This window comes from Euleptes europaea, chromosome 10, assembly GCF_029931775.1.
Source record: "Euleptes europaea isolate rEulEur1 chromosome 10, rEulEur1.hap1, whole genome shotgun sequence".
In the NCBI taxonomy this organism is placed as follows: domain Eukaryota; kingdom Metazoa; phylum Chordata; class Lepidosauria; order Squamata; family Sphaerodactylidae; genus Euleptes; species Euleptes europaea.
The window spans coordinates 27,893,705-27,965,793 of NC_079321.1; the positions used below are offsets into that span (position 1 = coordinate 27,893,705).

General features: G+C 43.7%; 1 protein-coding gene across 1 annotated transcript; it reads right to left on the reverse strand.

Annotated features, from left to right (window-relative positions):
- Positions 1-6,602: 6,602 nt before the first annotated feature.
- TRIB2 (tribbles pseudokinase 2) lies at positions 6,603-37,997 on the reverse strand. Its single transcript, XM_056856298.1, has 3 exons — positions 37,724-37,997; positions 31,076-31,368; positions 6,603-7,188 (listed from the first exon to the last, which is right to left on the reverse strand). The coding sequence occupies exons 1-3, from the start codon at positions 37,991-37,993 to the stop codon at positions 6,720-6,722; spliced, it is 1,032 nt and encodes a 343-aa protein (XP_056712276.1). The 5' UTR covers positions 37,994-37,997; the 3' UTR covers positions 6,603-6,719.
- Positions 37,998-72,089: the final 34,092 nt, after the last annotated feature.

The following is a 72,089-nucleotide window of genomic DNA, read 5'->3' on the forward strand; positions in this document are numbered from 1 at the left end:
AGTCTTTTTCTGCACTTTTATGAGGACAGAATGGAGGACACTAAACCATGGTTATTCCTCAAAAGCAAGATTTTTCGGCTTCTCCTCCTGACTTGTTGGCCATTTATGCGTGGTTGTTTCCTTGTGGTAACCCTGCTGACTACTTCGGGGCTTTGCCTTGATTACGCATGCATTTTCTGACTCTCAGAGGTCGCCTCGCTCTCCCCCAGCATTTTGCCCAGGTTTTCTGGCTGCTGGGTAAACCCAAATCCAGAAAACCGGGCAAACCACATGGGGAGAGCGAGGCAACCTCTGATAGTTGGGAAATGCATGCATAATCAAGGCAAAGCTCCAAAGTAGTTGGTGGAGTTACTGCAAGGACACAGCCATGCATAAATGGCCATTGAGTTTGTAAATTGATGCACATTGGAACAAAAATCCCAACTTCATACATATGCTAATGGAGCCTGATGTTGCTGAAACTTGAGAGAAGAAAAGATCTTGAGGTTGTTGTAGATAGCTCAAAGTGTCAATCTAGTGTGCTGCAGTGGTAAAAAAAGGCACTTTTTATGGAGATTATTAGGAAAGGGCCTGAAAATAAAAAGGCATAGATGGCTTTAAAAGAGGATTAGACAGACTCACGGAGGATAGGTTTATCAGTGGCTACTAGTCATGGTGACTAAAGGGAAACACCACATTTGTAGGCAGTCAACCTTTGAATACTAGTACCAGGAGGCAACATCGGGGAAGGACTCAGCCTCTATGCCCTAGTATTGAACCTCCAGAGGAAATGATTGGCCACTGTGTGAGACAGGACACTGGGCTGGTCTGACCCCTTCCTATGTTCTTATGCGTTCCCTTTACTTTAATAATCATAAAAGAGAAGGCGATTGCATTACTACAGGGACATGGGACCCACTTTCTCCATATCAGACTACTGCTGTATATATATCTGTACCCCAGAAACATGTAGATGGAGCCTGTCTTCCCTACCCAGTTTTCACCACAAAAGTGAGAAACACCTACATGACTGACTCTACCACACAGTTCCAAACTGCAGACACCTACTCCGGCAGCATAGGATCTCGTTATCAGAAGTAGCTTCCACGATTCTGCAGTAACTCAAAAAACAGTCTGAACCCTGGGCATTTTTGTAGACTAAGCACCTTCTCATTTGTTTTCTGTACCCAAGATTAAGCAGGTGTGTGGGAAAAAAAAGCTACAGGTATATCTTAACAATGCTGAAAAGGTATTGGTTACAACAGAAAGCTTTAAACCTTGCTACAGCTGCATCGAGCTCCTTGCATATGGCTGGTTAGAGCCTGAAACCTCTTCTAGTCATCAAAAGCCATTTCTATAACACTATTGCAAACATCAGCAGCGATAAAGAAGACTTAGGGCTTGATGGTGCATGCAAGCGTTTCTGACAGGAGTTAGCAATACTAGAGGAAAATCAGTATTGTCGAGACTTCACTCATAATGCAGTTATGATACAAGTCCTCAGGCGAACTTTAGATTTATATTTAAAAAACCAAAAACAGGCATGGAAACCTGGTTTCCTTTATATAAAGCTGCAATCCTGAAAGGGGGGATAGAATCTCCTTAGGAGCCAACGTGACCCAGCGCCAGTGTAGGTGCCACTTTTTCACGGAATAAAGTGACACCTACGCTGGCACGGCGGCAAACATGCCGGCATCCAGGAGCCAAGGAGCTCTGCTGGCCCCTGCTGCCAGCACAGCCACTCCGGGAACTAAATCCCTGAGACCCTGGAGAGCTGCTGCCTGTCTGAGTAGACATTATTGACTTTGATGGACCAAGGGTCTGATTCAGTATAAGGCAGCTTCATGTGTTAACCTTTTATGGGGAGGGGCCGTGGCTCAGTGGAAGAGCATCTCCTTGGCATGCAGAAGGTCCCAGGTTCAATCCCCGGCATTTCCAGTTAAAGGGACTAGGCAGGTAGGTGATGTGAAAGACCTCTGCCTGAGACCCTGGAGAGCCGCTGCCCGTCTGAGTAGACAATACTGACTTTGATGGATCAAGGATCTGATTCAGTAGAAGACAGCTTCATGTGCGTTCATGTATGTTCAAATCCTGGAAAAGAACACCCACGCCATTGTGGGGGAGGCGTTTCCGGGGACAGAGCTGCCTTTGGGCCGCTTCCTGACCCTGTTTGCCCCGGTAGTGCCCCCTTGAGCTGTGGGGCATTTCCCCCATTTTTTGGTTTTTATTAATTTTAAAATGCTCTTTTTCCCTCAGTGGCAGCTGGGAAGCCTTGGAGGAAATGGTGTGGCGGCACCACTCCCGGCTGCTGCCTAACTGCCCCCCCTTCAGGATTTGGCTGCCCATAGGGATTTCAAAATTTGGGCAACCGAAACCAAGAATATCCAATCTGCCTTTCATTAGGAAGCTGGCTTCCTTATCTAACAGGGTTTATTCACACCAGCCAGGAACAGCCCTTAGTGTTTAATATAATTCACTGCAAATGAGCAACCATTAGTCAGCCACATTTTTATATAATTATTGACAGTGCCAATGAAACATGCACACATCTAACTATTTCCACCAAAACAGAAGCTGCCTGCACAGCCTCCAAAAGGAGGAGGTGGACTGAAGGAACTGGAAAGAGGGAGGGAGAAAATCCAACTCTTCTCCCCCAAAACTGCCTTTGCAAAAAGGATTGAAGGAAAGAATCACAATCTGGTTTATAAAAACAAAGCACATTTATTGTAGGAGTTTAATTGGAAAGAGTTTCAAGTAATTTAAACTCTGGCGGCATTTAAAAACTAATTTCTTTCCAAGTTTACATATTAATGAAATTTTATGCTGCCATTATGAGGAATGATATGAAACTGTAAAACAAACAACAAATCGAGACTGTAAAAATTATGCCAGAAAACCACCACAGAGAAGGAAACATTTTAGTTGAAAGCCAGCTTGCCAAACTGTCACAGATGTGATCTGTACCTCCAAGACAGACTGTGAGCATTTCTTAATAGTAAGCGTCACAATCTGAAGAGGGCTAGTTACAGGGCATTCCTGAAACTACAACCCTGTTCCCAAAACAGGAAGATCTGAAATGATTCAGCAACAAGTTTGTTTTTTGCCTAAATATTTAGCCTGAACCTGAGTGAAATTCAAATGTGCAATACAGATTAAGTTCTTTAAATAGCTGTTTGTTTTGAAAGCCAGCATCAAATATTTTAACAATGGCCTTTTGTGCATGGCTGTTTCCCTCGCAGTCACCCCTTCTATGACTTTGGGTCTTTGTTTCGATTATGCAAGCTGTTTCCGACCGTCAGAGGTCACCACACTCTCCCCCTGCATTTCCCCACATTTTCTGAGACCTCTTTCATCTCAAATTTGAAAACGTGGGCAAAATGCGGGAAACGAGGTGACCTGACGGTCAGAAATGGCATGCATAATCAAAACAAAGACCCGAAGTCTAGGGAGGGGTGACCACGAGGGAAACAGCCATGCATAAAGGGCCAATGCAATCCCAAACAGAGTTACATCCGTCAGTGGATGCAGAAAGGTTTAACTCTGCTTAGGGCTGCATTGAGAGATTTAAATTCCAACTTTTTTTCCCCTGTGAAGTCACAGCGATTTATGGCGACCCCATAGGATTTTCAAGGCAAGAGATGTTCAAAGATGGTTTCCATTGTCTGCTTCTGCATTATACCCCTGGTATTACTTGGAGGTCTCCCATCCAAATACTTGGCAGGGTCGAGGCAAAGAGTGTGTGACTGGCCCAAGGTCATCCAGTAAGTTTCCACGGCACAGTGGGGATTCGAACCTGGGTTTCCCAGATCCTAGTCTGACACCTTAACCACTACACCATGCTAGCTCTCATGTTTTCATACTACAACTCCATAATTATAGTCCTAGCATTCTATTTGTCCTGTGAACCAGGGCCACTAGACCTTTTTTAGGACACTTATATTCTCAGGATCTTGCACATTTAGCCAGGTTAGTTGCTAGATGGCTTCATGCTGTTCCCCACAAAAGTATTCATATTTAGCTCCTGCTTTAAAAAGATGTTACTGGGTTTGAGAAGATCTTCCACATAATACAACATGGATAGTAATATAAAGGGGAGACAAAATGGATTGTTTTTTTTATCCCTATCAACTCTAATAAGGGAATCAAGCACAATGATTAATGCCACAATTTCATGCACGTACTGTTGGAATTCCTTAAGCATTGGGCGTTTTTACTTTAACTAGATGATTTAGCACTGCAATCCTAAACATACTTGGTTGGATCCAATCACTCCTTTCCACTAAGTTAGGAGCCTAACTTTTTTTTAATAAGTCTATTTGTATAGCCATAGGTTGTAACAAAATGTCCTTACAGTTATACAGAATTTTGCAAAATGAAAGTTAAAAGTTAAATACAAATAAAAGACAAAAACAACAATTAACACACAATTACCATACAGTATAAATCCATTTAAACTAAAAATTATTCTCTCTAAAAATCCCTAAACAGTTGCTCTCTTGAAAACCTCATTGGCTCTTATCTTCTTTGCAGCCAGGGCAAAGGAGCCTAACTTAGTAGAGTCCAATCTACTGACTATGAATTAAGTTGAAACCAATTCCATTTGATGTATCTATCAGGAAACACGTTTAGGATTGAAGATGTTACTGCAGCAGTTTGGAATAATTAAAAAATAAACACAACCTTGGCAAGTTGAATTTAGTTAAATATGCACAATTTTGTTTATTGAAGAGATTAGGACAAAAAACATTAAACCAAATACAAGACAAAAAACACCAGAGGCAGTAAAATCCCACCATGCACATCACCAATCTTTCCTCCTACAATTTTATAAAATAAAAAAGTCCCTCAACACAGCACCATCTTCAGAGTGTAAAAACATTACTCCTTTATATTCTTAGATACCAAAATAGAACCAAGGCAGGTCAGCTGCAGCTTTGTTTCATGATAAGGAACTGTGAACCATCCGTCTTGAGAGTGGGATCGAAATCTTCCTGCAGGGCAGGTAAATAGCATCCATATGTCAAATGCCAAGTAGCCGTACACACATGCCACATACTATAATTAAGCACAAAATTCAAGTAACATTTACATACTACAAAGTCCACATGTACCTACCCAAAAAACATGACCACTTCACAAAAACGCATACAGGCAGTAACATCAGAACAACTGAGGTACTGGAAACACAAATATTTATGCCAAGAGATCTGTGTGTGTTTTGTTTCCCCCCAAATACCATACAGCAATATAAAAGCAGTAATTTAAAAAAAATCATTTGCCGGTCTAAATCAAAATGAAAGCTCTCTAAGGAAAGGGAGGGGGAAGCTAAAAAAGAAAAGAAAAAGAAGCATCATTCAGGGACAGGAATACCTGAAGAGAAAAATTTAAGTATGTTAACTACCGCATATAACATGTCACCCCAAGTCAACCCGTAATTGAAGTACTGGCTTAATTAATCACAACTGTGACAGATTTATCAATAAATAAGTCTTGACAATACAAAAGGTGCATATTACCATGTACTTTTCAGGAGACAGATCTGTATCCTAGAATGTCCAGCTTATTAATAATACCCTTTTATATTATATTTAGGGTAGTTCGATGAGAAGAAAATTAAAACAGCATCTTAAAAAAGAAGAAGAAAAGAAAGGAAACTCAACAGTTGCCTTTCCAAGAAATCGGGTGGGGGGGGGGGATGCCTTATTTTCTTCAATAAAAAGCCCCTCTGTTCACATTAGGGCCAGTTAAAGGAAAAGTTGGTTCCACAATTAAGTTTCTTTAAATTTAAAAAAAAATTATCCAAAATGGGGTTTTTGTCCTCTGTGGTCAAATTTATGTGTGGCTTGGTAAAAGTGAAGCCAGCATTACAAATGTAAAAAAGAGCAAGAATTATTCTTTTCTTTTCCCATTCAAGCAGTTAAATACATCTGGAAGTCTGAATTAGAAATGTTTCCTGCAACAAAAAACCCATTTGACCAAACCAGCCCATAAAGGCTTATTAACTGACACCCCTTCACAAAACATTTCTCTCCTGGCAAAAAAAATTAAATAGTTTATTTAGAAAGAACTGTGAATAGCTATATCAACAGACATGAACTAAAACTTTGTGTAGCACCCACTTCTCATGTCTCCGTTTGTGCATGTCCCACCCGCCCCCTGAAAATTAAATTCAATTTCAACTGTTAGCATCAGGTGGTGGTTTGTTTTTTTAAAGTATAATAGGGAAAAACAAAAATACCAGAATCAAATAATAGCTAATTGTACCTTCCCTGAATAATGGCTGAAGTTAAATATCTAACAGTGCGATGCCAAGATGCAAGTTGAGGCAAAAGTTTCTATTCACTGGGAAGTGTTAAGTATTTGAATGAAACAGAATCAGGAGTGGCTTAGTGGCTGCACGGGAACTTGGATGTGCAGTGTCCTTGGCTCTGTAAAGATGAGAAGCTACAGTTGCTCCATGCTGCCTTTTTTGCCCTGTCAATCTAACTTGATAGCATCGATTCCTCCCACCTGCCCATCTGTCCTCATGCTACATTGTCATCACCAGCTCATTTCTTGGACATTCCTTTTCCAACCAAAACCCAACCCCCCTCCCCAAAAAAAAAGAACTCCCAAGGTGTCGTTTTCCCTTGCTATCAAGACAGGCTGAGCCACAGATATAATTCTGCATGGTCAGAAAGGACTCCCTTCATATTGGTCCTTTCCCAGACCACACACCCTCCGAACACTGGTCCTAATGCTCAGTTAAAGAATGGGTCCGAGTCCTCCTCCATATTGACATCAGGCACCAGCTGATCTGTTACTTCCTTAGCACCATATCCTGAATTAGACACGTTAAAATCTGTAGAAAACCAAGGGTGGTCCAGAATTTCCTGCGACGTCAGCCTTTCTGAGGGCTCCCGGCGCAGGATGCTACGTATAAGGCATTTTGCCTTGGGAGATAGAGTCTCTGGAATGCTGAACTGCCCGCGGCGGATCTTGCTGAAGAGAGAACTAGGCTCAATGTCATGGAAAGGATACCGTCCAACTAGCATTGTGTAAAGCATGACTCCTAGACTCCACACGTCTGCTGCCTTGCCAGAGTAGCTGCCATTTGTGTTCAAGATCTCTGGGCTCACGTAGGCTGGGCATCCATGCTTATCAGAAAGAGAATCGTCATTTCCTTGCAAAATGTAAGCGTCTTCAAGGCTCTCCAGTTTTACTCTAGTCCTGTAGGACAACAAGAGAAATAATGTTTTTAGACTCACTGCGATTACTACTTTGATGCAAGACAAATGCAAGACTGTATATTGTACAAGACCCTTTTGACATCTTGGCCCATCTGACACATGATATAAACACTAATAGCCTGAGTGTCTTCCCCCCAGTTAAGGGTGGAATCAGATTCCAGGTCTGTGGATGTATGGAAAAGAGTGGCTTGGAAGAGCTGGAAGCCAGTTTGAGAGACTTGTTGTTCTTTCCCTGATGTACATGCACGCATTTTGTCTCAATGCTACCTCCGATCAAATAGGTTTAATAGGCTTTTTAAAGCAAAAACAGATGTAAAAGTGGTTAGGGGATATGCACCACAAATAGCAACCTTTCTTTCAAAGAAAAGGCTAGTGTCGGTTTTTGGCCTATGAAACCTAGGCCATTTCCACATGGGTTATTCGCCCTGAGTTCAATGCTCTTTGGAAGTGCCCACCAGCACCACTTCTCCACAGCATCAGGTTATGTTTGTGCACCTGCTGGGGTTCCATTGGCATTTCTCTGATCTTTCCCAAACCAGCTTTATTGCCCAGTTTTGAGAAAGATTGCACCAAAGCCGGGGTGGTTGCTGTATGGGTAAGAATGTTGAGATTTTCCTGGTCCACACGGCAGCCATTTTCCCTGCCAATGCAGCAACCATTTCCTCCTCTGTTGGGGGACATTCAAAAAATCAGCAAGTGAATATTGTTATAATTATCTGTACCAGGTCCTCTGAATTTCCAGCTTTCATTAAAAAAAAAAATTAAGTCCCTAGACTTTTTGGTTGTAGAGATAAAAAGGGGGGAAAGGCATATTACTGCAACCAGAGTAGAGGCTTACCTTTTCTTTTAAAAAATTAAAGATGGAAATTCAGAGACACTGCTTATTTTTAAAAACTGAAAAAGCCGTGGTGGCACATGGGGGAGGAAAGGCTGCTGTTGGGGGACTATGGCACCAAAACTATGGGCAGAAAAAAATGTGCAAAGCACCAGAGGTTACAAGGCAGTCATCTAATAGCTTGTAGCTACTCCAAAGTTTTACAAAACAGCAGTAACAACAAAGGTTCAAATGTATTACAATATACAAATAATGAGCAAACGCAAAAAACAAAAGTGTTGATAATATAACATAATACCACAACAGTATGAGCAAAAGCAAAAAGCAAAAGTGTTGATAATATAACACAGAACCACAACAGTGACAGGTCTGCCGCCTAATATCCCGTTTCGACATCTTTCTTCAGACTGCAACTGTAGCTATCATTAGAAAGGAAGTAATTATCCTTTATGACACATAGGTAATATGAGACAATGAAGCCATACATTCAATTAACATGTGCAGGGTAGGCAGCTATGGGCTGAAGTGAAAACTATGGGAACACTTCCCGTGTGGAAACCCCATTGCCACTGTGCTGTATCAGCATCTGTAGCAGTGATGGGGAAACTTCATAAGCCTGTCCCTGTGTGGAAATCACCTTACATGCATAGTCCAATGGAGTACAAAAGAAGTTACTTTTCCTAAAGATCCAGTGATTTGGACTGCCCTTGGTAGCTAGCCATTATGTATGGGTTTTTTTCCCTTTTGTCTCCCCTCAGAAGACCACCTAGCCAGTAGAATGGAAGTGGTCAGCTTCAGAGAAGCAGAAAGATACCTACTATCCAGTAAAAAGAGAGAGGTGAGCCTCTCCCTCCCAAGCCATCTGAGCATGCTTCAGGACTTGAGTTCAGGACTGCAACATAGCAGAAACTGAGATCCTTCTGGTTTCTCTCTGATCCACAGAGAGCTTGGGGAAGATAGGGATGGATTGTGTAATGTTCATTCACAAACTGGATTACGAAGAAAGATCGATTCCTGGTTGCTAACCTCTTTTGTGGAATCCTGATTTTCCCCAACCCATATGAGAGTCAGCCAACTCCTCAGACAACCAATTTGGCAAAATACTATAAAATGATCATGCAAATGCCATCTCCAGTGAATCAAAAATGTATTAATCATTTCAGAAATAACTTTTTCACACATTTTTGGGATACTGACTTACATTATAAGATACAGGGTTGGTTTTTTTTTTTTCAAGTAATAAGGAAAACAACATTTAGCAACCCTAAAGACACACACCACACTGATTTTTAGTTTAGAAAATTAATACTTGCAAGGTACACACAAAACCAAACCAACTAATTCCCAGCCCTTTTGTTTAAAATGCTGCACTAACCATAGAAATTACTAAATAAGGAGGATATGAGGCAACTTAGTGGCCTCCAAAAGTAAAATCCTCTATCATGAAGCCTAGTCTTAAAATCCCAGACCTTGAAGCGGTCCTACCAAAGACCTAGCAGCAAGTAAGAAAACAATTCAGCCAGACATTTAAGAATCAGCTTCTGATTTGGTAACTTGGAACACCACCTACTCCAAACATAGCCCAAGATCTGTAGGACAACTGTAATAACCCATTCACATTAAATCAAAGCCCCCCCCCCCCGAACACCATTGGCATCCCGGGGTGGCGCTGCCGCGGCAGCGGCAGGAGACCGGCGTCCACAGGCGTTGGGGCCACATGGTGCCGTAAGTAGCCTGGACACCTGCATGGGGGCCCCCAACGCCAGCGCAGCCCCTTCCTGGCCTCCTGAGGGCTTTTTGTCCTGAGAAGTCAGAAATGCGCTGCGAGTTATATTTGGCCAATGTGTGGGGGTGCCTCAGAGGTAAAAGGGGAGCCTTTACTCTAATTGAAAAGGTTGTTTTCTTTTTAAAAAAGCAAACAGAGTTTATTCATAAGTGTAACGGTGTTAACTGCTTCAGTAAAGTTCATAAGCTTCATGGTTTCCGACAGATACAGTTCTTCTTTCTCTAAGTTCCTTAAACAGATCTAGCCACAAAGGCTTATTTTCTTACTTGCCACTTAGGCTATTAACTTCCACGAAGAACATAGATTCATCCCTCTCTCCATAGCACCTCCACTCTCCTCCCCACCACACACACTGAACGCCACTCTCTTCATACATCAGTCAACTCCACTCCCTAGGGTACAGCTATCATACAATCATAACACACTTCACTTACCCATCTAACCCCCCTCTTACTCTAGAGGCCTACCTTTTATACCTCAGATCATATATACAAAACTCCACGCTAAAATGCAAAAATCACATACAGACAAAACATTTACATAGCAAAATATCACAGTTCCCATAGTAATATACATGCATAACAATAATGAACAAGAGCATTATCATTTCTTCAAGGGCTCTTTGGTATCAAAAAGCCTTGGAATTCCCAAGCCTAGACAAGACTATACTGGGGCTGCAATGCAATCCTAAGGCAAATTATACCCTTCTAAGTCCATTGAAATCAGTGGGCTTAGAATGATGTAGCTCTGTTTAGGATCGCACTGTTAACGTGCCCCTTTTCTGAGGAACAAAACAACAGCCTTCTGTTACCAGGTGCGGAGGGTTCACTTGTACGTTACAGCGTCAACCAGAATCTGGATTCTGGAAATCCTACAAGAAAGCCAGCCTCTGACTTTAGAAAGATTTATTCATAGAATTTCTCTTCTGGGTTTCATCCGCACCTAGTTGTATATATACCACTGCTGTTACATTTAAGAAAGACCTATAGAAAGCGAGGCGTTGTATACGGACTTGGAAGACAGTGATCTAGACACTGCATCACTGTCAAAGGGGGAGAAAAGGCTATGTTGTATGTACTCAGCTGCACCAGGAAAAACATTATGGGATTTATTTTATTACACAGAAGTCTGCTCTTTAAAACCTCCAGCCACATGTCAAACCTTTTTAACATCCAGAGACATTTACTAGCAAGGGTGAAAGTCCTTTTGGCGAAGAGACTTGGATAAGGAAGTCATAAATACATAATTCACAGTAACAGGCTCTACCTAACAAGATGGAAGGTAGCAGTGCCCTGATTTAAAACAGTTACGGGTTATGTCGCCCTCAGTGACTACAGATGAGATATGTGCCATACACTATAGCAAATTACTCTATCCGCTGTAGTAATTTACTAAAGCCTGCCCATTCTTCCTTAGGCGTCTGTCATTTTAATACCACCATTTACATGCCTCAGTTTTGAGCTTATCAAGGCAAACAATATTTGCTTGTAGGGCACTTCTTCCTCATGAAGCTGGATTCTTATACCTTCAGAAGGAACACATTGGCGTTTCTTGTCAATCACTTTCATTTAGAGCAGGGGTGTCAAACATATGGCTCACGGGCCAGATCCAGCCCCTTGACAGCTCTTATACGGCCTGTGAGCCAGCCAAAGAACATCCCCCCAGTCCTGATCTGGGCTGGCAAGGCATGGCCCGGCCAAGTGACATTTATGTCATATCTAGCCCTCGTAACAAATGAGTTTGATGTCCCTGATTTAAAGGCTTCCTTTCAGCAATTATAGCAACATATTCTACTGCGAATTTACCTCAAGCTTTCACAAATAAATATTTGTATCCCTTCCCCTGCCCCCTCCAGAACTAGTCAGGAAACGACAGTGTTGCCTGAACACTGTCCCACCTGGCTAGACACCACAAAAGTATGGGGGAAATCAGTTCTGATGGATACTAACATTAGTTTCACAGGCTTTACAGCAAATTATGCGACCCATATTATGTCTACCTGCAGACTAAAGGCCTCTTTCCACATTTTTTTAACTTTTAAAAAAGTGAAAATTGTGTGCATCAAGCATGTTTGGTGAGCATATTTATATGACTGAAAACACATCAGAAGGTCGAGATTAACTATAGCCTAATTCTCGCTGAGGTAATATCCTTTTTTTCTTGGCAATATTTTTCAGAATGCAGGTGGGAGATCATGCAATGATCTGCAATCCCCCAACCCCCCGGCAAGCACATCCACTCCACTTATAAATGCTATGTCAAAGAATCTCCAGTTGACGCCTGCAAACCCTAACACAACCCCATGAACATTTTGGAAAAGGTTAAAAAATCCTTTAATTGCTCCCTTGCAAGATCCAGCACTGCAGGTAATGAACACAAGCCAGGAATCCTCCAGGGACACAGATATCCCCCCCAATACCTTTTACTTTTGTGTTTTCTGCAATATACATACAATCTTACTTCCAGAAGTAATCATTTCGTTATTTATACACATACATGGAGCCCTCAAATATCAGTAAACAGCTGTCCTTGCTTATTTTCCCCCCACTGAAGGGAGATCTGGAAATGTTTATCATCAGGAAATACTATTCACACAGTTGGGCACTAGGGCCCATATGTTCAGCCTTGTTAAGAATGTGGGATATACACCCCTTCCATGATCCTTTTACCTCAAAATCCAGGAAGAAGTTATGCAAAACCCAGGCCATCAGAAGCACAGCTATAATCACATAACAATCCCCAATTATATGAGGGATATGGGGCTGCCAGCCATCTCTATTTACAGTTTCCCCAGATGTTAAAACACATTTCATTTATCCCCCATTTTGGGGGGGGGGAAGTAGCTTACAATATCCCCCCTTCCGCATTTATCCTTACAACAACCACATGAGGCAGTCTAAGCTGATAGTGGCCAAAGGCACCCAGCAAGCTTCCAAGGGTGAAAACGCATGGTCGCTTTATCCTCCTTTAATCCCTGTTTTAACCAGGATCGAACACACATTAAGAGAAACGCATGCGTCTGGCTGGATCCTGGCTAAAACAGGGATTAAAGGAGGATAAAGTGACCATGCGTTTTCACCCCAAGACAGAGGGGGAATTAGAACCTGGGCCTCCCCAATTCCTAGTCCGATGCTCTAACCACTACATCGTGCTATAGGTATCAGCTATATGAGGTGTAGGAAAGCAGGAAACACAAGGAAGACGTTTCTGAATGTAATTCTCAGTCAATTAAACTGCCATCAGGTACAACTGCCATTCAGGGCCCTGCCTGGAACAAACCCAAGTATCTTTCTTGTTCATCATGTGTCACCCCCCCTCCCCCCAGTCAATGGGAACTGCTACATAGCCAGCGGGAGGACTCCTCTATGTCTAACCTCCTGCTGTCCCTCCTTCCTAACCACTATCCCTTTTTAACTAAAGCCATAAGGCGAAAATGCATGGTCGTTTTAGCCTCCTTTATTCCCTGTTTCAGCCAGGATTCAGCCAGGATCGAATGCATGTTCGGCGAAACACATGTGCTCAATCCTGGCTGAAACAGGGAATAGGGGAGGCTAAAGCGACCATGCATTTTCGCCCATACACATATGTTATAAATGACACCTTCATGGTCATGGTGATGTAATTTGTACTCTCTCCTCACACTTAACAATGTTGATTGTTTCATTTACTGAGGTAAAGAGCATAAAATAAATTATTTTAAATGAATCAGCTCATTTGCCATCCTTCCCCAAACTTTCCTCCAAGAAGCTTCCAATGTTAAATGCAAATCAGATGCACTTACTACTGGTTACTTCCAATTTGAGCCCCACTTCAATCAAGGAAGCCAGACAGGGGATTTAAAGATGCTTCCAGAGATGGGTCATGGAAGAGAGGATTTGGGGGGGGGGGGAGCCCTTTCCTTCAGCAAATTTCTACCCTCCGTTTAGTTTACTGATGAAGCATTAAAATCAACATTTAAAAATTAGATCGTCTGGCAACTTTTTTCCAGTAAGATACACAAAAAAACAAAAAAAATTGTTTTTTAACCAGCTAGATTCAAATCTGGTAGCATCTTAGAGGGCAATGAGATTTTCAGGGTATCATCAGATTTCGAGAGTCAACTCTCCCTTCATCAGGTACCTCTCAAAAGCTCATACCTTGAAAACCTTGTTGGTCTACGGTGCTACTGGATTTGAATCTAGCTGTTCCACTACAGACCATCACAGCTACCTTCTGAAACTTTGCTTTTTAAGGGGCTGTAAGTTGGCAAAAGTAGAGAGGTAAATGGGAGAAAATCAGAAGTGTGTGGGGTTTTTTTCATTTGTTTCTTTTTCCCCTAGAGGAAAGTGGACATGGGTGTACCCCTTATGTTTCCTGTCTTAGTCTGGAAGCAATCTTAACTATTGGGGAAGGGTTATTCAATGGTGAGGGAATGTCACTCTGTTCATATTCAGAGCTCATTTTCTTCCAGAACACAGCCCTAGAGCTGAAAACCAGCTCCAGGGCTCAACCCTGGTGAACTCTTGACACAAAGGGGATTAACATGGGCAGAATGTTCTTGGTTCGCTCCTCCCTTATCTCACAATATTTTAACCCGATACTGGATAGTCAAACGCATGACGCTAGTCCATCCCACTATAAGTCCGAAGCAAGTAGCTGCTGGAGGCTCCCCATGCGTTTGAGCCACCCATATAATATGGGATAGTAGGGGAGTGACTGCCGTGTCATCGCCCAAGGATTGACTGAGGGGTTATCCAATCAAAGGCCTATTCTCCTTTTTTTTCTTGGAACACCAGCATTCCGGTATACCATCGTCTCAACCTGTCAATCATTGATCTTCTCAGGCACAAGATGGCTTTTTGGAGTGGGGCAGTGGAATGCATACTAGAGTGAGGGAGGTGCATTGGTGCTACTGAAAAAAAGATGAGGTGGGTATCTTTTCGCTGAGATGTTAGAAAACCGGCAATCTGGTGAAGCTAGCAAACCTCAGAAGTTTACAGGCATTGCAAACGAACTCACTAGTAGAAACTGGTGTGGATGACAGGATGGATTGTGCTAGTCCCATGGGCTGTCATTCCAGACCCAGAGCAGTGTATCTGGGTTTAGAGACCTTACTGGAAAATCCATTCTACATTTTCTTTGCAACTCTGTTTGCGCTGTAATGTATTTCAACGGAGCTCATGCAAGGCAATTGGCAATCCAGGCTCCCATTATCTTAAATAGGCTGTGCGTCTTCTCCCATTGTTTCTAATCGGCTAGCCTGTCATTCGTTTTAGTGCATCCCGACTTCACCTCCTTGCTTCCACCCACACCCGGAAACTAGCTGCGATGATCCCGAGGTGGCCAGCTCAGAGGGGAGTGGAAGGAAAGCCTTGTGCATTTTTCAGTGTGCCGTATCAGAGGCTCGCAACAGCACAGCGGATGGGAACGCGTTGATCAGATTGACGGACCACGTTTTGCTTCCACCCAAAGCTGGAAAGTTGTGCTTTTTCCTTCCGAATGTAAATAAAGCTGCGTGGTGAGGAGGAGGCAACAAAACTGGCTGGGCTTATTCAAAACGGGACGAAATGGACATTTTAATTAAAAAGATGGGACGGCCAAGAAATGTGACAAAAACGAGTCAGCCTATACAACAGGAAGGTAGGACAGGACTGTGCTTCAGCTGCCATTTGCCCGGGGGGGCTCAGTCCCCCACCCCGCCAGTTCGGGGGGGGGGCAAAGTTTACGCCTATGCGAGGGAGACCAGTAAGGGGTGTGTCCTTGAATGAAAGGAGGTTAGTAGCAGGCTAGTCGTGTGATTACATGCACGCCGGCGTTCCGGTAATGTAGTGAAATTTTAAAAAGTAGCAGTTCAGAACCAAACATATTGCTATAAACAAGGGATTGCTTAACCCATTTGAAATTCGCACCTAAGGTGGGTCCGATGCGCAGCCCACGGACGGTCATGAGTTTAGACCATGGACATTCACTACTTTTGGGGCACAAAAGCGAGACAAATTAGCCATGCGTTAATCCCCAAAATTACCGTATTTTTCGCTCCATAAGACGCACCTTTTTCCTCCTCAAAAGTGAGGGGAAATGTCTGTGCGTCTTATGGAGCAAATGTGTGTGAATCCGGCCCCCGGGGAGAAAGGCAAAGCTGCCAAGAGGCCCTGGGAGCCACAGCCGACCCCCGGCCGCGGCAGCCCAGCGCAGAGCCGGAGCGCTCCGGGAGCCGGCTAGGAAGCCGCCAGCCAGCTGGGGGGCGGGAGGCCCCTTCCAGCAGCCACCCAGTGCAGCAGGAGCCCGTGCGGAGACCACGTGCCCTGGGAGCCGGCTTTAAAGCTGCCAGCCAGCTGGGGGGCGGGAGGCCCCTCCCAGCAGCCGCCCAGCGCAGCGGGAGCAGGGTGCGGAGCCCACACGCCCCGGCTTTAAAGCCGCCAGCCAGCTGGGGGCGGGAGGCCCCTACCCGCCACTGCTGCGGGAGCCCAGCGCGGAGCCCACGCGCTCCGGGAGCCGGCTAGGAAGCCGCCAGCTAGCTGGGGGGCGGGAGGCCCCTCCCAGCCGCCCAGTGCAGCGGCAGCGGGGCACGGAGCGCCATCCACGTGCTCGGGGATTCAGGGTGCTTTCCCAGGCGTAACATCCCCCCCCCACCTCGTGCAGACGGGGCATTCAGGCACCAGCCGTCGCACAAGTCCCCAGGGCGGGTCTCTGCCGGTGCCCCTCTTGGGGGGCAGGGAGTCCGGCCAACCCCTTTCAGATCCCAGGGTCCCAAGCTGCTTCCCAGGGCAGAGATGCAGGGGCAGTATACCATTTGATTCAGAATACCGGTATATTTTTTTTCTTGTTTTCCGCCTCTAAAAACTAGGTGTGTCTTATGGTCACGTGCGTCTTATGGAGCGAAAAATACGGTAAACACTTCATTCCAGAGACAAGTTCTGGAGGGGAAGCTATGGTGTAGCAAAATGAACAGAGCCTTGATTCAGAGAGCAGAGAAAAATTGTCAACGGCGGGATTGAAAGGCCACAAAATACAAATATAAAATACAAGAATACTTTGTAACACCTCTATCTGAACATCAAAGCATGAGCACAATGGCCATTCATAACAGCAATAACAGTATCTACTTAGGTTTTGGTCACTGCAATTAAATCTTTTGTTAAATCCTACTTTTCATAAATTATTTTTAAGCAATTATTTATGCTATAATAAATCTGCTAGTCTTTGAGGTGCCATAAAACTCCTTATTAGTTTATGGAACAAAAAACAATTGTGCCCCTGATTAAGATGCATTCTGCCATGAAGCTATGACCCCCTGCAAATGAATTAACAAATAGAGGGCTGTATCCAACTAGCATTTCTGCTGGTGAAAGAGAAGGAAGATTGCCACTAATCAGGTTATGCTGGGGATCATGGGACCCATGTGGACAAAAGCCTACAGTTTACAAAGTTACCAAAAGAGACCAAGCAGAAAAGCGGGTAGGGTCCGACCTAAGAAATCAAAACTAAAAGTAAATTATACCCCAGGAAACTTAAAGTTATTATCCATTAACCTATGTTGTCCTGTTATGATTTAAAAGGGGAGGGGAGGGAAAACTGTGCCTTGCTTGAGGTGACAAAATACCTTGAACTGGCCCTGTTCCTATGAAATGTCAATCAAGTTGTAGTTTAAAAACTTGCTAGCAGTTTGAAAGAATCGTGTTTGTTTCAAAGAACAACATTCATCTCTCATGTGCATTCTAGAAAGAAGAGGGATCACCGCCTACAATATCGCACGAGCTTGTTTTTATCCTGCCCTTCCTCAAAGTAGCTCAGAATGGCATACATGGTTCTCTGTTCTGCCTTGCATCCTCATGAGACAGGTTAGGCTGACAGAGGCTGGCTGGCTTAAGAAAACCCAGTGAGCATCATGACGGAGAGGGATTTTGAACTTAGGTCTCCCAGATTTCTAGCCACACATTCTAACCACTATACTACCATACCTTCCTGTCTCTTGAGATTGCAGAACCATATTAATCCCATAGTTCCAACGATGACAAATGCTTGGAACTCTGTGGAAATCTCTCCTAACAGAGAATTGCCTGTCCCCTTCTGTTGCCATCTTCCACCAGCAAGTGAAAACTTTTGTTTCGTCTGGTGTTCCCCTCAGCAACTCCTCCTTTCTGACCTATGTTTTAATTGTTGTTTTTATGTTTCGGTATGGGTACTTTAGCTTAATTTGAATGATGTGTTTTTAATGACTTTTAATGATGTGTTTTATGATGTACGTTTTATTATTTGTTTTTATTATGTATGTTTTATTATTTATTTGTTTTTATTATGTATGTTTTATTATTTATTCATCAAAACATTTACCGAATATCCTGCTTTTCCTCATGGTTCAAGGCAGCTTACAATGGCAGTAAAAATAAAAAATAAATAAATAGCAAGCCCAAAATCTCTTCCCCCACCCTTTCCTCCTTAAAAGATGCTGTTAACGTCCTTTGGCAGCCCTGATGACATCAATTTTATTATATAATCTGACTATCCACAAGAGTGTTGAATTGTACGGTTGCGCAGATTAATGCCTGGAGAACAGAGCTTCCCCCAAGACTTCAGAAGTTTCCCGCGCATGGCTTACCCTATTAACTTAAAAGGAACCATCTTGGACCAAACACACAAACAGTGGATTTAATATTCCATTTACCTATTACACCTACCTCTTTGCCTAAACACACATTTAACCATGTTGTTTTCACCTAGATGGAATTCATTCCTGTTTTAGACTGCCTATTATTGCTGGAGATTAAAAACAACAACCAGACACACCTCAAAAAAAGCAGTGTGCTTTGCTCTAACTTTCATTTCCTCCCCCACCCCCCAAGAAAGATTTCCCATGCTTCTCTATTCTTCTGTTTGTTTTTCAACATAAATCTGACACTGTAGGATGAGAGTCTTCACTGCCCCGACCCTGATATCTGGCACCTGACATATTTCAAGTTCACTGAATGAATGCTTGTTCTTTTGCCATATTGTACCCCCCCCCCTTTCCACTTAAGCAGCCTGGAATACCAAATCTGGCAGTTTTGGATTCTTTAAAGAGAGAGAGAGAGAGAAAGAGAAAGAAAATCTCTACTGTATTGAAGAACCAAGACCTGCATTCTCAGGAAATCAGATTTTGTTGAAACTGGGCTGCTCAACAACAGCTGGCCTTTATCTGCTTGTTCCACTGTAATCTCCAACAGGATAAAGCAAACCAGCAGTGGCCATGTTTTCATCTTGCCGAAATGGATTAGCACAGAGCAAATACACACAGGATCCATGTTTGTGTAGACTGCACTCATACACACTGCATTACTTATAAAATCACTTCATTCATTCTCACAAAAGGATTCAAGGAAGTGTTGTTACCCCTCCAGAAACGGTCTGTATCTAACAATCCTAGGACAACTGCTGTTCCCAGAGAGTACAAGAAACAAGACACTGTTGCTTAGGATAAAAAGTAGTGTCCAAGCATGGGGAGGTCCACAATGGGGGGAGCATCGGTAGTGAGTAAGGATGCCAGCCTCCAAGTGGAACCTGGGGATCCCCCCAGAATTACAGCTCATCTCCAGACTACAGAGATCAGTTCCCCTGGAGAAAGTGAACGCTTTGGAGGGAGGCCTCTATGTCACTGGATCCCACTGAGGTCCCTGTCCACCCCAGACTCCATCCCAAAGTCTCCAGGAATTTCCCAACCTGCATCTAGCAATGCCATCCTCCCCTCTCCATCCCCTGCTGGTGGCCGGGGGGACCTGGCAATCCTAGTAGCGAGAGAGATCTGCTGCTCCCTTTCTTCAAAACTTAATGCAAGGAAACCCCACGCCACCCCTCAGGTTGTTGTTGTTTTTTAACGTGGAGGCGGGCTTTCAAGAGGGAGGGGTTGTCCGCTAGAAGAAGAGCTAGTTTTTATGTGCTGACTTTTCTCTACCACTTAAGGGAGAATCAAACCGGCTTACAATCACCTTCCCTTCCCCTCCCCACAACAGACACCCTGTGAGATAGGTGGGGCTGAAAGAACACTAATAGACCTGTGACTAGCCCAAGGTCACCCAGCAGGCTTCATATGTCAGAGTGGGGAAACCAACCTGTTCACCAGATTAGAGTCCACCGCTCCAAACCACCGCTCTTAACCACTATACCATGCTGGCTCTAGTACTTGATGAAAGTCCCCATATGCCTTCATTTTCTCTGCAATGCACTAAGAACCTGGAAAGGGGAAAAGAGATTTTATACTCTGTGCTAGGCATCCAAAGTTTATGGTTGCCAGTGGCTACCATTTCTGTGGTTACCTGCCAACGACACAGCTACCCCCCCCCAACCCCCACAAAAATCCTGGTAACATTTAAACTGATTTAGCAGCAGCATCACTTTTTTTAGATATAGGACTGAAAGAAAAAAAATTAATGCTGCAAATGAGCATTTACCTGAGAACCAGTGGCTGGGTTCACCACCCCCCCGCCCAGCTCTAGCCATACAAATAGTTGCACTAAAATTAGTCAGATAAATATGAGCTTCCAGAACTAGATAAGAACTGCTTAATAAAACTTACAGTATAATGCAAAGCTTTTTGTCAAGGCTGATGTAATTACAGTATATCATTTCAATTTGGAAAGCAGAGATGAAATAGGCACTTGGAAAGACAGCATTATGCATCTATCAGATCACTGATAGAACCCTGCATTAGTGTTCTTTTTTTTTTAAGGCTTGAATCATTGCTATTTAAAAAGGGGAAGCTATTCTGCCTATGAATGCTTTCCCATTACTGGTGAATGAAACCACAGAAGTGCAATCAGAGGGCAGCAAATAGCACTCAGACGGGAAATGCGTCTTTGTCCCCATAGAAACCGTCAGGGAAGCCCATGAAAAACAATACTATTCTCAACTTCTTATCAATATGCCATTCATTACTGAGTGCATTCAGACTTGGCCCTTCAGCGATGTAACAAAACCTGATCAATTAAGACTCTACCAGAAGGGCCTTCAATGTAAACCTCTGAGTTAGCATCCGTTTCTGAGGAAGCATTGTAGACAACTAGGGTTGACGGTTATTCTTCCCTGAAGAGCTTGAGAATTACCAACAGGTTACTACACTGGCTTACCAAGCAATCCTAGCCCCAGGTTAAGCCTGCTGAACAGGATAAATTGCTCTTAAACCCTCTTGCACTGCCTGAACACAACACTAAGGTGGGGAAGGAGGAAAACTTAAACAGAATCCCATGCTTGCTCAATGTTGAGTCCATGTCTGATAACAGTGCTCACAAAAAGGGTAGCGTAACCATTCACATTCTCACTGAAGCCAGTTCAAAGCTCCCGATAACTCCTAACTCCTCTTTTTCCTGGCCCACAGTCACAACAGAACAGGATTCCAAGTAAGAAGCTAATCAGAGATCCACAGAAGACATACCCAAGAGCTAGAAAGGGAAGGAAAGTCAAGATGGCAGCGGCTATGCCAATCTATCTCAACCACCAAGTACACGTTAGTACATCTGCATCTGCTTGGCATGCAGATGGTCCCAGGTTCAATTCCTGGCATCTCCTGTTGAAAAGACCAGATAGTAGGTGATGTGAAAGACTACTACCAGAGATCCTTGAGAGCCACTACCAGTCTGAGTAGACAATACTGACCCTAATGGAATGATAGTCATTCAGCATAAGGCAGCTTCATGTATGTGTTCAAGTTCCCACTGGGCCCTAAGAAAAACAACAGGTACCTCATACTCTCTTCCACCAATTGCCCCCAAACACTCATGACCGTGCAAATATATATATATATAGGTATTTTCTGGGTTCAGATTGATCAAACTTGAAAATTTTCAAAAAATCTGGATTTTTTGGAAAATTTTCAGGTTAATAAACCCGAACCAGAAAAATACTGATAATAAACCTGAACCCAAAAATGAATTCCACACCGCCCCAATTCTCTGGAGCCCAGAGAATGGGGGCAGCGTGGAATTGCTTTAGATCTGTGCTGCGGCCTTCTCTGGGACCAGCAGAGCGGAGAAGACAGCAGGGCCAAAGCAGCTCCAACAATGCCCAAAAAAAATCAGCACTATTTGGGATCTGCTTATTTGGCTCCCTTTATTACCACCTTTTTCCATACTGTTAAAAATCGATATGGCAAATCGATATGCACACCCCTAGTCATGACAAACTGTTCCTTGCAGGCTCCAAGTGCAGAGCAGATCCAAAGTAACTAGGGATAACATTCAAATACACTGCATTGGATAAAGGAACCTCTTTGCAATGACAGCATTCGCCTTTTCAAAAGGTATAGGTTTAAATGAATATATCAACAGGGCTAACAATGGGACAATGAAGTAGGAATGAGGCATACAGCATGAGAAAAATCTAGATGGTGGCATCTTCTCTCATGTTTTCACAGCTAGTGTAATGAGCATACAGTCCCAGTTTGTTGAAGCTACTACGCATTATCCATCCCCACGATTCCCACTTTGCCATATACAAAGATGTTTCCCACCAGTACCAGTACTGTTCTTCTGTGTGGTCACCACATTTGGAAAGCCAAGAAGTACACGAAGGTCATCAACGTAACCTGTTCCACCAGAGGGGGCCACACAAGGACAAAGTCTGGAAACCTCATATTTTAAGATACTGTTAGAGTCAACTGAATCAACTATTTGAGCTTTCACTAGGTACAGATGACAGTTAGCAAATAGGAACACTCTCCCACCCATCACAATATCTTCACAATGAGGAACCCACAAAGGAAGTGGGAACACAAGTTTCCTCCTCCAATGCTCCATCAGTCTGCAATTTACTCAGAGGGAGGAAGACTTTTTTCTAACTCTACCCAACTGTACTATCTAGACATGCATATTCTGGATGTTTTCTCTCAAAGGGTGTTAATTATGAATACCAGAATCTTTCAAGGACAACATCCACCTTACTGACAGTATGCACAGGCAGAAGAGGGTATTGACTGAGTACATGGAGTGAAAAGTAGTACATTTGAGTGCAAGCAGCTATAGTACCTCAATGTTCTTTTGACCAGAGTTCATATTAACTGGAGTAGAGACCCGTGTTCAACAGATTTCCAAATGAAAATGATAATATAGGCAGCTTGTTTATAATACTTATACAAAAATTAGTTGGCGGGCTGAAGATCAAAATTCATTTCAGCTCCTCCTGGGGAGGGGGGAGGGAAGCATTCACACCCAAGTTTTTGCTCCCAATGGCTCCCATAACTGGTAAGTGTATTTTCCAACAGTGTTTGCCCCCCCCCCCACAAGCAGGGAATAGTAAAGAATTGCTATATCATCCTTCATCAGAATTAGGAATAAGAAAATGTTCCCAGTTTTGTTTGTTTACTTTTTTTATCAACTGTTCAGTTCTTCTCTGTTGGTTTTGTGGAATCATCTCTATTTTGTACAAATGCTGCATGATCCTATAAGCGATTTACGCAGCACTTATACTGCAGGGTGCAATACCAACTCGGAACAAACATGACATTGAAAAGTGTATACGTTTTATGAGAAGAAGTCAGTGAAGGCTTTAGAGCAAGCTACTAAATTCAGGGCATGTCCCAATACAGGAAATGTGACCCCCCCCCAATGGGGTTCAGAGGAAGCCTGAAGTAAAAACTCCAAGACCAAGAAACGAAACAAGACTTCCTACAGCATGAAAACTGGTTTAAAATGTACTAGTTATTGCTGTGTCACTGCTCAGTCCATGGTGCTTTACGGCTGTCACCTCAGCATTGCAAATACACACTTAAAACCCTGGGTGACCTTCAGCAAGTCTCTCTCGGCCTCCATTCCTCAAATGTTAAAAGAGGCAATGGTATTTAATTTGTTTAGAAATGTACATGCTAGCTCTCCAGAAAACTGCTTGAGGCAGCTCACAAACTAAAACAATGCAATAGAATCAATAAAACACAACAACATAGAAATTATCAATAATAATAATAACAAGCTCAGGGGCAAAAAAATCCCCAACATTCAGAAAAAAAAGTCCTCCCTCTCAAAGCAGATCATAAAAACAGTGTTTAAAAGTAAGGTAAAAACAAATAGCAGCCTTTGTCATGGAGTTGCTCAGAGAATTAATGGTCTATGAACAGCAAGCCACTTGTAACTAAAAATTACTATTCTAATTACCATTTGATGCTGCTACTCGTGTGGAACAAATAAATTCAGCATCTCAGTATTAGGATATGTTTTAAAACAGCCGAACAGGATCTCTTTACTATAACTCCTAGAAAGCTGGTTTCTTTGCTCTTCCTTAAAGCAAGACTAGAAGGTTACTTACTCCAACTGTAAATGAATTGACTATAAAGTGTGGCAGGTGGATAAAACCAAAAGTCACTGCTATGGAAAATATATACTTACTGGTTGACAGTCAAGTAATAGAACAGCTTGCCTCTCCAGTCACATTTCTGTTTCCTTCAGGAAGATATAATAAGGCTGTACATGCCCCACTGATGAGGCTTATGCCAAACTCATTTCATTTTTATCTTGCCTCCTTCCAAGGAGCTCAAGGTGGCACATGTGGTTCTCTCCGTTTTATCCTCTCAACAACCTTGTGAGTAGGGTTGCCAGGTCCCTCTTCACCACTGGCAGGAGGTTTTTGGGGTGGAGCCTGAGGAGGGCAGGGTTTGGAGAGGAAAGGGACTTCAGTGCCACAGAGTCCAATGGCCAAAGCGGCCATTTTCTCCAGGTGAACTGATCTCTATCGGCTGGAGATTAGTTGTAATAGCAGATCTCCAGCTACTACCTGGAAGTTCAATACAGGAATACAGCTGTAAACTTATGCCAATTATAACAAGGCTATATATTTTTCAATATGTGGTATTATCCACCAACAATCAAATCTCATCACCAGACCAGTGTATTTTTATGCATGTTTATATATTTCATCAAGTAAGTCAGTCCAAAGCTTCCTTAATCAGGTAAGTTATTAAAACAAAGTCCACTTGAAATTATCCTGTGTTGTCTTTTCTTTTACAGCAGCAGAATATATGTTGAAGGAGAAAACGATCGTTTCGGAGCAAGCAGCCCAATTCTTCCTCAGTTCTTCAAAAATCCAATGCACGCCACTTGAATCCTTACCTATTGTGGAAGGAATTCACTACTTTACCCATTTTGGGAAGCATATTGCATTTTGATTTTGGAAATGGTATTCTTTTGAAACCAGATATCATGGATGGTGATGTATAACTGCATGCATTGGATTTTTGAAGAACTGAGGAAGAATTGGGCTGCTTGCTCCGAAACGATCGTTTTCTCCTTCAACATATATTCTGCTGCTGTAAAAGAAAAGAAAACACATGTTACAGGATAATTTCAAGTGGACTTTGTTTTAATAACTTACCTGATTAAGGAAGCTTTGGACTGACTTACTTGATGAAATATATAAACATGCATAAAAATACACTGGTCTGGTGATGAGATTTGATTGTTGGTGGATAATACCACATATTGAAAAATATATAGCCTTGTTATAATTGGCATAAGTTTACAGCTGTATTCCTGTATTGAATTTCTCATCTGTGGATATATATACAGAGGTGTCTATTGTTCTCTTCACTACCTGGAAGTTGGCAACCCTACCTGTGAGGTCAGAAAGGTAGAGAGAGCAGGGGAGAGGGACTTCTCAAGGTGGCCCAGCAATCTTCCATGGCAGAATGGGGATTTGAGCATGCGTCTACCTCGTCAGAGTCCAGCACCCTAACCACTAAACCATATTGGCTCATGTGTTACTCGAGTGGTATAGGAGCCATATTTCGGTAGTCCAGTCATTTCTGTGGACAGAGGAACCACATGGGTATGGCAAACGCCATGGCTTCTTTCCATAGCAGCAGCACCCTCTTTGGGACCTAGATGCCATTTTTTGGCAAGGAAAAGTCACTGTAAAAATGTGACTCTTAGGCCACTGTGTTAGGGTCACACCTTAATTGGCCATTTTTGATCTTGGATCCACAAGAAGTTACAAAGATTTTGGCTCTAATGCAAGTCCTAATCAAGACCGCAGTTGTAACCAATTAAAGAAGCCTGGTTGGTATAGCAATGAATGTGGGACAGGGACTGGAGGGCACCAAATTCAAATTGCTACTTGCTATGAAATTCACTGGGTGACCTTGGGGAAGACATTCCCTTTCAGTCTAACCTGCCTCACAGCACTGTGAGGATAATATGAAGGAGAGGAGAACCTTTCACTGAGCTCCTTGGAGGACGGGCAGAATAAAAGTGCCATATATGAAGAAACAAACAGACATTACCTACAGCCAACCAGTCTCCATGCACAGCCAAGTAGGTACTCAGCTGCTACTGAACTCTAGCAAGTGCTTTCTAATACTTGACATATCATTAGCACAAAACATAATGACAAGTTACAGTCAGTCTGAACTCCCACCTACTAACAAATTTCTCTTATACAAGCAGTACCTGGAGAGCCAAAAGAGTCCTTAAGTCATCATGCAGTTGGGAAAAAAAACCTCAACCTTGTTAACAAGGCTGATTAACAAGTGTAAGCTGTAAGTGGCAAATATTGTGACAGCTAATATTTGAATATAATTGAAGACTTAAAAATATTCTTCAATCATCAATTATTCCCTTGCAAGAAAAATACCTACATTCAGTCCCCCCGCCTTTATTACTCAGAGAAAGCCACATACCAAGACTGTACTTTAATTGTGAACTCTTTCACAAAAGATGATTTTTAAAGGTTCATTTTTAATACCAAATTAATAACTTTATCCCGTCCTCTATCAATAGACTTCAGGGCTGAATGGGAATGTGCCTTAGAGCCTCTGCTGCGGTGCAAAGATGTTAAATGTCATGTTGCACTGAAACAGATTTCATGCTGCATCTGCACAAAAAGTGGCAAGAATAACAGCACCACAGGAAAGAAGAGTGTAGGTAGAATATAGGAATGGCAACATTCATTATTACCCTATCCACAAAGCCAAGATCATGGCCACCCTGTCCCTTCCATCTGAGCAATGCTACATTCTAAAATTCTGTAATATTATAGCCAAAGCTACGTGGGTAGGATAAAGACGTACACAAACATGTCAGTACTACAGCATCCAACAATCATCCAGTGCATCTACACACAGGATAGTCCCCTTGCCACAGGACAGGGACACCCAGAGTACAAAGGAAAAACATGGACCACAATTCTCAGATCAGGACAAAGACAGCCCATTGACATTTTGAAGAATAGAAGGGTTGAGTCACCATCTTGAGTTACTAGAAGGTTGCCAATGACATCACAGCCATGGGCAAAGCTAAGATGCACAACAGAGCGCACACACATCAGGATATACACCAAGCAAGACCACAGTGCTCTGCTTGCCCACCACAGATTAAATAAAAGGCAGGATCCACGAAGACTCAGAGCTGCCAACAAGTGACAGTAAACATATAACACCGGCTCAAAACAACAAGGGAAGTGCTGACGTGGAACGGCAGTGAAATGCTCGAACCACCAAAGGGGGGAGCGAGTGAGCGCTCTGGCTCACACTTGTGAGAAAGAAACAGGAAACTGTCTGGCACCTTGGGCTTTCAGCATCTTCACAAGCATTTTAATTTCAGGCTTTCTAGACACCAACACCCAGAAGAAATTCCAATTCTGCAGCTATAAAAGGAGATGTTAGACACCCCGAGAGCTGCGGGAGTTCAGAACAGGAGCAGACCCCGAAGTCCTAATTCGAGGCTCTTTTACAGAGGTCATGGAATGACATCTGAAATACCACACATTCCAGTCAAACTACCACTGTCTACAGACACCGATTCCCCCCCCCCAATGCAGGAGTACTAGTGACTTTGCCCACTTCAAATGATAAGCAAAGCATTCGTCAAAGATCAGTTAGAGCAGCTGCAAATAAGAATAATTGCCCAAGAGATATGAAAGACACAAAAGATCCCTCAGCACTCTTATCTTGAAATCAATAGTATGTTACTAAAAAAAAAAAAAAGTGCAAGGAAATTCTGAGTCAAGCTATCTTCCCACAAGGAACAAGACTTCTCACATTCCCTCTTGTGACAAGGGAAGGAGCCATGCTGTGGAGACAGGAGTGATTAAATTCTGCTTTGCAATATTTCTGGGGAGGGAAGGCAGTGTGGTATAGCCAGATCTCATCAGATCTCAGAAGCTAAGTGGGGTCAGCCCTGGTTAGTATTTGGATGGGAGGCCACCAAGGAATACCTGGATTGCTATGCAGAGGAAGGCACTGGCAAACCACCTCTGTTAGTCTCCTGCATGAAAACCCTGTAATGGGTTGCCATAAGTCGGCTGCGACTTGACAGCATTTTATGCACACACACAATAACATTTCCTGCCACCATCATCAGTTTCACTCTGACACATGTGTGTGGGCAGCCAGACATTTCTTTCCCAGTCCTTGGCAAATTGCAAAATGAAGAAAGATGAGTCGAGCAATTTATAATGTTACAAAATAGAAAAGATGCAGGAAAATTCTCTCTGCATTCATAATACTCAAAAAGTAGAGAAGGACAAAAGAAAGGCCATCATTCCTGACTCTTCCCTAACAAGACAACAACAACCCTATCAAACCCCCTATGAGAAAAATGTTGATGTTGATAGCCATGAGCAGGACACTGGACATCGTCCCTATCTTAGCAGCAGGGGCTTTTCTGCATTCTCATTTCCCTCACTTGTGTGTTCCTGTAGCTTGGGGTGGGGGGGTCTGTTCTGCACGTTTTGTTACCTCTAGTAGTTGATTCAATATTACACTGCTTTATGTCCAGCATATCTCCCTGCAGATTTAAACTGCAGGTTTTTATGCTAAACATAAAGTGATGTAATATCAAATCGACTACTAGAGAGAGCAAAACATGTGTAGAACAGAAAAATACCCAAAGCAACAGGAACACACAAGCAAAGCAAATGAGAATGTGGCAAAGCCCCTGGTCAAACATGCTTCCCCATATTGTCGAAGGCTTTCATGGTCAGAGTTCATTGGTTCTTGTAGGTTATCCGGGCTGTGTGACCGTGGTCTTGGTATTTTCTTTCCTGACGTTTCGCCAGCAGCTGTGGCAAGCATCTTCAGAGGAGTAACACTGAAGACCACAGTCACACAGCCCGGATAACCTACAAGAACCAATGCTTCCCTATGATCAACGCCAGAGCTTGTGGAGCTACTTGGGTGAAAAAAGTGTCCATGGCCTTTGAGATTCAAAGATAATGAAGTATATAAAGTTAAAGACGGAACAGTTAAAGATCAGCCATCTTCTTAGCCTCTTCTTAAAATTTGCAAGTGACCTTACAAGTTTATAGTGTTTTGTTTCTAGTCCTCATTATTCCTGCACCAATGAATGATGTGGGTGCAGTTGCAAGCTACCCTCCCCTTCCTAGTTGTCTGGTTATCCACCACGGGGAAGGTCTGTCTGACTGCCGAGCACTCAGCAACTATTATGCTCTAATAGAGTGTCATCTACTATTTTAATGATATGGGATGCTGTTGGTTTTAATGTATTATGCTTCTATTTATGATTTTATTGGTTGTTAACTGCCCTGAGCCCAGCCTCGACTGGGGAGGGCAGGATAGAAATTTTAATAATAAAATAAATAAAACTAGACACATGACATGAATATCCTAGGAAAGTACACAAATATGGAAGGAGAGGGGATGCGTCTGAGTGGTAGAGCCTCTCCTTTGCAAGCAGGAGGTCCCAGGTTCAATCCCCAGCATTACCAGTTAAAAGGACCAGGTGGGGGTGATATGAAAGCTCTCTGGCTGGGACGCAGGACAGACACTCCCAGTCTGAGTAGACAGTACTGATCTGGACGGGCCTAGGGTCTGATTCAGTATAAAGCAGCTTCCTGTGTGCTCATGTGGAAGGAATGGCTTAAATGCACACCTGTTAGCAGAAGATCTTCTATTACACTAATGATGCAATCAATCCTAAACCTAATGAAATCAAATGGGCTTGGGCTGGAGTGATGCAGCATGGGGGTTCCACTCTGCCATTTTTTACATTTGTACCATATGTAAGTCAAAGGCAGCAACTGTCAAAACTCCTCCCATGCCTTAGCTGGGCAGTCTGGACAGATAGGGTTCTGTGTGTTGTTTTTACAGGACATCACATAAGCAAAAGCAAGTTCCTCTGTTCAAAAGGTAGATATTATATAGAATTCTAGAAGACATGTGAAATTCAATTCCAACAACACTCTTGCTCCCTAAAAACAAGATAAAGTAAGCGAAGAATGCTGTACAGACTTTCTAGGGGGAAAAGTCACACCTTTCCTCACCCCAAGGATCAGCTTCTTGAGGAAAACAGATGTCTGAGATGGACATCCTCTTTTACTGATCTTCATTATACAAAGAAGGGGGCAAGGGCAGAGGCATATTACCACTAACCCCTTCTGGTACCCCCAAAAGAACAGCCCCAGGTCCCTTCCTCCAACACTAAGCACAACCTTACCTGCATCACAGCCTTACCCATAGGGCTGGGTGAAAACAGCTCCTGGACTCTGCCATGGAGTCATCAGGGCTAGAGCTTGGCAGTATTTGCCAGTGAGCCAGCCACTGAGGGGGAGGGATAGAGTGGTGCCAGAAAGCTAGGTGTTAGGTGTGAAGGGCAGGAAGGGGATCCAAACTGCTGTCTCCCTGGCAGAATGGCGGTAGTGAGTCCCTGAAGGAAAAGGCATCTGCCACTTAGAAGGCACAGAGGAGCCATGTCCTGTCAGCCAGGTCTCCCCAGGTGGAGGAAGGCACTGCAGTCCAACAACCTGCCAGAACAAGGAGGCGAGCAAGCCAAACTACAGCAACATGAACTCCATTCCCAGATGCTTTCTGTTCTCCTTCCTGACTCTGTCATCTACACAGGATAGAGCAGCCAACCTCCAGGTGGGGTATGGAGATATCACAGAATAACAACTGATCTCCAGACTACACACCTCAGTTCTCCAGGAGAAGCTGGCTGCTTTGGAAAGTGGAATCTATGGCATCATAAACCGTTGAGGTCCCTCCCCTTCCCAAACCCCACCCTTCCGACACTCCAGGAATTTCCTAATCTTGAGCTGGCAGCCCTGCCACAGGGTGGGCCCCCACACTGCATCCTACCTCCACCCGAAACCGCAACACCAGCCCCTATACTAAAAGACACTGTCATAACTGTAGGCTAGACCAAGGCAGAAGCATTGGCCATGCCCAACAGGGATACTTCCACTATTTCCCTTAGGCACGTAAGAAGAGAAAACTATCCAGCATTGTCTTAGATCTGTGGAAAAAAATGTCCTGTTTCAAACCCCAGCTATCTTCCTACAGGAAGTGCGGATTTTTACCTCTCTTCATCCTTGAAGATGAATTTCCGCAGCTTCAGATCCCGCAGTACCAGCCCACCGTCATGACAGTGTGCCACGGCAGACGCAATCTGATAGAAGAGCTTGGCCGCCTCCTCCTCCTTCAGCTTCTTGCAGGTGCGGACGAAGGAATGCATGTCCCCATAGCTCCTTTCAAAGAACACATAGGCTTTCGTCTCCCCGAGAATGATTTCGGTGATTTGGTTGATGCTATCGTGGGGAGGCAGGCAAAAACATGGCGCAAGCAACTCTTGGTAGCAGCCAACGTCAAACACCTGGGGACATAACAGACAACGGAAGAGAATTAAGAGAGAGAAACGGGCTCTAGCCGCCACACTGCTTTAGAGCTAATCAAGCTCATGACATTGCAGATGCTAAGATTGTAACAAGCACTTTTATTGACACCTATGCACCGCAATGGCTGGAACTACTTTCTTCTTTAGGACAGCTATTTCTTCCCCCTGCCCAGCAAAGTATGTTAGTTGGGAGGGGCTAGAGCACGCAAGAAAAAGTCATAATTAAATTAAGCAATAAAATGGCTCTCTACAAGTGAGAGGATTAAATCCACGACAATTTGGTTCTTATTCTGATATCCCATAATGATTTGATGGCCAGTGACACAACATTCAGTGACAGGAAGTGCAAGACCTCAAGAAATACAGAACAGGGTCCCCCCCCCCATCCTGTTTTGAATGCAGTTCGATCATGAACAGCAGGACAAACACACTACAGCTCTCAAAAGGACCTTAATATCTTATAAGCATATTACAATCCTTGTTATGCCACTATCTCAGCCTACTGTTATTAATCATTTACACTTTTTGTATTCCTTTACTCTCTTGGCAATGGAAGGAAGCCAATTTCACTTTCAGGCTGTCAGCAAGAAAAACAACGGAAAGCCATGGGCAGCAGCTTGAAAAGGCAAAACAGGGGCCATATTTTGAACTAAGCAAGGAATGAGGGAGTGGCAACGCTGGTTCCACCCACTGGATCATGCATATGCAAACTGAGACAAGGGCAAGCGCCTTTCAACTGCTCCCTCCAATGCGCTTCTGTTACATAACAGAATACTTGGCTTCCCCGATTTTGCTAGTTAGCCACTCATACAGAGGTCCGACATGGGACACGTCAGGAAGTAGTTACCTGTGTGACGCGACATGCACTCAGTGTCTCATTTAAATTGGATCATCACACTGCAGCGATGCAGAGCATCAGGAATTCTCATATTGCACAGGCAGGGACTATGCGCCCATAAGCATCCCAGTTAAAATTAAATGCTCAGTATGTGCAACGTCACACAGGAAAGCACTTCTAGCCCGACGGCACTGGGCCTGAGACACAGGCAAAAACCCACCCCTCTCCTCCACGAGCAGGAGCCAAGACTTTGAGTGTCTTCTCCCTGTGCACTTCAGCCGCTCACTCCCATTTCCTGTATCTTGATTTGGGCACAGGAATCAGAACTCAAGATGCATAAAGAGAACATTTTGCCAAACCTTCTCTTGAGAAGAAGGAAACTGGATCAATGAGGCCTTTGCCTGCATCTCAGTGAGCAGCTGCGACGTACAATAGGAAAAGGGCGGCAATAAAAAACCTGTTCCTGTATGGAACTGAAGTAGAAGTTCTGTGGTTGCTCACACAGGAAAGGGTTAAAGAGACCTCTGCCCACAAGCTGGTTTTCATGGGTGGAAAAGGCCAAGGGGCATAACTAGGGTTTACCAACAACCTGGAGAATTACTGTTCTGTCCCTTTAATAGGCTTAGCATGCAGAAATGGGCAGGGAACCTTTCCATGGAATAGGGGTACATAACGTCACCTGGAAAATAATATCACATTAAGGGTGCTTTCACACACACTTTCAATCCACTTTGCAACTGGATTTTACTATGTGAAACAGCAAACTCCACTTGCAAATGATCGCTACAATGGATTGAAAGCAAGATAACCCTCTGTTAAAGGGACAGGATGCTTTTTCTCCAGGTTGTTGGCAACCCTTGTTGATTAAGACTAGGATGGTGGACAGATGGGGACACCCTTTGGAGATGGAATAGAGCTTGCTTTTGCATACATTAAGATGTCAGTTGTGTGTTTCCATTGGATTATTATTGAGTTTTTAAAGGGTGCAGGGCTTCAAAGCGAGTGTGCCTTTAAAAAGCCAAATGCCTCTTTAACAGCAGGCACGTCACCTGTGTTCTTGTGAATGAATTGTAAGCTAGCAAAAAGCATGCTGGGAAATTCAAATATAAAAATGTTACACTAATCCAGTGATTATGAATGAATCAGTACATGAGACATTTAGAAGACATACAGATTCAAGGCAACAGGAAGGATTTCATTGAGAATAATGGTTGCATTCCAATAAGAAAGCATAACCAATGCAAGACACAGGCTTCCATTACTGGTAAACTGCATGCTTCAGATGTCTTTCCCCTTAAACAATGAAGGTCAAAAAATGGCAAAGCTGGATTATTATTAGAGAACACAGACTGACCTCATTGCACAAGATCAAGATAAAATGTGGTGATGCAGAAACATGACTGGCCTAGAACTTGCTCTCAATAGAGCATTTAAAAAAATGCAATGGAGGAAGCCTAAACTTGAGCAAAATATGCCTTAAAGTCATGTAATGATCTCTCCTGAGATGAAACAGTGCTTGTCTTGAAGATTTACAGCCTGATTCTAGGCACACTAATTCACAAATGAGTTCCATGGACCTGACACCTCAGCCACCACCTATAAAACTGCGGCCCTCATCAATAAGTCAGTTCAACAGTGCTTCTGCAAGAGTGGCATTCGATGGACATCTTCACCCCAGCTCTCCTTCAACCGTTTTAAAAACGTATGGAATCTATCCCATTTTCATCCTGCTCCCTTTCCCAGGAGCTAAGGTGAGATGCATGATTCTCCCTACCCTCAGTTTATTCTCAGAAACAACCCCGTGTGGTCATTTAGGCTGAAAAAGAGTTGACCATTCACGCATGACAGAGTACACAGGTTGGGTCCCTGCCCTGAATCAGATGCAAGACAGTCGCACGTGAGCTGTGGGTTCTCCTTAATTCCTGTGTATGTGGCGCTCAATCAGCATCAGGACCATGGTTTACAAGAAGAGGGTTCAAGCTTCACCGTTGCACTATTTCCTCACTCTAAAACAGTCCCTGGGGGTGCTATTTGGGGAGACCCTTGTGGCACCTGAGACATACGTGGGTTTCCCCAACAGACTCAACAGTATCCCCCCACACACACACACACATTCATGGGCAGTTTCAGGGTGAGAAAATGGTGCCAGGGAGGGAGACAAAAGCCCCTTCAATCATGTGTGCCATGGCCCTGATAATAACTGGGCACCAAACACACAACTGAGGAAAACCCACAAGTTGCATGTGACTGTGTTACGTCTGACACAGGGTGGGGACCCATTACTCTGTAATGGGGAAAGCAAAAGTATGGATTCAAACCCAGGTTTTCCCAGCCCTAGGCCAACACCCTAACCACACACCGACTCTAGAAATGGAGCTCTGCTACTTGAGCTGGTTAACTGGTTGGAGAGCCAGCGTGGTGAAGTGGTTAAGAGCGGTGGTTTGGAGCAGTGGACTCTGATCTGGAGGACCGGGTTTGATTCCCCACTCCTCCACATGAGATGCAGACGCTAATCTGGTGAACTGTGTCGGTTTCACCACTCCTCCATCATGAAGCCAGCTGGGTGACCTTGGGCCAGTCACAGTTCTCTCAGAACTTTCTCAGCCCCACCTACCTCACAGGATGTCTGAGGTGGGGAGGGGAAGAGAAGGTGATTGTAAGCCGGTTTGATTCTCCCTTAAGTGGTAGAGAAAGTCGGCATATAAAAAAACCCAACTCTTTGCTCTTCTTCTAATGGGCCTATTGACAAGGAAAGATCCCTGGAGGCATTTTGTGCCAGTACAATCTAATTCCAGTAGAGCAGAGGGACAGTACCTATCTCCAACAGGAACATAATTTTTTTGTGTGTGCAAACACTTCCAGTAGTATTGGACCAGAAGCTGCTGGAATAAGAACAGAGATACTCCCGCACGCAAGCCATGTGGAAAATGTAATGATCTACCAGCTACTGTAAAATAGAACCTTTGTTCTAATAAAAACCTACCCTAACAGTCACTGCTGAGATGCCATTTGATTGAAATCTCAGCTTCTTTAACCAGTACAGATCATGCCATGCCTTGCAACATCAACAATAAGGTAACTTGCTTAGTGTCATTGTTCAAACAGGCTCTCTTCTCAGTATCTACTCAAAAGAGATCAGTAGCCTAATGTAATTGTTTCCAGCACTGAGAAGTACACAGAAATCGGCTGGGTTCTAAAAGCACATAAAGCACACGGAGGGGTGCCAGCCAAAACAAATGAGCATGTCTTTGTGTATCTGACCCTCAGGCTTGGGGGAGAAATCCACAATGCTGTTTTCAGTAAGAGCAGAGATTACACCTCTGCAACACAAGGCAGTTTATTCAGAAGTGTAGACAGGCATATTAATGCGCGTATTACAAATTTACAAGTGGTGGAATTCAAGTATTTGTTGGGGGGGGGGCATATTCAGCTTACAATTATGGAGAATGCCTAATGACATCACCAAAACTTTAAAAAAAAGAACCTTCTTAGACTACTGAACAGCTGAAACACATTACAGCATCATGACAATGGAGGGAGATACGTTTATGCAAGCTTCAGTTTGGTTACGTGGTGTCTCTCTTAACCGCAAACACACTTTACAGTGTGTGCGTGGGGGGAGAGATAAGTACCAGCAATTTAAAAATTAATCACTGGTTTTGGAAAGATTTTGAAGCAAAAGAGCATTTTTTGCAAGCTTTCCGCATTTGCACACATAAGTCTCCAGACCTTCGGCTTTCAGCTGCCCTTCCTGTAGCAGGAAGCTAAGAATATTTTGATTTGCATCTAGTTTGGCAAAGGAGGGCATGCATTTTAAAACCACACACCGTTAAGCCAGTTTCCGGCACCTTGCAGTGGAAGTCCTGCAAGGTCAGAGGCTCTCTTTGACATGGTCAGGTATAAACAGCACAGAACTAAATCTTCATTAAGATCTGGGACTCATAACTCACAGGTGGCTAGTACATTTATACTACCCTGCTATGCAAGCTTTTTACGAGTAACCAGAGGGTGTAATTTAATTTGCCAACCACATATGAATCTAAATAAAAACATCCACTAGTCAACAAGACCGGCCAAGCGTTTGATTTATTTAAGGAGTGTTCAACGTGGCTAGTGTTAGCTCCACAGCCAACCAATTTAACTCCAGGAATCTGCAGTTTTTTTTTTTTTTAAGAATCCATAAATATATATTCTGGGGACCCACGCCAGCGTTTGAAAGTGGATATTTTCCCACACCGCCACTGTGCAAATTGCTCCTGCGAGGAAAACTCCAGCGGATGGAACACAAAGTCTGGCACCCCAGACACACTGGAAGAGTAACCACAGCGGTTTAGGAACAAAGGAAATCGGATTGCCTCCGACTGAATGGGAGCTGCTTCCCTCCACAGGCAAGCATGCGGACTCGCTTTCCCCACAGCACACCTTTCGGGCTGCAGCCAGGAGGCCAAAGCTTGAAACGGAACCAGAGTGACTCTGTTGTCTGTTCTCCAAATTAAAGCAGAAGACTGATACGCAACTGGGCTTTTAATTCTTGACAAAATGTGGAGGGTGGTGGTGTTTGCCAACAACCCAGAAGCATTCAGGGGCTTGCTTTGTTAAGATTCAGTGAGGAAATTCCATTTACACAGCTAGAACGGACTCACGTTCACTCAGAAGTAAGGTCAACTCAATTCAGCAGGGTTTACTCCCCAGTAAGCATGCCTGGGAGTACCGCTTAGACAAAAGCTGCCAGGCGGCCCAGAACGGAAGGATTTTACACAAGGGGCAAAAAACGCATGGGAGGTTTTGCCGCTCTCGAAATGCACATTTCCCCCAGCCACATTCTCAAAACTCAACAATGAGCCCCCATGCAGAGTCCTGAGAATTTGAATGGGGGAAACGTGCATTTAGAGAGCAGCAGATCCAAGGCAAAACCTCCCCTGCAAGGAAACCCGAAGTCACCACTATTGAAAATCAGCAAGGGAATTCCCACTTTGAATGAAAAGGAAAAAAAGAGGTTCTATTAGCGACCATCAAGGCATTCAGCACAACTCTCCCCTCCCCTCCCCCCAGTATCCCCTCCACAAGGCCTTGGCTCTGGGCCACCATTATAACGTGGCCATTGTCTGGAAAGTTGCTGAGAGCTCTTTAATTATGCAAGGCTGGGGGGGGGGAGTTTGCTTGTTTAATTAATTTCACACCGTGCCTAAATCAATGCTCGGATCCCTTTTCTCCCCTTACCTTCGAGCAACCCCTCTAATAAATAAACTCGCTAGACAGAGGCCATTTATGCAGGGGAGGTTTGGCCTGGGATTTGCCGCTCTCCAGATGCCCATTTTTCCCAATCCGGATTCGCAACACTCAATAAGCCCCCCAATGCCGTTTGGAGAATTCGCACGGGGAAAACGTGCATCTAGAGAGCGGCAAACCCCAGGCCAAACCTCCCGTGCACCAATGGCCAGAGAAAGGCTACAAATCGAGAGAGGAGGGGGGGTGGGCAGGAAAAGTTGGGCTCACCTTGCAAACCAGTTCTTCCTCGCTGTGCAGATGCAGGGCTCGGAAGCTGCGGTCCCCTTCCAAAGGCTCCAACAGCAAGTGCTTCCCGATGCACGACACGCAATGCGACAAGCTGGGGGTCTCCGGCGGGCTGGGCGAGCCGAGGTTGGGGCTGAAGCTCTGGCTGGGCTCGGCGGGCCTCACCGACGAGAGGTCTTCGAAGTCCTGGGTTTTGTTCCGCGGCCGGCCATAGCGTGCGATGGTGATGGGGGTGGACCTGTGTATGTTCATGGGGATGCAGGGCTTGCAAAACCCCCCCGCCGAGGAGCTCTCTCCCCCCCCAAAGCACGAGCACCCCCTCGGAAGTCCTCGCCACGGGGCCAGCAGGAACAATGCCTTTGTGCCGGCCGCGGAGGGCAGGTTGGATCGGAGGGGGGGGGGGTGGTGGAAGCCCGAGGGATCAAGCAGAAAGAGAGGGAGGGCGAGGCAGAGGGAGATCAATGGGAAGGGGGGGGGGGTCTGCCCCGCGAAGCCGGTTCTAGCGGTGGGGATCTTTGTTTCTGGACAGCCCCCCAAAAGTAACTCGGGTTGGCAAACGTGCGCGCTTGCAAGCAACTCCGCTATTCGAAGCGAAAAGAAGGGGGGGTTTCCTCCTTTATTTTCTTTATTTTCTTCCCCCGATCAGCCCCTTCGGAAAAAAATATCGACACGGGTTTGTTGTTTTTTAAGAAAGAGAAAGAAAAGGTTAGGGGATCCGGTGCCCCAGACGATTGTTCTTGCTGCCTAATAAAGACGCGCACCAAAAAAAAATATTTCTCCCCCCCTTTTTTTCTTTTTGCCTACGTTTTAACTGTAGATGGCGTCTGAAGCTTTTCCCTGATCGCGAGGACCATCCAGAAACGGAACAAAAAAGAACGAGAGAGCATTTAACTTCAGAGGGTCAGCGAAAAAGCTCCACCGGCAATAGAGATGCGATTTGGTCATAGGGCTGGAGGAGGGTTTTTTTTTTCTTTTCTGTATGCTTTTTTTTTTTGCAGGCAGATTCCGGTTCCGAGGGATGGAGGGGGTCTCAAAACATGAAACGCGCCGCCGCCAGGAAGGAGAGGGGCACAAAGATCCACGCGCTGCAACGATGGGGTGGGTTATTGTTGCTGCTGCTGTTGTTGTTCCCTTTGATCAGACGCAAAGTGCAACCGAGGCCAGGAAAAGATCAATGCTCTCAGCTTTCCATGTCGTGCGGCTTAGTTTCCTCCTTCCTTCAGTTGTCATCCGACCTTGCAGTGCAATATTCGTGCAAGAAGGAAATATGCACATATATATATATATAAATATTAATATATATATATTAAAAAACGACAAATCAAAATGCTGCAGGCAGGAGCTCCCCGACGGTTTCTCCTTTGTCCCCCTCCCTCAACAGTCCTGAGACGCGAAGAATAAGAGGAGGAAGAAATGCAATCTCTTTAAATATATATATACATATATATATTTCAGGCGCTGGTCTTTATTCCTAGAGGAGGGGGGGAGAGGAAAGGGATGGCCGAGCCAATCCCTTTCAGCAAGACAGCATCTCCCCCGCCATGTATTAATAGCTACTTACGTGGCTGGGATTCTCTCCGGCTGCGCCTCGCGGCTCAATGTCAAGCGCGGCGGCTTGCAGAGTCCCTCCAGCACGTTTGCACGCCGAGCCCTGGGCGCAAAGGCTGCCCGACTACTGCCCACCTCTCGCCGCCGCAGCGCAGACTGGCTCCGAGGGAGAAAGCCCGCCTCCCACCGAGCGGCCCTCCTCATTGAGCCAAGGAAACATCAATCAGGCGAGCGGGGCTGCCAACCCTGCCCTTCCCCACCCCCACCCCCTCCCTGCTTGCCGCTCACTCAATGAGCCGGGCTCAGTGTAAACAAGGCGAAATATCCTTCCGCAGTCCTAGAGCTGCTTTGTGAGCGGCGTTTGGAGCTGCTGCTGCTGACAATGCGTGGCGTTGCGCTGACCCTCTTGTTTGCGTTTGGCCCGAGTTCCTTTATATATATATATATTTTTTTTTTTCTTCCTAGCGTGGCTGGGAAGTTTGCAACGTTGCACGCTGAAGCCGAGCTCCCTGCCCCTCCGCCGCCGATTTATGAATTAAACCTGCATTCCTAAACGTTCTTTTCCCTAGTTTGCAAGCGGCGGCCTCTCCCTCCGCCCTCCCCCCCTATCTTTTACAATGGATCTCGTGCTCATTGCAAGGTCGCTTAAGTCTCCTGAAAGAACAGGCTGAAAGCAGAGTCTGCTGCGCGTGGTGCTAAAAGGGGAGTTTGTGGCAACTGCGGGAGGCAGGGCCCCTGTGGCTTTGCGGCCTTGGAGAGTTACATGCTGGAAGGAAAAATCAGCAAGCGTGGCTTTTTTTTAATTTTTGTGTGTGTGTGTGTGTGTGTGTGCAAAGAGAGCAGTTTCATGTAGGGAAAACTTTTTTGTTGCAGGTGAATTCCGGTTATCGCGTTTTAATCCTCCCTTGCTCTAAGTAGCTCACGGAGATGTGTGTGTGTGAAATGCCTTCAAGTCGCAGCCGACTTAAGCGACTCCTTTTGGGGTTTTCATGGCAAGAGACTTACAGAGGTGGTTTGCCAGTGCCTTCCTCTGCACAGCAGCCCTGGACTTCCTTGGTGGTCTCCCACCCAAATACTAACCAGGGCTGACCCTGCTTAGCTTCTGAGATCTGACGAGATCAGGCTAGCCTGGGCCATCCAGGTCAGGGCAGCTCACCGACATACACTATCACAAAAGGTGGTAAAGCTGGATAGAGCCGAATGGGCGTATTTTAATTTCTTAATTTTTGTATTTTTTTTAATTATTCTGGTTCTGTATATTTTAACCTGTTGTTGTATTGTTATACTGTTTTAGATTGTAATGGCCTATGGTCTTATACAGTAAACTTGACGGAATTATGCATGGTAGTTAGGGTTGCCAACCCCCAGGTAGTAGCTGGAGATCTCCTGCTATTATGACTGATCTTCAGCCAATAGAGATCAGTTCACCTGGAGGGAATGGCCGCTTTGCCAATTGGACTCAATGGCATTAAAGTCCCTCCCCTCCTCAAACCCCGCCCTCCTGAGGCTCCACCCCAAAAATCTCCCGCCAGTGGCAAAGAGGGACCCGGCAACCCTAATGGTACTTTTCCTATTTTACTTAACAACAACTCTGTGTGTTAAGTGACGTGACGTTGCTTCCGACTCATGGCGACCCTGTGAATCAATGTCCTCCCAAACGTCCTATCTTTAACGGCCTTTCTCAGGTCTTGCAAATTGAGGGCTGTGGCTTCCTTGATAGACTCAATCCATCTCTTGTTGGGCCTTCCTCTTTTCCTGCTGCCTTCAACTTTTCCTAGCATGACTGTCTTCTCATAATATGACCAAAGTACGACAGCCTCGGTTTAGTCATTTTAGCTTCTAGGGTCAGTTCAGGCTTGATTTGATCTATAACCCAAAGCTGCTTAAACTGTGGGTCGCAACCCCATATGGGATTGCGTAACTAAATGTGGGGTTGCGAAAAATTTGGCAACAGTAAATGGTAAAATTATATGTATACCAAAGAATTGTTTAAAAATAAATTTCTTTTATGATTTATTATCAGTAAATATTTTATTTGTACACCTATTTTATATACCAGGGGTTGTGTAAAAATTTCTCGGGCGAAAAGGGGTTGCAAGTGGGAAAAGTTCAAGAAGCCCTGCTATAACCCACTGGTTTGGGTTGTTTTTTCCCCCGCAATCCATGGTATCCGTAACACTCTCCTCCAACACCGCAGTTCAAAGGAATCTACTTTCTTCCTATCAGCTTTCTTCATATATATATGTGTGTGTGTGTGCTTTATATATACTTTATATGCATAGCCAGAATGTAATTTTAAACAATATATTTTTTAATAATTTTGTGTACATTGAATCATCAATGGCGCTGCTGAGGGCTTGCGAGTAATGCCTGCATGCCAGCTCAAAAGGTCCGGTTTTTTGATCAGTCTGGATATCAGATGTCCGGATAAGGGATACTCAACCTGTAGTACAATTTGTATCCCATTTTTCCTTCAAAGAGCTCAGGGGTCTGTGTGAGGGTCTCCCCCTCCTCTATTTCATCCTCGTAACAACAGTCCTGTGAGGTTGTTACAGAGAGTCAACCAGTGAGCTTTAGGGCAGAGTGGGGCTTTGGACCTGGATAGTCCTAGCCTGGTGCTAGGACTGTACCATACTTGCTCTCACAAGCCAGTGGTCTGGCAAACCTAGCTGAACATTTACATGTCTATCCTAGCCTGGGCAGAAATAACTAACTCATATTTTTAGACCTTCCATGTGAGTAACAACTCATGGAAATGAGAATACTTAGCCTCTAAGAGTTAAGTGGGATCCAACCGGCTTGTGTGCTAGCAATTTGGGCTAAAGCTGTTGAGAATAGAAGACACAAGCAAAAGCCATAATAGTGTTATATGTTGCTGCGAAGAACTGTCCTAGAGTGTATTTCAAGGAGCCACTTAGGCAGGTGGTAGCATGAATGAATCTGCTTGTGGAAAGAAAGAGGAACAATATCCTAACTCCTACACTATTTGTCTGCATAAATGGTACAAGATCCGCCCTTTCCACTGCAGAGAATAGTGTAGGAATGTGTGTGAGAATGGCATAACATTAAGGCAGATTCTTCTGATTAGTGTCTAAAGAGTTTGGCCGAACCTGCGTTCAATCCTGGCTGAAACAGGGAATAAAGGAGGCTAAAGCGATCATGCGTTTTCGCCCATAGTGTGCACTTCTTTCCACTCATCTTGGATTTGAATTCGTCATTTAAATGTCTATAAAAATTGGAAGTTGTTCAGAGGTAGGTATCTTGTGATAATGGTTGTATAAATAGGCATTTAGTGGGTACCCTTGCAACTACCAGTTGCCCTTACATGAAGATAAAAATTGTGAAGGTTTTTGCTATTCTGCTGAACTCAGTTGTGCTGCTCTGTAGTGGTCTAAACATGCAGCAGCATGTCCTACTGCAGGTGATTTTTTGAAATGTTCAATACATTAATAAAAATCTGATAAATGGATGATTTAGATAGCCTGTAAAGAGCCAGGCTAGAACGCACCCCCCTTGTTTGCAGAGTATTTTTACCTGGGGCAGCTTTATAAATGTGACCTTCCACACTTCCAGTCTGAAATGGCACTGCGAGGATTGCCAACTCCAGGTTGGGAAATTCCTGGAGGTTTGGGAGGAGAGCCTGGGGAGGGCAGGATTTGGCGAAGGACCTCTGCAAGGCACAATGCCATACAGTGCACCCTCCAAAGCAGCAATTTTCTCCAGGGGAAATGATCTCTATAGTTTGGAGATCAGTTAGAATTCCAGTAGGTCTCTAGGCCCCATCAAGAGGTTGGCACCCAAGGTACAGCCCATTCTACCACCTCATTCTGCTGAAAGTGAATTGGCTTTTGTTCTAAGCATACTTACATGGAAATAAGTCCCTCTGAAATCCACAGGACATACTCATGTGAAAACATCTTTAAAGGCATGTAAAAGCCTCTATTGCTTGTAATAGTTAAAAGGCACCATTCCGTGTGAAATATATCATGCGTACTCTAGGAATGTACTTATTATTTACTTCATTTATACCCTACCTTTCTCGCCAACAGGGACCCAAAGTGGCTTTCATTGTTCTCTCCTCTGTTTATATATTAAAAAAACATTCATTGCAGAGATGTACTTATGTTAAACGAGGTATTGGTAATAATGGACAGCCTATCAGAGACATTTGTCTAGGACCAGATCCTGCAATGAACTCAAAAGCCATCTGTTCCTATATCTAAGGCAATACTATTATAAGACATAATACCATCAGAATCTCATATCCCTGGCTAATGAGATATGTGCAACAATTCTTGCTGTCTACATAGCACAAAGCGGTCACACAAATTTGATATAAAAGTTGGCAACATTCAGAAGAATGGCAGAACATTTTTATCTACAGGGGCATCCGAGTGTTGATCTTATCTTCATCATCCTTCAACAAAGAAACTCCAAAATGAGACCGATGGGATTAGAATTTATCAACTGTGTTAACCAGGACATTTCTTACATGCTACTGGCATCAAATTGCTTAACACAGCATTCCAAAAGCTGGGCACTGGGGACCCCTGGGGGGGTCCATAAAGGTACTCCAGAGATTATTCGAGCCCTTGGTAAGGAAAGTACAAGAGCCCTTCTCATGCACTTCTGGCGAACATGCGACTGGAGCCCTCATAGGGATGGGGACAAGGGCTCTGCCTCATCCTCCCCCTCTGAACTTTCAGATCAGTTCAGAGCACTCCCCACAAAATTTGCTGCTTGGTTATTGGGATATTCATGCCAAGCAGGTTGGGGTTTTTTATAAGGTGCCTCTACTTATGAGGTGGTGATTTCCATCAATTCTCCCTCCCTCTGCAGATCCTCTCTAAGCTACAACTGAGGGTACAGTCTCTCTTCCTCTGACTCTGAGGCAGGGTGACATATGAGTATTAGGACTGGAGAGCCTCCCCAGAAAGGTGCCAATACTCAGTAAGGGTGAGTACTGTCACAGAAAAAGCCCTGGTGCCAAGGAAGCTGTTCAACATGTGTTTATCTGCAGAACCAATAAAAATGTGGCACATGGAGCAGTGAAATATCAAAGAAAACCCTTGATAAAATGATGTATCTTCAGAAGGACAATCTATTATTGCTTCTTTATGAGAAAGCATATCCCGCAAGCCAATACGTATCAAAACTAGATGAGTAGCAAAATGCATTTTGGTTGGTTTTTACAAACTGTGAAAGCAATTTTCTTCAAAGCAGAAAGCATAGATTGGAATCCCTTTGAAAGTGCAGTAAATCTACAGGATAGATCAAGAGTTGCGAAGTTCCATGCTGGCAAGGTCAGTGCACCTTAATGAACTCTCAAGTGTATCTGGCTGAAGCAATGCTTTTGAACGAGCCAAATCAAGCTTCTACTGTCTGCACTTTACAAAACTCTGAAGACACTGCTTGATGCATCAATGCTATTAAACTACGATTAACTCAGGAGAGATAAGATGGTAGGGAAAGAGATTGACCACAGTATTTTGAGATGCACAGTATATTGAGATGCTCCACAGTATGCTGAGATGTTCCACCAGCCCAAATGTATTTGGTAAAGAAATGAGGTGGGCATGAGCGTTTTCACATAGACCCTTCTCTCGGCTTGGGCATATCAGGAGACCAGGGGTCATTGAGCCTGTGGGCACTTTTTGAATTTTGCAAATAGGGAGTGGGTACCACCACAAAATGGCTGCCTAAGGAGCTGGGACCAATCACAAATGGCTGATATGAGGTGCTGGGGCCAATCACAAAATGTTGGAAGGTTGCAAGCCTCCTATGAGCCAGCGTGGTGTAGTGGTTAAAAGCAGTGGTTTGGAGCAGCGGACTCTAATCTGGAGAACTGGGTTTGACTCCCCACTCCTCCACATGAGCAGCGGACTCTAATCTGGTGAGCTGGGTTGGTTTCCCCACTCCACATGAAGCCAGCTGGGTGACCTTGGGCTAGACATAGCTCTCTCAGCCCCACCGACCTCACAGGGTGCCTGTTGTGGGGAAGGTAAGGTGATTGTAAGACACTTTGATTCTTCCTTAAGTAGTAGAGAAAGTCGGCATTTAAAAACCAACTCCAGCCGCTGCTTCTGGAATGGGTACCCCCTACAGTCAAAAAAAGTGATGCCTCCTTGGTGCTTCTGAGCCACCTTCTGTTCCAAGGAAGTAGAGGAAAGCCGGAAATGGCTCTTTGCTTTGGGAAAGAAGCAAATTGGTGCCAGGAAATCCATTGGCAGGCACCTCATTGGGGACCACTGTAGTAACTAGACAGATGATCGCATAGGAGCCATTTTCAAACTTTTGTCTAGAGTTGCCTCCATTGTTTATTTTTTTCTCCCCTGGTAAGGTTATCATACCTTTAACATGGCATATTCATCTGTTCAAATTCTCTATTGCTATGCTGGGAAGCCATATATTCTGCATTTCTGTGTGACTTGCACATGTACCAATAAAGGAGTCCTTCTACAAACAAGTGCATATCCCAATTCCATGGAAAACCAGCTGGTACGAGGATAGGCATTGAGCATTGCATCACCTTGGACCCAGACATCCTGCCTCTCCCTTTAAATTCCTCAGGGTACCAGGGTTCCATTGCTCCTCCTGTCTCCAGATGATTTTGTCCCACGGATTGCGAGGGATGAAGAAGAAGGGTGGGAAAAGGAACTGAAGAAGAAATGGAGTGGGAAGTGTAGCCTCATCCACACGCACTGCCTGGAAGCATATAAACGGGGCAACCGTATAATTTTTTTTTTTAAACCAAGCAAGCAAATTGCTATACACTGTGTAGCAAGAATTAATAAAAACCGTGATTACCCCTCTCCTCCAAATCTAAATCCAGAGGATGTTATTGCATAAAAGTGTGAGATTTAAAACTATGCTAAGTAAACAAAGATGCAGTGCGCACAAAGCAATTTAGAGGTGTTGCAGCCAGTGAAATGGGATGTAAAGAGCAAGCCCAGCATTTCAGGAAAGCACTGCCTGTTGTCTATGTTGTATGGGGACTGTGAAGAAAGAAAGCGATGTGCTGAAGTGGCAGGGGATTGTTGTTGCCCAATTATTTTCTGTAGCCAAGGTATTTTCAGCTGACAAGATGGTATCCTGTCACCAGACCCGCATTTACTTCTACTGTGATGAGTGCGGAAAAGATCTCAAGGATCTGACAACAGTCATGGAAATATCTTACAATGTACTTCACCTAGCAATCTCAAGGATAACAGCAAGACTCCTTACACATGGAATTGGGGGGGGGGATCAAACTCTTGCTTCAAGTAGATTTGTAAGGAGAATGCACATGCATCTGTCTTATACTGAGTCAGATCATTGGTCCATAAAGGTCAGTATTGTTTGCTCTGATTGGCAGCAGCTTTCGCCTGCTTCCTGACCCCTTTGACAGGATATGCCAAGAACTGAACCTAGGATCTTCTGCATGCAAACCAGATATTCTCCCACTGAGCCACATCCCTTCCCCAATACCTTATGTGGTCCAGGATGCTCTTTTTCATTATAATTGCTTCTCTTTTGCTTTCTCTTCTGCACGAACAATGATCCACCATTACAGAAGGAGAAATACTTTAAAGGTGATTTAAACCTATAGTGTAGGAAAACCCTATGGACCTGAAGCCTGAAGCCATTGGTGGCAATCCTGTTTGACTCATGCACATGCAGCAAGGTGCTGAAGAGGTCTATTTGGAAGGCAACTTAGCCCCATAATAACACTTTCCTTGTTGGCTGCTGCTACTCTCCCCATGTGCTTCACTTTTTTGAATGCTCAAGTGTTCTAAATCAAAATTTACAACATTTTGCACATGAGCATTCCTGCACAGCTGTCCTTGTCCCACCATTTCTCATCCATCCTATCCAGTTAACAGAAAATATATATATTCACATACAAAAGTGGTGTTTTCCTGAGCCTGTTCAGGAGCCTTGGGGGAGCTGCTTGTCTATCTAGTGTTCCAGCTGTAGCTAGTTTGCCTGCCTGACTCTCAGAGGCTAGAATGTTCATGTTAATTGAATGTTCTAAATTGGTTCACAAATGCTTTACACATTTTTTGCACTGCTTCCTGGGAACTGTAGTTCAATCTAGTAAATTCTGATCATTCACCAACATGATAAATGCTGCTGACTGATTAATATTGTGAATGGCTCAGGTGCCACTGCCTTAAATGTTATAAACGTAGCTGTTTTGAAATGATGCATGATCTGCTCATGATGACTCTGGGGCATAGGTAAGCCCAGTAAGCTCATACATTTTGAGCATGTGCAAAGCCAGTCAGCCGCCATGCTGAATGCCATCCTTGCACAGTCTCTAAACTATTTGAGATACTGCATGTCTTAAGTTGTGGACAAACCATTCATGCAGTCATCTGTGTGGTCAGCTTTAGAGAAATGAGGATTGCAAAAGAGGTAAGTGTGATTTTTTAATACTGTGTTCGCCATGCTGAATGCCATCCTTGCACAGTCTCTAAACTATTTGAGATACTGCATGTCTTAAGTTGTGGACAAACCATTCATGCAGTCATCTGTGTGGTCAGCTTTAGAGAAATGAGGATTGCAAATGAGGTAAGTGTGATTTTTTAATACTGTGTTCGTTAAAATCAAATCTTTTCTGGCTACACATTTCTGGCTAATGACATTTGGAAATAATTGAATTTACTTCCAAGTAAACACTGGATCTAGGGTTGCCCACCTCTAGGTGGTGGCTGGCTATCTCCCACTATAACAACTGATCTCCAGGAGACAGAGATCAGTTCACCTGGAGAAAACAGCTGTTTTGGCAGTTGGACTCTATGGGCTTATACCCCACTGAAGTCCTTCCCCTCCCCAAACCCCTCCCCAAATCCTCGGGCTCCACCCCCAAATTCTCCAGGTATTTCCCCACCTGGAGCTGGCAACCCAACTGGATCAGACTACAAGTGTTGTTTTGGCTTCTGTGCGCTAATCAAACAGACGAGAGAGCCATTTTTTTTTAAAAGGATGTTTTGAGGTGCATTAAAATTTATTCCTCCTTCTGTGTATGTTTTTATTCCGGTTGTAACCATGGGATTTTTGTAGATGCTTCTGTTCTGTTTCATCCACATACTGTAATTATTCACTGTTTGTATTGTTGTCTTCATTTCTAGACTTCATGCTGAGCATGTCTTCCTCATACTCCCTTGCAGGCAATAAAAAGGCAGGAAGGATGCTGAATTTGATAAGGATGTTCCAGAGTTTATCCCACTGATATTCATAAGTCATTCAAGAGAAAGAAATCTCCCCTACAAGGCAACTAAAACTAAATAAAACAATATAGAATTACAGTAATACGCTTTGTTTTGCCATTTTTTTGCCAGGAGTATTGAAGAAATCAGAAGGAGATTGAAACCGGGAAGGGCAGCCATGAAGGAGCTAGAAAAGATTCTAAGTAGAAGGATGTCTCACAGGCAACCAAGATCAAGTTAATTCATGCCATCGAATTTCCTATTACTATGTATGGGTGTGAAAGCTGGACAATGAAGAAAGCTGATAGGAAGAAAGTAGATTTCTTTGAAATGTGGTGTTGGAGGAGAGTGTTACGGATACCGTGGACGGCCAAAGAAAAACAAATCAGTGGGTTATAGATCAAATCAAGCCTGAACTGACCCTAGAAGCTAAACTGAGGCTATTGTATTTTGGTCACATTATGAGAAGACAAGAGTCACTGGAAAAGACAGTCATGCTAGGAAAAGTTGAAGGCAAAAGGAAAGAGGAAGACCCAACAAGAGATGGATTGGCTTGATAAAGGAAGCCACGGCCTTCAGTTTGCAAGAACTGAGCAAGGCTGTTAGATAGGATGTTCTGGAGGACGTTGATTTATAGGGTCGCCATAAGTTGGAAGTGACTTCTCGGCACTTAACATACAACACACATTGAAGTAATGAAAAGGATTAGATACCTAACAGTGAAATAATAAAAAAAAACTTCCTTGTGATTAAGCCCCATTTAACAGACCTGAGTAGGTTCTGCATAAACCTGCTTGGGATTGTTCTCTAAAGCTACTTACAGTTATGAGTTTTTATAATTGTTTCATTTTATATTGCTTTTAGAAGAAGAAGAAGAGTTGGTTTTTATATGCCTGCTTTCTCTACCACTTAAGGGAAACTCAAACTGGCTTACAATCACCTTCCCTTCCCCTCCCCTCCCCACAACAGACACCCTGTGAGGTGAATGAGGCTGAGAGAGTGTGACTAGCCCAAGGTTACCCAGCTGGCTTCATGTGGAGGAGTGGGGAAACAAATCCAGTTCACCATATTAGCCTCCGCCGCTCATGTGGAGGAGTGGGGAATCAAACCCGGTTCTCCAGATCAGACTCCACCGCTCCAAACCACGGCTCTTTTTTTTAAATAAGATTTTTATTATTTTTCTTCATTTAATACAAGAAAAGAAAAGTAATAACAATTATAGAATATAATGACTTCCCCTCACTTCTCTCCCATCCGATAATTAATTGTATATACTTTTGATTACACATTTTAATCCCTAAATTATATTAATTAATATATTATTATCTTATCTTGACTATAGATAGTATTGCTAGAATCTTAATAGAATCGATCTACCAAATCTATAATAGGGATTAAATCAAAGAATATCCTTTAAACGATCCCATTGAAAAATAATTTTCACAGTAAATTCTCCACTCCTCCCATTCTCCCCAAAATTGTTCATTATCAGTCTGGTTTATCAAAGCTGTAAGTTTCGCCATCTCTGTCAGTTCCATCATCTTATTTATCCAATCTATTGTCGGCAACTCGACAGTCTTCCATTTAGTTGCAAATATCACACGTGCAGCCGTGGTGGCATATATCAAAAAAGTTCGATGAGTAGAAACAGTATCTGGAATCATACTTAGTAGCATCATTTCAGGTGTTTTAGAAATATTTTGTTGTAAAATCCTCCGTATTTCATTATAAATCATCTCCCAAATTTTTTTGGCTTTTTCACAGGTCCACCAAACATGATGAAAAGAACCTATGTCTTTGTTGCATTTCCAACAGTTTGGTGACATTGAAGGAGATGATTTTGCAAGTTTCTTCAGTGTTAAATACCATGTATACATCATTTTATATACATTTTCCTTTAATGTTTGCGAGGATATAAGTTTCAAATCTTTTGTCCATAGCCTTTCCCATTTCTGCAACATTGTATCATGTCCCAGCATTTGCGCCCAACTAATCATAGTAGGTTTTATCCGTTCTTGTTCACAATAAAGTTCTAACAATAGTTTATATATCTTAGATATAAGATGGTCATTTGTATCCAGTAAAAGTTTTTGTAAAGTTGATTTTGTTCTAAGAAATCCTGTTTTCAAATCCTGTAAATAAACCGAATGTATTTGATAATACTGGAACCAAGATAATAAGTCTTTAACCTCTTCATAGTCTTTAAGTGAACATGTTGTGCCATCCCATTTCAAAAGATCCTGATAAGTTAAAAACTGGGCAGGTCGTAGTGGGTGCAAAGTTAACATCTCTTCTGCTGAAATCCATAGTGGTGTTTTTACTTCTAACAATTGTTTATATCTAGTCCACATGATTTAACCATGTGTTGCTGAAACGATGCATGCATTTTAACTTTGTTATATCACAAATAACCATGCCATCCACCCCAAACCACTGCTCTTAACCACTACACCACGCTGTGTTTTTATAATTGTTTTATTTATGTTGTAAGCTTCCCTGAGTTCCGCTAGGGAGAAAGGCAGCTAATAAATGTTATAAATAAATAAATAATGCAGTTGTCTGTGTTGAAAGAAAACTGACTGCATAGCATTTGACCATGGCAGAGCTAGTGTGCTGTAGCAGTCTGAATGTCAGACTAGGATCTGGGAGATCCAGGTTCCAATCCCTACCATGCCATGGAAGTTTGCTGGGTAGCTTTGGCCACTATCAGTAGGGTTGCCAGGTCCCTCTTCATTACTGGTGGGAGGTTTTTGGGGTGGAGCCTGAGGAGGGCGGGGTTTGGGGAGGGGAGGGACTTCAATGCCATAGAGTCCAATTGCCGAAGCCGCCATTTTTCTCCAGGTGAACTGATCTCGATTTGCTGGAGATCAGTTGTAATGGCAGGAGATCGCCAGCTAGTACCTGGAGGTTGGCAACCCTAGCCAGCAGCCTAACCTACCTCACAGGGTTTTTGTGAGGATAAAATGGAAGAGGACAATTATTACATTATTATGGCTACATTGAGCCATATAATAACTACATTATTATGGCTGCATTGAGACATCATGAACAAACTTTGCACAGACTCAGCGTATGGCTATACTTATGTATTTGTTCCCACCTCCCTTTGAGCATGAAGCACAATGGAAGGATTCTTGGTTTCTGAAATCTTGACTCAAACTCTAATTTGCCATGATGTCTGAATGCAGACACCAGAGGAAATGGAAATTTATTTTTCTCTCCACAAACCCGGATTTTAAATGTAGATGTTTAATGGAGGAAAGTAGAAATTAAGACTGTCAGAATCCTTACAGAAGTGTCGGATATTAAACTGTTTATTTTAAATATAAATGCCATAAATACATCCTTTTGAAAAAGAAAGAGGCCTTATAATTAACGCTTGACTGCCAAAATGATGCAATAGTAAATATAGATATGTACAAACTACGCCCAGTCTAAATAGCGAAGTCTGCATGCTACAGCTTGCCAAACAGGGACACTGGCTGAATTCCAGAACAAGCAGGTTCCAGAACAGCAAAGAGTCCAAGAATGACCAGCTATCTGCCAAAGGATTTTAATTCCATGAGCTGAGAGCACCAGTGACCTAGCAGAATATAGTGTGGCTCAAAATAGCCAGAGAATGAATTCCTGTACTAGCAATGCAGTATATAGCTTTTATGTATTACAAGGGTTCCCAGTCTTGTTGAATCTGTGGAACTTTTGAAATTTTGAGGACAGGGAGTGGGCCCTGCCATAAAATGGCTGCTTAGGGGTGTGGGGGCCAATAGCAAAATGTTGGAAGAACTAGAGTTGGTTTTGATATGCCAACTTTCGCTACCACTTAAGGCAGAATCAAACAGGCTTACAGTCACCTTCCCCTGCCCACAACAGACACCCTGTGAGGTAGGTGAGGCTGAAAGAGCTCTTAAGAGAACAGTGACCAGTCCAATGTCACTCAGCTGGCTTCATGTGGAAGAGTGGGGGATTGAACTCGGTTCTCCAGATCAGAATCCACCGCTCCAAACCACTTCTCTTAACCACTATACCACACTGGCTCTCAGGAAGATTGCAAGCTAAGCATCCTCCTATGCAGGAGGCAGTTGTTTCTCTTGGATTCTTCTAGGGTTGCCAACCTCCAGGTACTGGTTGGAGATCTGCTATTACAACTGATCTCCAGCCGATAGAGATCCATTCACCTGGAGAAAATGGCTGCTTTGGCAATTGGACTCTATGGCATTGAAGTCCCTCCCCTCCCCAAACCCCACCCTCCTCAGGCTCCTCCCCTAAAACCTCCCGCCGGTTTCCAAGAGGGACCTGGCAACCCTAGATTCTTCTGAAGCATCTCCTATTCCAGTGAGCTATAGGGAAGCAAGGACAGGATGTTTTAGGAAAGAGATAGTTTGTTCAAGAAGCATTGGCACCATGAAGCTTACTGATAGGTGCCATGGTATTCATGTGCACCATCCTGGGGAATAACTGATGCATTGTATCCATCCACTCAACTGGATCTGAAAGCCAACATTTCTTTGGAGAGACTATTCACAGCAGAACATTTGCTGCACAGAGGTTTTCAGTCCATACCTGGGAGAGAGGCCTCTCCTGACTCGGGGCCTTTTCCACTGACACTCTGGTTGTGTCATAAATGCACAGTTGTTCGTTGTTGCAGGAAAACAGTAGCAGTCAAAGGGTAATTGAGTTTCACTGGGAAAGTGGGTTTTCTTTCTCTCACAAATGCGCCCATTGCAGTAGCAAGTGCTCTTCAGTCATAGGGTTGCATTAGCAGCACAGCCATATATTGGCTAGTGCTTGGGACATCATTACTACAAGGGACCCTTCCAGACTCCCTGCCCCTACTGTACTGTGATTTATTGGGAAAGTTCTGTTTTATTTTTTATTCTTTACAAAATAACTTTTACAGAGGCTGAGCATCGTACACATGAAGTACCCTCACAGCTCTTCAAAACAAAACAAAAATTATGTGCCAGCCCTTTGCAAGGATTAAAAAAGTTCTTTAGTGACTGCACACTCTCCTTTTCTACTGCAAGAATGGAAATCTTCTTTGGCGGGGAGGACTAGTGAATAAGCTATTCCTCCTCCCCCCCAGACCCCGCAAAATATACAGTAATGTTCTTCCTTCAGCTGGCATTTTCCCTACGTTTCCTCCTGTGTAGCATATGGCTTACTTTGAGGAGCAGCGAGTTGCATGTAATCTAAAGGACACAGGAAAAACTACACCCCAAAGATAAGATGGAATAAGATTTTTGTGCTCATTTTGCACCCATCTCAGATTATGCCCAGTGTTCCCACAGCACATTATGGGTCTCTTTGACACGTTACATTTTTGGAGTGTAAGTCTAAGGATATTTTTAAGCGCTCGTGGAAAATGGCAATGTGTTTTTTTGTCTAATTCGCATACATCCTTCAGGGTTCCTCATCAGAGAACCAGGATTGGTAAGATGTCTATTCATTTGCAAGACCTCGCTTCTGTTTTTACCCTGTAAATGTGTAGAACAGCTCAGGGTCCCATCCTAGAAATGCTATTTGATTCCTGTATCTTGAAGAAAGTTCAGTCAAACCCTTTGTTGTTTTGCTTAGAAGCTGCCAAGTTTCTCGGTATGTTCTTTGGAGGAAAACTGACTTCTGTGGTGTGGTGGTGTGGTAATTAACCAGAGTGCCCATTGAGAGGGAGTTTTCATGCAAACACTGCCAGGTTACAACTGTGTTGTTCCAACAGTGTAAGGTCACAGCAGCCTGGAACCCTGACAAGATGCACCACTGTGAAGTACAGTGTCGGGCTTCAGGGCCCTGCAGTATCTGCCCTTGCCATCACCTGAGAGCTTCTTCCAGGCAACAGAAAACTGTTGTTACAGTGTTTGCCCTAGAAAAAAAGTATGAAAATAGACGTTCTATGAAAATTTCAGTGGATCTTTCTTAGAACAGATCCATCTATTTCGCAAAAGGACAGGTCCGTTTTGCTCCCAGATAACTGAGCCAACGTGGGAGTATTGATAGCACACCTTGACAAACCTTCCTGTGGCTTCCAGTGGAAGTATTTGTACAGCAGCCTCCTTCCTTATGTACTTGGTTCAAACCTAACACAGCCTCAGGTTGCCTGCCACCTAGAGACAAAAACAAAACATCCTGTCTCTTCAACAAAAGGTTTAATGGGATATTGTTTACCAGGTGACCTTTGTGCTATGAAAATATTTAGTAGCCGATTTCACACATTAAGCCTTTGTTATAGGAGCCAGACATTTTTTCTCCAGGTTGTTGGCAACCCTATGAGGAAGTAGGAAAAGAAAGGAAAGGAAAGGTGAGATTTGCATTGGTGGACCCGTAACATTGGCAAAGTTATTTCAATCTAGATCCAAACTTCATTGTACTTTGGGATTAGTCAGTAATCAAATAGGAGAGGGGAGGAATCTCCCCTTCCATACTTCAGAACCACTAGATGCTTGATTAAAAATAGAATTTTATTTTGGGTGTGATTTTTTAAAAGGTAAGTTCATATAACTTCTGAAGTGACAACTTCCCCTAAATTCTGTTTTAACAAATAATCTCAGAAAGGAAAGAGAGTTGATGATACCTTTATATATTTTTGGAAGTCAGCATGAGACTTGGTTACAACACAAAGTGGTGTTGCTCCTTTTTCAGCTTTATAGCTTCCACAGCTAACATGAAAGGGATCGTCTATTTCAGGCAGAAAAGGCATGCTGGAAAGAAAACAAATAATCCAAAGAAAATAAGTCAGGCTTGGTTAGCTTATTTGAATAAGCAATACCCTCTTTTCGGAGATTAAACAGGAAAGGTCTCAAAGGGGTGGGGGAAGGAATATTTTAAAAGACCTCCCCTGGATGTCATTAAAGGTGGTTTTTCTGCAACCGTCAGACATAAATATGAAGAAACAACAACATTAATGAACACAGGCTGCTTGCTTTAGAGTTGGAGCTGCTCTACCACCACCTACCTCCCAGCTGCTGTTTTATATAATGAATGGGTTTTCATTACTAATGAAAACATTTGATACTCTCCTAAAGTTGAAAGGGAAAAGGTATTTTAAGGTAAACTGGTTCAATCTGTGAGATTTCTTCTGTGAGTCTTACATGGAAGCCACAACAGCTTCCTTGAGATGTAGATTGGGCCTGGGCTGCATCTGACTAAAATTATGGGCATCGTTACATATCAACGTTTTTATTTTGGAGCCTGATCACCTAAGAAGCAAACTACATGTGATGTTGAAATTTCGTAACTGTAACTCCCAGTCTTATTTGACCCTAGGGTTGCCACGAGGGTTGCCAGCCTCCAGATAATAAAGCAACCAAAAATCTACACCTCTGCACCATTACCTAAGGTTAGAAAATTAGTATAGAAACAGGCTGATAACAGTGTGTATTGACAAAAGTATATTGAATGTAACAAAGTGCTACCAAGCCAATTGCATATATACAACAAAGTATTTCTCAGTTCTGGGTGTATAACAATGTGCTAACAATCCAATTGCATATGTACAACGAAGTATTTCTCAGTCCTGGTACAGCAACAATCAATCCGAAGTCGATGTGTTCAAGTGAAGAAGGGTAGAAAGGGATACGATCGTTTCAATTCTTCCTCAGTCCCGTTATATATTGATATCAAAATGTACTCATTTCAATATAAGCTTCTGTAGCTTCAAAAATTTTTTTTAGACTTTTAAGCCTCACCCTTTTAGGGACAAAATAGCAACCATGTGTATTTTTTAGCTTATCTATTCCAACATCAGGATATCCATTGAAACAAGGTTGCGCAGACAAATTTACAGTTTTCACATTCCCAAATGGCTGCTACAACTTGCTGCTACAACTTGAGGCTTAAAAGCTTTTTTATATGCAGAAACGGGGCTGAAGAAGAATAGAAACAATCGTCTCCCTTGCTACTTTGTTATGAAGATTTCCCTTGCAACTTTGTTATGAAGATTTCCTCCCTACTCACACGTCCTTGAACTTGTGATACTAGTACCCCTGGTGGACTATTCATAGAGTATTGTATATAGTTTCTTGTCATTGTTTGTCATTTAATGCACCCAATACACCTTGTTATACACCAGCTGTGTTTAATTGGTTATACTAGCCTCTCCAGTACTCATTTCCTTACCGGTGGTATCAGTACAGAGGTGTTTATTTTGGTTGCTCAACTGCCAGGTAGTAGCAGGAGATCTGCTAATTCAACTGATCTCCAGCCGATAGAGATCAGATCACCTGGAGAAAAATGGCCGCTTTGGCAATTGAACTCTATGGGATTGAAGTCCCTCCCCTCCCCAAACCCCACCCTCCTCAGGCTCTGCCCCAAAAATCTCCCGGCGGTGGCGAAGAGGGACCTGGCAACCTTAAGGTGGTGGCAGGAGATCTCCTGCTATTACAACTGATCTCCAGATGATAGAAATCATTTCACCAGGGGAAAATGGCCGCTTTGGCAATTGGACTCTATGGCACTGAAGTCCCTCCTTCTTCAAACCCCGCCCTTCTTAGGCTCTTCCCCCCAAACCTCCCACCGGTGGCGAGGAGGGACCTAGCAACCCTATGTCTTTGGCATGGACTCAATGCATCTTTATCAGGCCCAAGCCTGCTCAGCAGAAATGTATGTTGAAATGACAAGTAGGGTAACCATACATAGAGGACAACACCCCTGTATTTCTACTAATTTTGTAGACAAGGAGATGAGAAAAGTGGCACATGCTTAAGTTCTATACAGAATTAGAGCAATCCTTTCAGGACCTGGGACTCACTTTTAACCTCCAGGCTGCAGCACAGGACCAACAGAGCTGCAAACTCAGGACAGAAAATAACATAATATCACAGTCACATGATAGGCAGAGAAGGGAGCCTTGCCAATGCCGAGACCAGGACCATGAGGAGCAGACCAAGGAATGCAGCATCAGGAAACCCAAGCTGTGCACAAGGAGGTGAATGTAACAAGGAGCTAAAAATGAATCTTCACCACATGAGCATCCTCACCTTATCATCGTAAGGTTGCCAACCTCCAGGTAGTAGCTGGAGATCTCCCACTATTACAACTGATCTCCAGCCAATAGAGATCAGTTCACCTGGAGAAAATGGCCACTTTGGCAATTGGTAGGATTGCCAATCTCCAGGTACTAGCTGGAGATTTCCTGCTATTTCAACTGATCTCCAGCCAATAGAGATCAGATCACCTGGAGAAAATGGCTGCTTTGGCAATTGGACTCTATGGCATTGAAGTCCCTCCCTTCCGCAAACCCTGACATCCTCAGGCTCTGCCCCAAAAACCTCCTGCCGATAGCAAAGTGGGACCTGGTAACCCTAGCAATTGGACTCCAAAAGCCTCCCACCGATGGTGAAGAGGGACCTGGCAACCCTATATCATCTTGCTGCTCCTCTGTGTGTGTATATGTGAATGGGTAGAAAGAGAGGTGGAATGCATGCTCTCTATACATACATGCTAGTGGCAGATCTGTATGAGGAAAGGGGCCTGTGCAGGTGCAGCTCTATGGTCACCAGACTCCAGGTGGGGTTTGGAGTTCTCCTGGAATTACAGCTGAACTCCAGAGTATAGAGGAAATGGAGGAAATGGCAGCTTTGGAGGGCTTCTCCCCAAACTCCACCTTCCTCAAGCTCTTCTCCCCAAATCTTCAGAAATTTCCCAAGCTCAGTTGGCAACCCTATGTGGATCCATCTCCCATGGGTTGAAGAACACTGGCCTAGAGACCAGGAATTGACTGCAATTCCTTCCACATGCAGAATATGTGATCTGCCAATGGCTGCCGATGAGTTATATCTCCTTCCATAAGGAGGGCTAGCCCAGTTCAGATCACCGTGTGCATGACTCTCGTCCAGTTTCATATTTCTACGTGTCTCATGCTATGCTGCACCTATGATTAATTTCCAGCAGAGCATGGCATCATCATCTCAGGAACAAAAGGCAACATGAGAAGACGGAAGTGTAGAGTGACAGCCTGATCCACAAACCACTCCAAATGTCATAAAAGGAATTAAGTAGATATTGTCTTGCTGGAATCTGTGGCTCTAAAAAAGACTTAAATCCAGTCATGCCGTTTCACTAGACGGCAAATCAGGAAGTGTTCCTTTCCCAACCCCAAGAGCTAATATAACACAGGATTGCTAACCATAAAAGAGCCATCTCTGGGTAAAGCCAGGCTGGGGTACTGGTTAGAGTGTTACAAAGATCATGAAGGTTTGGAGTTCAAATCCCCAGCCTGCCATGAAGCTTGTTGGGTGACCTTGAGCCAGTCACTCTCTGACAGCCTAGTCTACTTCACAGGGATGTTGCGCGGATCAGATAGAAGAGGAGAGAACCATATATGCCATCCCGAGTTGTTTAGGAAATGGCAATGCAATTTTTTTTTTAGATAGGTAAAGGAGCTATCACACAAAAATTTCTACTAGAAAAATGTAAAGATGAATTGCATGCTGGGAGTAGATTCTGAGATAGGTTTCTGCAACAGTTGGCAAGTTCAATGCGCATAAGGTATCTGCACGGATAATAGCATGTTCTGAGCGCTTTAAGAGTTGGGCCACAAGGAATTTCAAACTAGTTGTTATAACCTTTTGGTTTTTTTCTACATTTTGTTTACATAATGAAATCTAGATGATTTTAGGCCATAGCTGCACCTTGTGATAAAAGACAAACCATCATTTTATTACCCATCATTCCATTTCTCCACGTGGAAAAAAAAGATTCCAACAGAAAATAACAAATATGATAATTGCAGTTTCCCATGAGAAAGTCCGCTCTCAAGCTGGGTTGAGGATTTCATCGCATGTGTTCTATTATTCTTCATGGTACCTCGTGAGGATAGGGTTGCTACCGATTCCCCTGTACCATCACAACCCCCACTTATGTAGGTATACACTTATGCTGGCATAACTTCAAGATGTTGTACCATCACAACTATGGCAGTATATGGGGAAAAATGGGTTGAGGTGGAAGTTTGATGTAGGATCCTGGCTTAGTAGGCATCCTGTCACCTCCAAGGATAGATCCTGCTTCCCATGCATGTATAAAATTATTTCAGAAATGCTGCTACCACAACCAAGGCCCAACCACACACTAGGTACCAGCGTGGTGTAGTGGTTAGAGTGGTGGTTTGGAGCAGTGGAGAGCCGGGTTTGATTCCCCACTTCTCCACACGAGCGGTGGATGCTAATCTGGTGAACCGGGTGGGTTTCCCCACTCCTACACATGAAGCCAACTGGGTGACCTTGGGCTAGTCACAGCTCTCTTAGAGCTCTCTCAGCCCCACCTACCTCACAGGGTGTCTGTTGTGGGGAGGGGAAGGTGATTGTAAGCTGGTTTGATTCTTCCTTAAGTGATAAAGTCATCATATAAAAACAAACTCTTCTTCTTTGTCTTCTTCTTCTTACATTTTATCAAAGCCTGGATGTTCAGGTGGGCTTGACCTGGACAGAATGCTCATTTATATGTGTTATCTATTTCTAACAATTCAGAATTAAAACTATTTTATTTATTTAGATTCCACTTTTCTCCCGATTGGGACCCGAAGCAGCTTTTCACATCATTCTCTCCACCTCCACTTTATCCACACAAGAACTTTATGACATAGTTTAGGCTGAGAGATAATGAAGGATCCAGGGTCACACAGTGAAACTCAAGGCAGATTGAGATTGCACATGACTCATGAGACTGAATGCATGCACTGGAATTGAGGACAGGGAGGGACTGGGGTTTCAAATTTGTATTGGGTCCAGAGAAATGATGTTTAGCCCCTGCCCAGAGCCAGAGAATATGCACCCACTGGACAGCTAGGCCCATCCACTACCACCAACACAATAGAATCTTCCAGGCTAATTCTAGGCAAATGTGATAGGATAATATACTCCCCAGTAAAGCAACACCGCTCATATGAAGATTCATAGTTTATTGAAACAGCATAGATTCTGCTTTTGTGCCCTTAGTTCTGTGCTTTGGAGAACAGGGAATTTGCGCAAAAATAAGAGTTTGTGGGGATGTCCTTTTTGCAAATCCCCTGGCAGCCCAAATCCAGGTGGCTCTATGCTTGCTTGGTAGACTCCTGGTACATGTGAACAAAGCTTCTGAAAAGAGCTATAAAGAACAGAGACAGATACTTCCAGGCTATGGTCCAGACAGATGTTTCCAGGCTATTGATCCAGAAAGACCAGTAATTCACCCAAAAAAAGGTTAGCCTACCTGTGAAAAAAGGATGTAATTTTAGCTCCATTCTAATCAAGGCATAATTATGACATCCTTAGAAACCAGGAATACAAGTCAAAGGCACCTTCAATAGTATTTCATAATTAATAGGGCTGATCTGGAGACTAGCTGCAAGCTAAGCTTCTGAGTAACAAGAATTGCATCCGTGAAACTATTTTGTGTGGGAAGAATTTGGCTGCAAAATCAGCCTGTAGGAAAGGAGTGGTGGAATCCCAGGTTACAAGGATCCGCCTCCGAGACCATAAAGAAAGAATGTATTCCCCATGGGGAGCGTTCAGGCTGTTCTGCAAGAAGCGTGTAATGACACTCTATATTTATAAATCTGCAGCAAGGGGTGTAATAGAATCTATACAAAAATTCCAAGGGAGTTTTAAACAAGCCCACCGTTGTCAAAAACATGGGTGGCCGAGAGATGAGGAACAGAAACTGGGTAGAGAAGAGCCCGATTTTAGAACCTTCTTGTCCTGCAGGAAAAAACACACCCACATAAGCTCCACAGAACATTATAGAACTCACTTTTTATTTACATTAGTTTTGTACGAATAAACAGATATAATACTGATAGGAAGAACAGACATTTTTAGTTACTATAAAACCAAAGATTATTTGCATTGTATGCAATTACTCAATTTAAGGTGGTAAATTTGCTCCTAACTGCTCATTCTCCCTGGCATTACTTTTAAGCACACAGCTGTGGGAGGTGCTTTTCTGTGAGTTCATTCCATGGGCTGGCTGTAACTTAGGGTTGCCAACCTCCAGGTACAAGCTGGAGATCTCCCACTATTACAACTGATCTCCAGCCGATAGAGATCAGTTCACTTGGAGAAAATGGCCGCTTTGGCCATTGGACTCTATGGCATTGAAGTCCCTCCCCAAACCCCGCCCTCCTCAGGCTCCGCCCCCAAAACCTCCTGCCAGTTGCGAAGAGGGACCTTGCAACCCTAGTGTAACTTTTAAAAGGTACCTCGCTGTTCCCATTAAAAGGCCTTGTATTTCCCATTTTAAACTAGAGGAACTGAGAGTTATGTAGGTGAGGACTAGAGGTCACCCTTGAACGCCTGTGCACAGGGAAAAGGGGGATTCTACCATAAACTTATTATGCTGATATCATGTCCTTCCTCCAAGAGGCTTAGACCAGTTTTTTTTATTCGTACGCTAACGCTGTGATGTTAGTTGGATGGAGACACAGTGATATGCCTTTGAGTGCAATCCTGAAGTGGGAGGTAGATCCACGGCAGCCAGGAGTGGCGGAGCTGCACCACCACCTCAGAGGCTTCCTGGCCGCTGGTCAAGAGGGCATTCCCAGGGTGAAAGGGCCGTGGAAGCTGCCTAAAGGCAGCTCCACCCCCAGGAACACCCCTACACACTCTGGCACGGGCTTTCCTTTCTGGGAAAGCCCTGCTGGCATGGCTGCGTTGGTGGTGGGGACAGGCAGCACCCAGACGCTGGCTTGTTTGCCCCCACGCTGACCTTATTCTGTGATAAGGTGGCACCTACACTGGTGCAGAGTCACGCCGGCTCCAAAGGAGCTTCACCCCCGCTTCAGGAATGGGCTGCCCGGATGGCAAGCTTCACAGCTGAGGAAGAATTTTAATTTAGGAACCACCAAACTATTCTGCTCAACCAATCCCAAAAGCTATCTGTTTAGACTTAAAAAGTTGCTTTTTGCAGTTACAGTGCATCTCTTCGTATTTCTGAAATCAAAACACAAGAGACCATTCCTTGAAATAAAGAACAGGAGAGGAGTGTAATTTCCCCCTACAAGTTGCCAAAGTGAACAACAGGGTCTAGTAACTAGAAATCAACTAATGGTTACTGAAGAGAATCTTCACAAGTAGAGTCAGCAACAGTCTGACAATCCATGTAAGGAGAAAACATTAGGGGAAGGTCTTGGTGCCGATGCCCTGTTTGTAGCCCCTCCAGGTAACTGGCCGGCCACTGTGTGATGCAGGATGCTGGACTAAATGGACCACTGGTCTGATCCAGCAGGGCACTTTTTATATTTTTATGAATTTATGGTCATGGAGATAGAGAAATACAAGTGAGATACACTACCTAGCAAGAGACAGCCTGGAAAAATCTCTGTAAGAGACAAATTTATCCTTGTAGAGGTACAATAGCAATTTCCTGACAAAGATTTTTAAGCATTTCAGAGGATGAACCCTAAAGCAGGAGTAAAGGACATCCTATGCTGGAAGTTTTCAGAAGTACCTATATAGTCAGCTGCCCAGAGCCCTCCACAAATGACATTTTACATGTTTAAACCAATATATGTAGAGGGGGAGCGAGAATGAGCATTCTAGCCTTATGTGGAATCTCTGGCTTATGAACATGCACTCTAGGCATGTAGGAAGTCCCATAAGCCAATGATCAGGAACACTGCTTTTTTGAACATTGTTGATCACAAGGATGTAGCCTATGCACTTACACTTCCTATATGCACTGACTTCATACTCATAAACTGGCAGTCCTGCATAGTCCACTCCCACTCTGTCATCTGTATACATTTGTGTCATATGTATCAAAACATTTATACCCTGCCTTTCCTCATGGTTCAAGGCAGTTTACAATAATAATTTTTAAAAAATTCAGTTTAAAAGCAAAAATAAGTAACAAACCCAAATCACTTCCCCCTTCCCCCACCCCCCGTTAAAAGATGCCTGCCAATTCATACTCCTTCAAAAGCCCTGACAACAGCCGGGCCTTGCAGCACCTGAAGATCTCCAAAGAGTGGGCCCCCTCACCTCTTCAGGTCATTCCACAGAGCCGGAGCCATGATGAAAAAGTCCCAGGCTTTGGTCGATACCAAATGAGTCAGCTAGGATTGTCAGGTCCCCACTTACCTTGGGTGGGAGCTTCTTATGGGCGGGGCTGGGATGAGGGATTGGTGCGCACTCCCGATGCCACTTCTGGTTTCCTAGCCCCGCTGTGTGTGGGCTCTGTGGAGTCGGAGCATGTGCACAGCAGGGCTAGGGGGGAAGCTCTTGCCTCCATCTCCAAGCTGCAAGCCAGATCGGGACTGATCTGGTATGCAGTTTGGAAATGAAGGCTGGAGCATTCCCGGGAGCGCGCGTGGGTGTGGGTGTGTCGCTCCCCCCTTTCCGCTTCTGCCCGCTGACCATCAGATGATCAGAAGGAAGCCTGGTTGACTGGCGGGCAATTGGGGACCCTAGAGTCAGCTTAAGTGTTTGGATAGCAGACAAGATGGATGCCTGATGACCGTAGCTGGCACACAGGGACATATGGAAGGAGACAGTCCTTCAAATATGTGAGTCCCGGGTCATGAAGGGCTTTAACGGTCATAACTTGCACCTTGAATTTAACTTGGAAACAGACTGGCAGCCAATGTTGCTGTTTCAAAATGGGCAGCTGAACCCTGACAATAGTCGGGTGTCGCATTCTGGACCAGTTGTAGCTTCCGGGTTGTCTTCGAGGGCAGCCCATCATAGAGTGTGTTGCAGTAATAGGGTTCAAGTCACGGACCAAACCAGCCTGTCATTTTAGAGCTTGACCCTATACATGTTTTTGTTTATTATTATTCATGGACTACAGCTGAACATCAAGAAAACAAAAGTAATGACTACAGGAGAATTACACAACTTTAAGGTTGACAATGAGGAAATTGAAATTGTTCAAGACTTTCTATTCCTTGGCTCCACCATCAACCAAAAGGGAGACTGCAGCCAAAAAATTAGAAGGAGATTGAGACTGGGAAGGACAGCCATGAAGGAGCTAGAAAATATTTTGAAGTGTAAGGATGTGACTCTGGCCACCAAGACTAGATTAATTAATGCCATCATATTCCCTATTACTATGTATGGGTGTGAAAGCTGGACAGTGAAGAAAGCTGATAGGAAGAAAATAGATTCCTTTGAAATGTGGTGTTGGAGGAGAGTGTTACGGATTCCGTGGACTGCCAAAAAAACAAATCAGTGGGTTATAGATCAAATCAAGCCTGAACTGACCCTAGAAGCTAAAATGATTAAACTGAGGCTGTCGTATTTTGGTCACGTCATGAGACGGCAAGAGTCACTGGAAAAGACCGTCATGATAGGAAAAGTTGAGGGCAGCAGGAAAAGAGGAAGACCCAACAAGAGATGGATTGACTCAATAAAGGAAGCCACAGCCTTCAATTTGCAAGATCTGAGCAAGGCTGTCAAAGATAGGACATTTTGGAGGACTTTCATTCATAGGGTCGCCATGAGTCGGAAGCGACTTGACGGCACTTAACACACACACAATCTATACTCCACCTTTTTCTCCAATGGGAACCCATCTTATGTCATTGTAGCCTTCTCCATTTTATCCTCACAACAACACTATGAGGTTGTTTAGGCCGAGAGTGTGTGACCAGGTCAAGGTCAAGTGGCGAGTTTCCACAGCAGAGTGGAGACTCAAACCTGGGTCTCCCAGACCCTAGCCTGGCACTCTAACCACTATACTACTTGTGTAAATTCAGCTAAAGCTAGTAGGTCCTACTCCCAAATAAATGTTTATTGTGAACTGCCTTGACCAGATCTAAGGAAGTAGCGTACACATTTTCTAAACAAATAAATGAACAATGAAAAGGACTGCAATTTTAATTTCTCTTTCAAAAGTATCCACCTCTCTCAAAGGTACCTAAGAGACTGGCATAAGTTTCTGAAGCTGAAGGCCCTAAAGTAGGATGAGAGATTAGACTACTCATTCCACAGAATACACTATGGGGTTTTGAAGGCTCATTTGTACCTGGCCAGCATAAATAGAGAGAACTAATTAACTGCTGCAGTTCTGCAGAGAAAAATGCCTTGCCACAAGATCCCTCTTCTTTTACTAGATTTCTGCAGCTGCTGATTTTTCTCCCCTCCATATGATGTGTTGCACCAGCCCAGACTCCCTTCTCTTGTATTAAAAGTGCATACATCCAATATCATCTCTTGCATTCAATTACCTTTTGGTGAGTGAAATTGTTTGTCCTGTTACTTGGATTCCATCTTTTTCCCCTTGGGAAAGTAATGGCCACTTGAAGGGGGAAATTCGACTCGCCTCATTTTCCTTATTTCAAGGAACTGTCTCATGTACTGATTTCAGAAATATTCCAGGATACAAAGAGATGCACCATAACTGCAAAACACAACTTTTTAAGTCCACACATTGCAAGGATGGCATATTGCAGGGGTGTCAGACATATGGCCCGTGGGTCGGATCTGGGCCATTGAGAGCTCTGATCTGGCCCGCGAGCCAGCCAAGGTAGCCATCACCCACCATCCTGATCTGGGCTGGTGAGGCATGGCCCAGCCCAGCCAAGTGATATTTATGTCATATCCGGCACTAACAACAAATGAGTTCAGCACCTCTGGCATACTGGATTGGATCCCATGCAAAATTTCCACTTGCACAAGTGGAAACATGAGAAAAAAGTCTGTGGTAGCCTCCTGTGCTAAATCAAACTTATGGTATCCTCACTTGCCTTTCCTCTTGTGCAACCAATTTCTTGGCACTATAATATATATGGAGGAAAGAGCTAGGTGTTGCGTAAGATCTTGCCAAGCGGAACTGCATGAAGTCCCTTTTTGTTTCTTGCTGGATCCAAGCCAGAGTAATGAAGTTGTGTTAATGTTCTGATTTACACAAAATTCATCCATGTGTCCCTTATTATGCAACTCTTCTACTGTTCAAAAAAGCAGCATGACCAAAGTGTCTTGTTTGAACAGAGCTTGTTTGGTTTTGGGAACAAGCATAATTAGTACTGCTGGCATTTGCTTATCTTACCTCCAATTTTTTCACAGTTTGTAATGGTAAATAAACCCATTTAAACCAAATCTCTCTGTGGGTTTCTCTGCAAAGTTTTGACCTTCCTAGGGACAGCAACCCAACAATGTATGAGGATCTTTAAGAAAACATCTTTCCAGGAAAGTTCCACCACACTAACTAGTGAAGCTTTCATCCTTGAAGGCTCATCTAATCTCTAAAATAAATTGCACAAGGTGTTAATAGAAGTTAAACGGTTTTACTCAACCTAGAATACTCTCAGATCTTTTCAAGATTATACCATTCTCAACCCTGAGGACTCGTTTATACCAGTGGTCTTTCACAAAGCTCCAGTAGTTATGTGACTACAAAGAAAAACAGTTATTCAAGTTAAAGTAATTGAGACATTATCTGTTGTTACTATCGGAGCCCCGTGGCGCAGAGTGGTAAGCTGCAGTACTGCAATCCAAAGCTCTGCTCATGACCTGAATTCGATCCCGATGGAAGTTGGTTTCAGGTAGCCGGCTCAAGATTGACTCAGCCTTCCATCCTTCTGAGGTCGGTCAAATGAGTACCCAGCTTGCTGGGGGTAAAGGGGAGATGACTGGGGAAGGCACTAGCAAACCACCTTGTAAACAAAGTCTGCCTAGGAAACGTCGGGATGTGACGTCACCCCATTGGTCAGGAATGACCTTGTGCTTGCACAGGGGACCTTTACCCTTTTACTATTAGTTTAATTCTAAACAGAGTTACACCCTTCCATGGGTTAAGAAGGAGGAAACTCTGCTTGGGATGGCACTGGAAATTATTGTTTGAGAACCAATGTAGACCTTTCTCCCCCATCTGATCTTATGGTACAGCATGCTACAGTTGTTTATGCTCCAAGGAGAGAAATATTTTTAGCCTCCGTACTCAGAGCATTGCGGCGTACTGAAAAGTTTTTGATTAAAGTGCAATAAAAGCTCAGTCTGTAACCAGTTTTAGGCAGTAACCATGCCAACGTGATCGGATGATGTACAGAATAAATAAAGGAAGGGTTATGAAACAGGGTTTGAAATGACAAAGAATCAGGTATGTCCTACATATTTGGGGATCTTATTGTGCTGTTCAAAGCTCACAAAAAAGGATGTCTTGGGAGGTCGTATTTCTGTTGTGGGGTGTGTGTGTATACACATATACAGACATATATTCACATATACACATATACAGACATACAGACATACATACACATATCTATCTATCTATCTATCTATCTATCTATCTATCTATCTATCTATCTATCTATCTATCTATCTAGTTACATCTTGGGAAGGACCTGGATGCAACATATGGAGCCCCACAGCAGGGCAAACAGTCTCATCATGGCTGTTTCGGCTTGGGAAAATGGCTCAGGAGTGCAGTCTGAAGTCCCTCCCTCCCTCCACGTCATGCTGGGGAGCAGAATTAGGCCCCTGAGCACTTCAGAAAGTTCATTCCCTCATGTTACATATGACTACAAGTTGGGCCAGGTAACTCCCAGCCTCGTGACACGTGTATTGTCTAGTTTGGCTCACCTGCCAGTTGTTCCAAATCCCTACCACCATCAGGATAGTTTTTTTTATTCCAATTTGGAGCCCCAAATGAACTCTGTTAGAATCTGCAGGAGCAGGCGTATACATATATAGAGGACAGAATGAGCAAAGAGTAATGGGTACCCACTGAGTCACCTGTGCAAGTGCCTTCCAGAGCAGCATTACAAGGGAACTTAGACATACAACTTTGGGGTTCCCTATGTAATGAACAATGAATACTTCTGCCCTAATTTTTTGTAAGCATGCATCTGAACATAAATTCAGAAGAATACTGGGTCAGCTTGTGCCCTGATATTGAATGCATCATTATACAGTCCCGCGATACAGATGACTATTCATGTTGGCTATCAGTGCTATCAGGCTGCTGAAATGCTCTCTCCAACATACCAGTGCAAAGTCCAAGCATCCTCACTTTGTAGCTGATTACCCTAAAGATGCATCTAAGTTCCATCTTCGTTTTTGTCTCTCCCACACCCCTCCCTAAGGTTTCCTAGCAGCTCTATAACTGGCCAAACTGTCTGAGTGAAGCTCACCCATCATGTATTGTGACCTACCAGAATGATAGATGTTTGATAACCTTTTTGAAGGCCCAGGCAAGTGAGAAACTCATCTGGGTTGTTGAAGCCCTCAGGTGAGGGTTGGGGGCACCATATTTAGCTTGTAGCCTGCATTTGGGTTGGTGTATTCCATGCTCTGCAAGCCTCTTTTACAGAGTGGGAAAAGTTGCAAAGGTGATTCACAGCTTGATCCTACTTACATGGCCAAAGTGGTATCCAGCTTGGTTATTTGCAGTTACAAGACTTGTTTGGTTGTTTGTTTTTTGCTTTTAACACAAAGAACACTGTTGTGTAAAACAAAATTCATTAAGAAGCTTACCCATATCTCAGTAAACACAATGGGATCATATCATACTATAAATGGTATGTTGAATTAACATGTCTAGGAAGTGTGTTGTCGCCTATTACACAGTTGTGAATAATCAGTGAACTTATTTCCATACAGCTGAGCCTTGCAGAGAAACATCACAAATTGTACTTCTTACATTTCATTGCCTTTTGACAGTACATTTTTCTCTATGTCTGTGTATTTGTTTATATATATCTGCCAGTCAGGCACACTTCATGCATCTGGTAAAGTGGGCCATAATCCATACAACAATAAATTTGTGAAGACTTAAGGTGCCCTAACACTCTTTTTGATTATAATGATGTTTACTTGGAAGTAAACATTGCTTTCAAGGATGTTTACTTGGAAGTAAACATTGCTTTCAAGGAGACTTGCTTCCTAGCAAGTAATCTTAGGATAGCATTATTTCTCATTTTGCTCTGCAAGTCTTTTCAAGTCCTTGTCCCAAGGCTCTCTTTTTACCAACAAAATGCTTTTGTTGTATAAATAATACATTTTATTTGCAGCTAGTATGCCAGATAAAACAGGTAAATCAGAAACTGACTATACGGAGTATATGTTTACAACCAAGGCCAACAAAATTAGGAATTACCCAATTTTGCATTTCCACAGATTAAGGAAGTACAGCATGGTGTAGTGGATAAGAGCGGTGGTTTGGAGTGGTGGAGTCTGATCTGGAGACCCGGGTTTCATTCCCCACTCCTCCACATGAACTGCGGAGGCTAATCTGGTGAACTGGATTTGTTTCCCCACTCCTACACATGAAGCCAGCTGGGTGACCTTGGGCTAGTCATGCTCTCTCAGCCTCTCCTACCTCACAGGGTGTCTGTTGGTGGGAGGGAAGGTGAATGTAAGCCTGTTTGATTCTCCTTTAAGTGGCAGAGAAAGTTGGCATATAAAAACCAACTCTTCTTCTTCTTCTTCCATTAAGACGACGTAGCTTCATTGCTACTGCACGGTATTTTGTGACCTGGGTGGTGATTGGTGAGCTGTCTCCCAGCAGAAACCTTTTGGTCCATTCACCCTCATCACCAGAGCCCATTTCCCTAATCAAAGGGTCAATAATATTGAAGCGGGCTGACTTGTAGAGGGGACATCTAAAAAATACATGCTCAATGGTTTCCAGCTCTCCTGTATTACACAGGCAAAGTCTCTTCATCCTGGGGATCTTCTTACATCTCCCTTCGAATATGGCAGATGGCAGGGCTGCACATCTGGCCAGTGTATAGGCCCTTTCCAGGGAGTATAAATATGCAGCTGGTGCTAGAATATACCTGGAATGTTGAGCTGCTATAAATATAGGGGATCTTGCTTTTGGTGAGACAGAGGGCTTAGGAAGGGAGAGTCATAAGAAGGGTATGTGAATTGTGGAATTTTGTTATGGGGAGGGGGATTTCTTTTATCAAAATTCACTTTTTTAGATATAGCTGTTGATTCCTTTTATTCTCTTTTCTTTTAAAAGAGGGATTTCTCTTTTATTTTACAGCCAATGTATGGTGACCCCGTAGGGTTTTCAAGGCAAGAGACGTTCAGAGGTGATTTTCCATTGTCTGCCTCTGCATAGCAACCCTAGATTTCCTTAGTGGTCTCTAGGGTTGCCAACCTCCAGGTGGTAGCTGGCGATCTCCTGGTATTATAACTGATCTCCAGGCAACAGAGATCAGTTCACCTGGACAAATTGGCCACTTTGGAAGGTGGACTCTATGGCATTCTATCTCATTGAAGTTCCTCCCCTCCTCAAACTCTGCCTCCTCAGGCTCCACTCCAGGTATCTCCAGGTATCTCCGAACTTGGAGCTGGCAACCCTAGTGGTCTCCCATCCAAATACTAACCAGGGTTGACCCTGCTTAGCTTCTGAGATCTGCCAAAATAGGGTTAGCCTTGGCTATCCAGCTCAGGGCATTGGTGTTCTATCAGGAGAATAAAAAAGCTTGGGAAGACCATGCCTGCCTCTGAACATCTGGGGAGTGAAATAGTAAAATTTTACAAAACCTCCCTTTCTGCCCCTCCTCTTTGAAAATCTTTCTTTGATCAAAATGGGATTGATTAGAAATATACTCTAAATTCCTAAAAAGACAAAAAGAAGTAGGTCATTGGATTTTAGGGTAAAAAGGAATTAAGTGAATTCTTCCTAACAATGGAAGACATGGAATTGTGTGCTGCATCCAGAAATAAGGCCAGTGTGAGGACAAGGGAACCTGAAACCAATAGCTTGTTCACTGCCTGTTTTACGCAAGCTAGATGAATGTTTGAATGCATCTTGCTTGGGCTCTATAAAACAGCAACAAGGGTGAGATTTTCCTGCTAGTTCAAGTGGGAGTCTGAAGTATGCCTTAGGAATGATGAAAGTAAGGAATGAGTGGCACTTTTTGGCACAAGTAGTCATGGTCCATGTATCAGTGAAATATCCCGTTTAACCATAAATGTACTTATTTGCTAGGATTTCACACTGGTAAGCCTCTGGTCTGGTAAGCCAAATCATTATCAAAATGCAGAGAATGCATATTGTGGGAGATTTCAGAGTTTTGGGTAATGATAAGAACATAAGAAAGGCCATTTTGGATCAGACCAAATCCAGCAGTCTGTTCACACAGTGGCCAACCAGGTGCCTCTAGGAAGCCCACAAACAAGATGACTGCAGCAGCATTATCCTGCCTGTGTTCCAAAGCGCCTAATATAATAGGCATGCTCCTCTGATCTTGGAGTGAATGGGTATGCATCATGACTAGTATCCATTGTTACTAGTAGCCATGAATAGCCCTCTCCTCCATGAACATGTCCACTCCCCTCTTAAAGCCTTCCAAGTTGGCAGCCATCACTCCATCCTGGGACAGGGAGTTCCACAGTTTAACTATGTGTTGTGGGAAGAAATATTTCCTTTTTATCTGTTTTGAACCTCTCACCCTCCAGCTTCAGCAGATGACCCCATGTTCCAGTATTATGAGAGAGGGAGAAAAGCTTCTCCCTGTCCACTCTCTCCGTACCATGCATAATTTTAAAGACCTCTATCATGTCTCCCCTTAACTGCCTTCTTTTCAAGCTAAACAGCCCTAAGCATTTTAATCATTCTTCATAGGGCAGTTGCTCTAGTCCCTAATCGTTTTGGTTGCTCTGTTCTGATAAATTGAAATGGATAACCTATGGTGTCCACTAGATTCCACCCAGGCCTGTTGCTCAGTCCAGTGTTTCCTCAGAAGG

Bases quoted from the DNA above. Each gene is read 5' to 3' on its own strand.
- TRIB2 (XM_056856298.1), bottom strand. From the start codon at position 37,993: ATGAACATACACAGGTCCACCCCCATCACCATCGCACGCTATGGCCGG. The intron at 31,369-37,723 runs GTGAGCCCAACT...TTATGTCCCCAG, and splicing joins AGGAAGAACTGGTTTGCAAG to GTGTTTGACGTTGGCTGCTA. The intron at 7,189-31,075 runs GTAAAAATCCGC...GTTGTCCTACAG, and splicing joins ATCTTCAAGGATGAAGAGAG to GACTAGAGTAAAACTGGAGA.